Source organism: Apus apus, chromosome 3 (genome assembly GCF_020740795.1).
Source record: "Apus apus isolate bApuApu2 chromosome 3, bApuApu2.pri.cur, whole genome shotgun sequence".
NCBI classification, from domain to species: Eukaryota; Metazoa; Chordata; class Aves; order Apodiformes; family Apodidae; genus Apus; species Apus apus.
This window is the reverse complement of record NC_067284.1, coordinates 44,020,787-44,076,643: the sequence shown is the minus strand read 5'-3', so window position 1 is coordinate 44,076,643 and position 55,857 is coordinate 44,020,787. Positions and strand designations below refer to the sequence as shown.

General features: G+C 50.5%; 3 protein-coding genes across 4 annotated transcripts; 2 read left to right on the top strand and 1 right to left on the bottom strand.

The window, feature by feature from the left end:
• The first annotated feature begins 18,359 nt into the window (after positions 1 to 18,359).
• CD93 (CD93 molecule) lies at positions 18,360 to 22,488 on the top strand. Of its 2 annotated transcripts, XM_051614269.1 has the most exons (2): positions 18,360 to 20,184; positions 21,359 to 22,488. In XM_051614269.1, the coding sequence occupies exons 1-2, from the start codon at positions 18,515 to 18,517 to the stop codon at positions 21,375 to 21,377; spliced, it is 1,689 nt and encodes a 562-aa protein (XP_051470229.1). In that variant the 5' UTR covers positions 18,360 to 18,514; the 3' UTR covers positions 21,378 to 22,488. The 2 variants fall into 2 exon arrangements, with proteins under 2 accessions (XP_051470229.1, XP_051470230.1); XM_051614270.1 differs by having other exon boundaries at positions 18,360 to 22,488.
• A 5,264-nt stretch (positions 22,489 to 27,752) lies between these two features.
• Positions 27,753 to 30,861, top strand: THBD (thrombomodulin). The gene has a single exon (XM_051614271.1). The coding sequence runs from the start codon at positions 27,779 to 27,781 to the stop codon at positions 29,438 to 29,440; it is 1,662 nt and encodes a 553-aa protein (XP_051470231.1). The 5' UTR covers positions 27,753 to 27,778; the 3' UTR covers positions 29,441 to 30,861.
• A 991-nt stretch (positions 30,862 to 31,852) lies between these two features.
• SSTR4 (somatostatin receptor 4) lies at positions 31,853 to 34,010 on the bottom strand. The gene is made up of 3 exons (XM_051614275.1): positions 33,917 to 34,010; positions 33,617 to 33,765; positions 31,853 to 33,292 (listed from the first exon to the last, which is right to left on the bottom strand). Exon 3 carries the CDS (start codon positions 33,240 to 33,242, stop codon positions 32,004 to 32,006), a length of 1,239 nt encoding a protein of 412 aa, XP_051470235.1. The 5' UTR covers positions 33,243 to 33,292; positions 33,617 to 33,765; positions 33,917 to 34,010; the 3' UTR covers positions 31,853 to 32,003.
• Positions 34,011 to 55,857: the final 21,847 nt, after the last annotated feature.

The following is a 55,857-nucleotide window of genomic DNA, read 5'->3' as shown; positions in this document are numbered from 1 at the left end:
CCTCAAAGCCCCAAACTACCAGTGACCTCAGCCCCCACCTCTGTTAATCAGCCATCCCTGCCAGGAGCGAGCAGAGCAGCGGATGCCTATAAGACACATGTTTATCATAGTGCAGGGGAGGAGCCTGCCTATGGGGACACAAATAAATAGCACTGTAAGAGAGATAAAGTGCCTTTGTTTTAAACTCCTGAATAAGCATTTTATTTGCTGCTTTTGGCAGTTCAGGACAAGGGGGTAAAAAACAACAACACCTGGAACCCACCTGGAACTGGGTCCAGAGTCAAGGAGAGGTTTTCCTCCAGCTGAGATGCACCCTAGAGTCTGCACTTCTCCCTTCCCAGTGCAGACCCACCAGACAAGTGGCTGTTCCCTTTATTTACTTTTATTTTTGTGTTAAAGAGCCTCAACACCCAAACCCAGGCAGCCAGCACATCCCCTGGCACCAGCAGCAATAAGGAGGGAGGAACACAGACACCAGGCAAAGAGGATGCATCCGCCGGCTGGAGAATGGTCTGGGATGGGCTATGCACAACCTTTCCTTATCTTTATAGCCCATGTTACAATCAATCACCACATCCCAGTGGTGAACATTAAGAACATTAAGTTCTTATCCCAGAGATTAATAATGATAAACAAGGCTGCCTCCAGCATCCATCCATGGCAGATGCACCATATACTCGTGTGCTCCCACAAGGTACAGCCACATCTGGGCTCAGCTAGGATGTGAGATGCTGTGCTATGAGTATGAGCAGCAGCTTATTTCAAGAAAAAAAACCAAAAAAAACCAAACAAAAAATATAGTCTTGCCTAATGATTTTTAAAAATAATTGCAATATGCATTGTTAGAGCAATGGCAAAAACCTTGTACCCAATGGCACGTGGTGACCAGGGAGACAGGACGGACTCAGGGATGACTGCAGAAAACTGCTGATGTTTTCCTGTATTGCAGGGTCCCTCCCTGCAGGAAATAATGTATTGTACTGTGGAGCGCCTCGCTTCCCGGCTGAATCCCAGTGGGAGCAGCCCTCCCCTCTGCCACCAACACCCCACCACCAGCACCGGAAGGGAGAAAAACAAGATTTCACCTTGTCCACAGAGGGTGAAAAAAAGGCAGCGTGACCCTCGCTATCCAAAGCAGCCCTACAGAGTAACCTCATGGAGGTGGTTTGAAGGAGAACTTGGCAGCCCCAGTAAATTACGTCAGGCTTCAGGCCAGGGGCCTGATCCCCAGACACTGTCAACCCATGCCTCAAGTGGAGACACACAGGTTTTTTATTAATATACCTATGTCTTGCTGCAAGCAGTACCCTTTTACTCATTTAACCCTCATGTGGTACCACTGGTAATTACTAATTGCTTTACCAGACTAATTCATCCTGCAGATGCAATTATTGCCCACCTGCAAGCTGCTGTTGGATGGAGACAGATCCATCCCAGCTGCATATCTCACCTCCCATCACCTCCTGTGGGTCCAGGAGCCTGGGAGAGAGAAGGGGCTTCCTGCACCCAGGTCATGAAGTATTAGTCTCATATGAAAATGGACTCATGGAGCAAGTCCATTATGGACCTGATCCAGAAAGCAGAAGTTTCTGCCCCAGTGAAGGTGACCTCTGGATGGGATCCATTCTGTCATACCAACTACTACAGGGAGGTTTACTGACATTTTTCTGTGCTGCCTCCTGCATCTGGAGGTCTTCCCTGCTTTCTGAGCCACCATGCTGTCCCTCCAAGCCCAATCCCCCTAGATTGGGTGCAGGTTTAAGCACCCCCACATGCTTGTTTGCCAGTTAGTACAGATTTAGCCTGTTTTAACAACTTGAAGCACCCTGGGCTCAGGACCCGGACTTTATTCACAGACCAGTCAGCAGGGATGCTGAGCAAAGGGCATCTTGTATCATCATCTGCCCAGGAAGACCCAAGATCTCAGCAGCCCTTCAAATGGGATAGGATTTGCTTCTGCCTGGAGTCAAAGCAAGATAATAAAACCTTGCTTGACCTTTTGCTGGTGATTTTAGTGCTCTGCATTTTTTCTTGCCCCAAAACATACTGATTGCCCAGGTGTGGGTTTGCCCTGGAGCAGAAACTTGGCACAAGATGCTCCAGCTCTGGGGATACTCTTTTTCTCAGTGGTTTTGCAGCTAAGGGTGGTGGCAATGCAGAGGCAGCCCAGTTCCAAACTGATTACCTCTCCATCCCATTGAAATGTAAGGAAGCACCTCAGGATCCCACCCGCCAGTGTCACAATAATAAGGCAGATGTATGGGCCTGACCTTTTGGCAGGCAGTGATGCCTTCCTGCCATTGAAATGCTGAGCAGCCCCATTTCCCTGGGTAAATATGAGACATTAATGCTAAAAGAGTTAAATGAACAAAACAAAAAAAAAACAAACCCAAAACCAACAAAACAAAGGAAAGAAAACTCAGACCAACTTGAGTACCTGGCAAATTAAGACGATGCTGGAACCGCTCTGTATATTCCCCAAGGTTGCAGCAGCTCTCCCAAGCTGTATTTCAAGAGTGTGACTCAAAGTGTTTGTTTTCCATGCAAAAAAGGTTTTGTTTTTTCCCCCCCCTTCCCAAACCATGTCATCATCGCTAAGGTAAACAGCTTGTAGCAGCACATGGCTTTTGCTTCCCTCCTGTTTTACATGGAGGGTTTTTAATCCATCTGCTCTACCGCAAGCTAGGAAAACCACTGTCAAAATATACCTCCCAGGAGCTTGAGGACAGCTTGCACATGGTCATTAAAGTCAACAAAACAACCCATGGGTGAAAGGCAAAGCATTTTCCCCCAGAAGGGAAGCTCTCCAGGACTTCTGTGCTGACACCAGCTCTCAAAATGATACAGGATGCACACGGAGGCACCAATCCTGCCAAGGGGACCCTCGTTAATGATCCCTCTCTTGTTAGCGAACCCAGGCTCAACCAGCCCCAATGTGACTCAGCCAGAGGAGGGTATGACTGGCTGCAGGACATAGCCCAGTCTGCTCCTGATCTACAGTAACACCTCATAAGGAGTCCGACCAAACACAGGTTTCACTTAAAAACACTCAAGTGAGATACTTCCAGCCTGAGGTTTGAAGAGTAAGGATGGGGGAAGATTCCAAAACCAAAGGAACTAGAAACTACATTTAAAAAAAAAAAAGAAAAATGAAAGCTGAAGTCTCACACAATTCCAGGGACTGAGATTTGAAGGAAATATTTACACATTAATTGACTGATTTTGCTGGGAACAGACATTTCTTTCCCACTTCACAAGCTCTTTGCAGTCTGTTGCTGGCATACGCTTAAGTGAAACAATTCCCACATGAGCAGATTACTTCTTTAGGGATTTCTATTTGCTTAAGAAGTGGGTCAGAGTGGGATCTGGCTCCACATATCACAGGGCAGGGAATAATCAAGAATTCCTCACACATGGAGCTACAGCATCACACGTCTCGGATGAGAAAATACACCTGGCAGCAGCATCTGCAGCCTCTAAGGCCCAAATCCCAGGGGATGTGGGTTAAAGACAGAGGGAGTGAGTGAAGGGAATGCTTATTCCAGTGCATTTGCCGAACTTGGGATCCAAAACGGTGGAGTTGAAACCCAGAGCCCTCCCAAACATCCAGGCTCTCAGGAATGAAGTGCTGGCCACTTCTTGCTACCTTAAGCGTGACTTCCAGCTGAACCCTGTGCCTTGAAAAACAAACCCATCAAAAACCAGGGGCCAGCTCACAGGGACAGGGCTTATCTTTGGCTCCCCCTTGACTTTCTGTTTATATATAGTTATATTATGAAGCTTACATTGAATAATGTTAGCTAAAGATAACTCATTTGTTTATACTGGAGTCAGCCAGCTTCGATGACACTAGAAATAAAGCTCCAGCAATGCTTCCCAGCTGGGTCCCGACACATCTGTGACTTCTGCTGAACTCCCTGCAAAAAGCTAGGACAGCTTCTTGAAAAAGAGATGCACACGGGCAAAGCTTGACTGAAACCCAGGGGCTTGCTCTGCCAAAACACATGGCCCTGGAATGGCATGGGGTGGAGCTCCCAAAAAGCTGTGCTCTCTCCCAGAATGTCATTCTGGATTTTAAAAGAAATGGGAGAAAAAATGAAAAGGAGAATAAAATAGAAAGAAATAGGGATAAAAAGGCCATGCTATTCCCAGTCAGATGTATCATGGAAGAGATGCCCAGAGCCAGCATCCGTGGTCACAGCAGGGAAGTGGAAAGCTAGTCCCTTCCAACTCAAACCATTCTATGATTCTGTGTGCTGCAAAACACTTCTGCCAAGCTTCTGAAAAAGCTGAAGGCTTATCTGCCTTCTTAAAACACCCCCTGATGGGACTTCTTCTTGACCACAGACAGTGAGAGGGGCTTTCTTTTTTGGGGATAGAAGATGCACAGAAGATTGATTTGGTTGCAGAAGTATTATTAGGAGAACAACAAAGTTGTGTGGATGCCCCAGCCCTGGAAGTGTTCAAGGACAGGTTGGAAGGGGATTGGAGTGACATGGCCTAGTGGAAAGTGTTCTTGCCCGTGGCAGGTGGGTTGGAACTAGATGAGCTTTAAGGTCCTTTACAACCCAATGGGCCTGATTCTAACACCACTTTTGAAAGGAAAGAATTATTTATCCTTCTTCTACCACTACATTGAATTTCATGACCTTGCTGCACAACATCCCTTGATCCCTCATCATTTGGGCTATATTAATTTTTTAACCCACCCTGCAGGCAGAGGGAGGAAGAAGCAAACATCCCTCACCACCCAACAAAGCTCCAACTGATTCTCCTTGAGTTTGGGGGAGACACTCAACCCCTTGGAGGATTTTCCACCCTCCCTTTCCTTCCAGCAATTGATGCCCAAGCAGGGGAACACCCACCCCTCTCTGCGCCCCATGGTTTGTTTACAACAACCCTGCCTTTTCCTTCACATTTTCCTGGGGCAGGTTTCAGCTGCCTCCAAACCCATCTCCTTCACATAAGCAAGTGCATTGGGGGGAGAGGAAAAGCAATTCGATGCAGCTGGGCTGGGACAGCAAAAAAAAAAAACCAAAACAAAACAACAAAACAAACCCAAAACACTAACAAATAGAAAAATAAGAAACAAGCCAGCTGGGTGTGTTGGAGATGGAGGTGGAGGGACGGGACTGCCTCGCTGAGTCACATCAGTCCCACCCAGGCCCCTGGTCTGAGGAAATTACAAGTAAATGGGGCTTGGCTCAGCAGCAAAAAGGTGGTGTTTAGGTTGCCAAGGCAGAGCTGATACCACACAGCAGCCAGTTCGTGCCACCTGAATTCTTTCCCATCTGCATGTTTCATGCTTGGGGCTTCCAGGCAGCAAACCTCAGCCAGGGGATTTAGGTGGGAGGGAAGCCACAAATGCAGAAACTGACAGGAGGGTGAGGGAAAGCAGGCAGGAAATTGTGCATGACGAGTAAACAGTCTATAAGGAGAGGAAATTAATATTTAATAAAAAAGCCCACCACTCCCGTGGCTCTGCTCCAGAAAGGAAGCTGCAGACATTTGGAGACACTTTCATGCAGGCTGTCCTAAATGTCATCAAGTGCCCCCAAAAGTCAACAAGCACCCCCAAAAGCTCCATTCCGGGCCCCACTGCCTTTTCTGGGCCTGACCATCCCCACAGTGGGATCATGTATGGTGGAGGCTGGATCTGCATGTGCACAGTATGATGGTGCTTCCTTTGGGATTCCCCCTCTGGCACCAAAGCAGGAAAACACAGAGTATGGGTGACCAAGATGGACATCTCCAAGACTTCTTTTCCACCCCAGATGTCTAAGACTTCTTTTCCACCCCAGCTCAACTCCAAGTCAAAGATGTTTCTCACAACTTTATATTCCCATGTAATTCAGGCAACCTTCTTTCCATGGGAAATAAACCTTATGAAGCATAGAGGGAAACAAGTCCTCCCGTATCACCCAAGCAGGAGCTTTATAGCACTTCTGAGGCTGCAATGAATTAATGTACCTGTAGGTAGAAGCAGGAGGTGCAGGGGTGCACAGCAAGCTCCTCATTACACCTCAGCAGCTTGGGCACACCCTGGCTTTTCTCTTCTCCTCCCATCCTCACACAGTATTTCCCTTGTGCAATGTTTTTCCTCACTATATGGAGAATAACAGCTTTGAAAGTAGCATGTGTTTACTGGGGAAAACCTCAAGCTCTGAGCCTGTGGTCTTGAGTTCTGCTGCGGTTTTAAAACTTCAAGGAGAAACAAAAGAAAAAAAGAAAAGCAAAGCTTCAGCAAAAAACATCAATTAAACTATTTCTCCCCATGCCTGGCTCTGGAGCACTGGGAGAGCAAAGCAAAGGCAGGAGCCCCCGAAGTTTCCCAAGCAAAGTGTTGCTTTGCCTCCTATTTTGAAAGGCAACATCACGTTGTTGCTGCATCATGGCTGTGAAGCACCCTGACCTCACGCTGCTGCATGACACAGAGAGCTGGAGCAGCCAGGCCATAGTTGGTCACTTCACACAAGAGGAGCTGGAGGGCGTAAAGCAGCTGCAGAAAGGGGAAGATGTTAGGCACCAGTGATGCTCACCCTGTGGTTCTGCCCTTGGGCTCCACATTAACTACAGCCACGTCCTCACCTAGTCACACTTATCTCACTTCTGCTTGGGGTGCTGCGTGGGTTTAGGCTGGGTTTTTTGGGTTTTTTGGTTTGCTTTTGTTTTTAAATTTTCACTTCCCCCCCCCCCCCCCATTTTTAACTATCAGACCCAGTGTGGACAAGGGCAGGCACGTCTGAATTTCCAGTATTCGTATCAGTACTTCACAGTCCTTGCTATGAATATTTAATAACCTTTATTCCTTTGCACCAGGGACGGGGGACAGAAAACACAGCCACCAAACCAGATGAGCTAACATGGAAATCCCTTCCAGTGTTGAGTACTGAAAGGGAGGAGAATCCCAAGCTATGCTTCCCCCCAAATGCCTAATTATCAGCAGAGCAGGTGACCAGGGTATATTATAAAATTTGGAAATAACAGGGTATTCAGCAGAGCTGCAGTATTTTTCTGCAGCAGTGGCAGATTATGAGCCCAGCCCAGGATTCCAGCAGTGAAACCCAGCTCTCCCACACTCTGAACATCAGAAAGCCCCATCCCACCATCTAAAGGGAAGGAAAGAAGCCTGAAGCAGATATCCAGATCACAAGCCATCAACAGGCAAATTACCACTCACACTGACTTCTCCAAGCCCAGAAATCCCAGAGGGTTGGATCTTTTGACCATAGAAATCCCACAGTTTATTTTTGCGATCAGAGGGTGTGGGCTCTAACCAGGTGTCCTGGTGGGACTCCAACAGCAATATCTCTAAATCTCCCCCTGAAATTAAAAGGAGGGGTTGTTGGGTTGGTTGTTTCTGCTGTGTTTTGTTGGTTTTATTTTAAAGTCTGTCCTCTTCTTCACCTTTCCCCCACTATGGTGTAACTCCTCAGAAGTATTCGTTGTAGAATATTGCTCACCCTACCAGCATATTGGTGGGAGGAGAGATCCCTCCACATGCAAGTGCCAAGGGACAGCCTCTAATTTAATTACTTTGTTTTCCTAAATACGCTCTGTCTGCAAGGAAGATGTGGTTATTACGACCCTGTTTTGTGCACCCCATAATATGCAGCCCCAGACCACCCAGTACAAACCAGTCAGCAGTTTCAGCACTTGCAAGGCACTGTGCTGAGCTGTCAGACGTGGGGGAAAATAAAATCATATTTAAAAAGCACTCTAACAACAAGTTGCAGCAACAAGAGGCAAAGCATCTCTTGGTGTATTGCCTTGCAAGGAGCTTAGTGCTCCCACTGCTTGTACTCCCAGGAGGTGAATCCCCAGCCCCAGGGATGCTTCCCAGGACAAATGCCTGCTCACATCCCATGCCCATCAGCACCCAGGGAGGTGTGCCTTTTGCACAGACCTGTGTGTAAACAAACCTGTGCCCATAAGGAGCTCAGGCAGCTTCATCATGTCTTTCCAAGTTATACATTCATAGCTTTCTTAGTGGCCCTGCTGCTACTAGGTATTTTATATATTCCTAATATTCCAGCTATTGTCCAGTCTTCCCACTTGCAGGAAGGAGGGCCTGGGAAGAGCACCTCATAAACCTAAACCACTTAAAATCCCCTGCACGCTCAGAATTACTCCCCGCTAAGCTCAACATTCTTAGGTCAATCCCCAGCCTGATTCCACTTCACTGGGTGCTCAGCCCTCAAACACCTCCCACAGGCAGACCCTGAGGTCCAGCAGCCCTTTCTGCATCCCAAGGCTCAGCCTGCTCCCTATGGAATGCCACTGGCTTCCCGGCTACTGCTGCAGGCCAGCCAGTGGCCCCTCAGAGACATCAGCCAGAGCCCTCTGTTTATTCAGCTCCTTCCTGAGTCTGCAGCCCCAGTTGCTTTTGGAGACCAGGAATTCTTAACGTCACCTTTGTTTTTTTTAAGCTATTGTTATCATCGTGGCACAACATGATTTATTAGACAGCCAGAGATTATCAGTGGCTGTGTCAAAATGGAGAGGAAGAAAGAGAGACACTGTTTGAAATATCTGGGTTTAAACATGCAAGGTCCAAGCTCAAGGAGGTCTGGCTACCATGCAAAGGACAAAAACCAGACCCATGTGGGACCCCCAAGAGCTGGAGCTGTGCTGGAGGAGAGGACGGGCAACAGAAACTAGCATAGAATCACAGAATGGTTTGGGATGGAAGGGACCTTTCAGGGCCATCTAGTCCAACCCCCTGCAGTGAACATGGACATCTTCAACTAGACCAGGTTGCTCCTAGCTCCATCCAACCTGACCTTGAAGATTTCCAGGGATGGGGCATCTACTACATCTCTGTGTAACCTGGGCCAAGTGTCTCACCACCCTCAAGGCAAAAAATTATTTCCTCATATGTAGTCTGAATCTCCCCTCTTTCAGTTTAAAAACATGACCTCATTAAATCACTACAGACCCTGTTAAAAAGTTTGTCTCCCTCAGCAGGTGTGTTCTGCAGCATGGTTGGTCCCACTGCTGAGCAGCTCACTGCCTGCAAGGTCAGAGAGTCACTTGCTGAGGCACAGGGCCAAAATCACTCTGAGGAGTCCAGCTCTGGAGCTCAGTCTTCCTGTGCCGGGTGTATTCTGGCTCCAAGCACCCTGCCTGGGGACAGTTTCAGCCCAAAGGCAGTGACATGTGTCCTTATTCAACCTCCAGCAGCATATGTTACCCATTATCCTTCGGGCTACTAATAACACCCTGCATCAGCTCCGTCCCGCTGCAGACAACTCACCCCAGCAAGGCAGCACCGCAGGGACATCCCAGACGCAGGGATCCCACCAGAGAACCGCACGGACCACGCCAAACGCCACCTGGTGCCATCAGGAGCTCATGGCAGAGAGGTGCCACCTCGGCACCAACGCCTGTTGCTGTTTTGTCCAGAGATGTCCTGCAGACACTTTTAACTGCCACTATCTCCTGCTCGTCCCCTTGGATGCTGCCAGCTCAGCACCTCATGATCCATCAGAGGTGACAACTCTCCTGCACCCTCCCTGCCAAGGATTTTGGGAGGAGCAAGACCAGGAGGAGCACCTGCCCCAAGTGAAAAAGGTCCATGTGCAAGATAAGGATGAGAGCAGCTTGGGCTTTACCTACAAGAGATCCAAAATGGCTCTGTTTGATAATGAGGATGTTTTGTACGTTGGAGATGTACATAGCTGAGCAGCTCTACTGGAAAATGCTCAGAAATAGGCAGAAAAATCCACTTTTGGCTGTCGATGCTGAAAAGCAGGAGGCATTGAAAGCCCACGTGGGAGCCCACGCTGATCACCTCCACCCAGAGCTGCAAATGACAGCCAGAAAACAGGGCATCACGTGGGGAATAACCCCCTGCATGGGCACAATGGATCCCCATCTCCAGCTCAGCACCTGGAGTGCATCTGCTGCCAGGAACGCTAAAAACCCGCCCAAATCCTCCCCCACACCTTCAGCCTGGAAGTTGCTTCAGTGTTGGAAAAGCACTGAGAACAGCAAATAACTGCAAATGCTAGTAAAGCTGCAGCAAGGGTCCTTAAAATGCACACTGCCAGGATTTTTAAAAAAACAACCCATAAATTAGGACTGCCAGGCATATAGCAAATCTCCCACCTTCTCTGAAAACAAACAAACAAACACAAAAGGAACTGAGAGATACATGCTGTGCTGATGCTCAGAAGGTGGGGATATTCAGGTGGGAACTGCTCCTTCCTCTTCTTATTCACCGTTTCCTTCCATCCAGGCAGGTATTCACTTACTCCATCAAAAATCTCACCTCAGCAGGACAATTACACTGGGATTTAGTAAGGGTTTTCCAGCCAGTACTGCTGGTTTTGAACATTGTACAACTGGGGAGCAAAACGGACAACAGAGATCAACAGCTCCAGGAGTCCACCAACATCCCCAAGCCCCCTCCTCGATGCTTGGAGTTACCAAGTCCTTCTATTCATTAATCCAACAGCATCTGTTGGGTGAGTTGTACTTAATAGCCAATAAAAAGGTTTCCAGATCATTAAAGAGCATGACAAGCTTTGGGTGGTTGGGCTGGGGAGTTCACATCTGGGCTTGTTTCATCACATTTGAACAGAAACAACATATTGAGAAAAAGAACCACAGAAGCTCAGCAGCAGATTGCCACATAGATGCTCTGGGAGGAAAGAATTGTCTCTGTTTTTTGCAGTTAAAGATAAGTCAAACCTTGCATGAACATTTTGACCTGCCTTTTGCCAACACGTTGCATAAACATGCTGGAGCACGACGCAAACACGGTGTTGATTTTTTTTGCCGTCCAGCTGGGAGCCCATAAAACTCCATGGCTGGGGCCCTGCTTCCCCTGTGCTTTCTGTCTGTTCTCCAGGTGAAGAACCCAAAACATCAACCACATTTAACCAGAAACAGGCAACTTGTTTTCCTGCAGCCTCCAACTAAGAACCTATAATAACTGATTGGAAAAGACCTCTAAGGTAATGAAGTCCAACTCTTAAACCAGCACTGCCAAAGCCACCACTAAACCATGAGCAGCCCAGGCACAGCTATCTAGGATGCACCATCTCCCAGTCCTGCAGCAATCCCCAACAAAACAGCTTCTTGGGAATTACCATCCATCAGCTACAGCACCACCATAACAAAGACCAAACCACCACCAAGAAGCTCCACCACACCATTTAACAACACACAATACAGCCATTGCATCCACTACCTGCTGTTACAAAGCCTACAGGTGCTCATCTGGGGTCTGTAGGATCAACAGAGGTTGAATTTGGAGCAATATTTGATGCACAGCACAGAGAAGGTCCTCACAGCCTGAGCTCTCAGAAGTGTGCTGCAGGAGCAGCTGGGTGAAATAGCTGCAGCAGGTTGAGCCTGATGCTCATCAAGCCCTAATGAGCATGGCCACTGGGTTACCTGCTCCCCACCACCTGTGGAAGGGGCAGCAACCCGAGTAAACCCAAGGAGATGCTGCCTCTCCTGCATGTGTCATGGCAGTGGGGTGTGGGTGGTTTGAGCAGCATGGATACCTGGCTTCAGCCCAGGATGCTTCCTTAGGGTTTGCAGTGAGCTCTGCCCAAAAGGAGCCACTTAAAGTCTTCCCTGATGGTGTCCTTTTCTGAGTCTGGCTCAGAGATGCCACCAGCAAAGGGGTGCCTGCCAACACAGCCTGTGCAGGTGTTGGGGAGGAGGCATTAGCAAACTAGGAGCATCTGTGTTGACTCCTGGGTTGAACCCCACCAAGTCCCTCCCTGCGGAGTTTATCCCAAGTTACAGAATTATGTTATCTGTGGGACAAGGTGTCACCCAGCCATGCAGCAGGCAGCAGCCCCCCAAAACCTCTCTGTATAGCACCAGGATGGGGTTTGAAGAGCTGTGTTCATGCTATTGCTGCTGCAACTGGCCCCCATCCCATGAGCCTTGTGTCTCCCTGTCCCCTGGGCTAACAACAAGTGGAAAGGTGCTGTGGATGAGAGGAGGAGGAAGAAGAGGAAGGGGAGGGAGAGGAGGAGGAGGATTCTCAATAGCAGCAATCATTCTCAGTCCCCTGGGAGCCATGTTGTAGAAAGCAAACAGCACTGTACTGGGGCAAGGGGAAGGCAGACAGAGATCATGGGCAGTGATAGTTGCATTTGCTAAATGGGAGGTAAAAGGAAATCTTTATCTGTGGAGTGCAGAGCATGGGGAGATGGAGATAAGGCAGCTCCATGGTGCTGCAGTCTGTGATACCAACACAGCCACTGTGCTTGCACGCCTTCCTTTTAATTGTTCCCCCCCCCCCCCACCCCCCAGCTAAATTTAATTGGAAAATAAACAAGCAGGAGCCTTTAGAAGGAGACTCAGAAGATGTCATCCCAGAAAGATTAATGGCATTGATCTGGTCTAATGATGTGCACTCCTCCCAGAGGGTGATACAGCACCAGGTCTGACGGGCAGCTGAAGGTGTGACTGCAACCACAGCCCTGACATCCTGGTTCTTCCTTTGAATGCTGAGTATTAAGCACCTCAACAAATGCTCAGGGAGTCCCACAGAAGAGGAATGAAAGCCCTCCAGGCTGTGGAGGCAAGGTAGAAACTCCTTTACAATAAAACCAGAAAAGTGCACAATTTAACTATAAATTACTGCTTATGGTGCACACAACACAGGGGCAGGTATGCACCTATAGAAATCCTGGCAGAGCACAGCGAGCTCTCAGAATCCGTAGTGTGCACATAGGAAATATAACCTGACACTGCAGATCGTTCAATTTTGGTGCTGTGGTTCAGCGTCAGGTCAGATCAATAACACCTTTGGACCCGGCCCTGTTGGATTTCATCCAGCGTTTGTCAATCAAACTATCACAATTTTTAATCTTCTTTTCCAGGCTCCTGGGGAGCTACATCAGAGCTGCTGGAATGCAGAAAGCATTATGTTTAAAAAGGCTTTCAGAACAGCCCCCAGAAGACATTTTACATCCAAAAAGCACCTTTTTTTGCTTCCTTTTAAAAGACACAGCTTTGTGGCCAGGACTTTGAGCAGATATATATATATATATATATTTACACGCACAGACACGGCTGATATATCTTTGTAGTGACAGTGATGGGGCAGATGCTTCCCATGAGCACGTAAAAGGAGCACAGCAGGGCTGCTTCAGTGGCACAGGGACAGGAACCTTCATCTTATGTTGCTTCACCTCCTGACTGGAGATGGAAACCCTCCCACTGGATTTCATCCTTCTGTTCAGATTTTCATTTTTCTGGGTAGGTACAAAACCAGCCAGAGCAGAGCCCACATCCAGCCCAGAACCACTAGGTTTAGCTGCTCTACATGTAAATAAGAGCAGCAAAATCCTTTACAAATGGACAAGCAAGTACAGATCCCAGGACTGATAGTTTCAAGACTGAAGAAGCTGCCTGAGCAAAATGTATAGATCTACCATGACCATTGGGATGGTCGAATAGAGGACAGAGTGGTGAGAAACCCAGCCCTGGTAACCGCCTGCCCTTTCAGCCACACGTTTAGTTAGGGAACAAACTTCATAAATATAACATTTTGGAGCCATTCCCCAGTTGCCAGTAGAGACAGACACACAATTTACATGGGAAACTCACACCCAGTGAAATAAACATGCACAATAAAGATGAGTGAAAAGGGGTCAGTTTATGAGTTTGGATGTGTGCTGCTTCTCCCATCTTGTCCTCACCACATGTGTTTTAATTTTCCTCCCACTCTCCCCCTTACTGTCCTAATAATCCCAGGGAGGCAAAACATGGTGCTCTCCTCACTAAAACTGCCAACAGCAGCAGCGGGAGTAAAAATCTGTTGGACTTAACCCCGATTTGGCTTCAGGTCCATCCCTGTGGTGATCTCTCTCCCCTGCCATTGTCCTTGTCCTGGGCATATGTGCTACCCAGGCTGAATTTCTTAATCTTCAAAGGTTTGCTAGACCACAGCTCAATAAAAGACGATTATTTATTAGTCTCAGGTGCTCTAAGCTTTATTTGGGTGTGGGATTTCTGTGCAGTTTTCCAGAAGGCAGGACACATGGTGATATGTGGATGGAGACCTAGAAACGTCGTCTTCTCTTAGGTCTGCATGGCAATGCTCATCCATGGAAGAGGCTCCCTGGTGCTGCCTTCATACACATAAGCAAATGATTGCCTTCATTACCATGAAATAGGGCCAGCTTGCCAAATTTCAGTAACTTTTCAAAGTAAGTGTCACTGTAAACAGGATTTTGGGAAAAGGTAGCAATTTTCTGCAGTGATCTTTGCAGAAGGGGATGAAAACCCCTCAGTAATCCCTTTCTCCAGAGCAGGGGCAAAAGGTGTTTCTGAGGGAGACAAAAGATCCCAGGGAAATGCAGTTTTCCCTGGAAGAGCATCACAGGCTGGCACACAAGCTGCATTTTCCCTGGCCATAGCCACTGGTCCATGACCACAGAATAACCCTTCCCAACTCTACAGTTATCACCTGCATTGGCAGCATCGTCCTTGGCACCGAGGAAAAGGCAGGACAAATAGGGATGTGCAGCCCTGTGCCTGGCCCCAGGCTTTGGGGATAAAAGGGAAAATTTCCTCTCCACAGGGTGAAGCTGGAGAGGCTTGGGAAAGAGGGAAGTTCTCTCTTCATGGGGCTGCCTTTCATGTGACCTGCTGATAAGGTCTTATTTGAACAAACCCTTGCTTCTCACAGCTATCCAGATCCGGGTAGCTGCAGGATTTGCATAGCCTGATGTAGGAATGTTTTGGTTTTTTTTTTTCAGCGTGGCTGCTATCCCACTGGGGAACATACACTGTGGTTTTGCTCCACGGGCCTGCTCAGCTGCTTTAACAACTGACAGCAAGGTGGAAACACCTTCTGCCCCTCCACGCTGCCACACTCTTTTTGTTACAGACACTTAGAAAAACTCACAGTACCAAAAGAAGTTCTTACAAACATTACTCAGAGCCATTACCACTGAAGAATGTGAAATATTTTAATTTGCTTTTCCTATAAAGCTGGCTTTGTTGCATTTATTCACAGGGAAAATTTTTCATTCTCTGTGTAAAAGGCTCCTGCAAAAATCCTTGAGTGTGATACTCCTCAGTTGCATTTAGGAGAACCTACTGTAGCCCAAAGAGAATTCTAATATACCTGTTGATAACAATATCATAGAATCATAGAATGGTTTGGGTTGGAAAGGACCTTAAAGATCATCTAGTTCCAACCCCCTGCATTGGCCGGGACACCTCCCACTAGATCAGGTTGCTCAGAGCCCCACCCATCCTGGCTTTGAACACTTTCAGGGATGGGGCATCTACAACTTCCCTGGGCAATCTGTTCCAGTGAATATGCAGAATAAGGTTTCTAAATCTGTACACGAAGTATGCATATGTGTGTAATATTATTTGTCTCTGTGTGTGTATATATATATATATATAAAAACCCAATAACTGAGGAGGATATATACTTCCTGAAGAGACAAGACTACATAAAGCAAGTCCTGTTCATGGTACTTTGAGTTTTCTTTCTGTTACTGCACTGCTAATTCCTGCTTCTTAGCAAGGGACTCTGACAGCGGCCACTAAGCATCATCCTTCAAAAATACTGATCTGGAAAATGTTCCAGTAAGCCCTGAGGAAATTTAGATTTTCTTGTTTTAAAATCAGATTATAAAAATGTCAAAAAAGGTGTTGCTGTAAATCCTCAAAACTGAAGTGCACTCATGCCAACACACAGCATCCTCTCCAGTGTTCTCACTGGGCATTAGCAGGAGCCAACCCAGTCGCACATTGCCCAAATTCCCCCAAATTTCCCATCCCGAAAATGTCACTCCCATCCGAAGAGCTGCTCCTCGCCTGGGGCTCGATGCTTTGTACCCCCAACACGATGCCGTGGCCTTGAAGACATCCCCAGAGGAAGCCCAGTTCCTCCTATTCTTCTCTGGCTGCTGCTGGCGCAGGTGTCCCCCCCTCTGGCCCCATTGTCCCTTGTCCCAGCCTTGGAGCTTTGCACAAACAGCCCCTGCTGATGTCAAGCAGACGGTACATGCTTCCTTCTTTGGCCTTGGATAAACATTTTTTAACCGGTTCCTTCAGCAAGCTGATTTTTAATTTGTTTTTAATTTAATTTTATATATCTTTGGAAGTGCAGCATGCCACTTGGCAGGATTTCTGGTCTCCATAAGATAATTTGGTCTTGATGATTAGCTTAAACAGGGGGTTCAGCTGTGGGGGTTGAGAAACAAAGCCCCTTTAAACTTAGGAACCAGGGCTGTGATTGATTTTCAAATGGGAACATCAGCCCAACTGAGAAGAAAATTTAAAAAGCATGGTGTATTTAGTAGAAAACAATAGCAGTATGATGTCTTTAAGTAACCAAAAATTCCTCTCTTGCCAAAACTGTGGGTAAAAATATTAGCAGAAGTTTCACAGACTAAGATCTCACTAAGAAGTGTGGGGGAGGGAGAAGTTTCCTGCACATGAAATTGTAACCAGCCCGTTAATGGCTCTAGCAGGAACATTAATTTTATTAAAATAGATTAAAAGCCACTGGAAAAAGTTATTAGCTATATTCTTGCAAATCAAAGGAAGGGATCTGACATAACGGTCTTGAAAAAGAACTTTCCTTCCCTGGGACAGGAGCCCTGACTTCTACCTGATTAGACCTCATACACACCCTTATGAAGAATATCACCAGCAATTCATTAATTACTCTGCTGGAATGGCCCCTTAGATATGCATCTAGAAATTGTTTTTAAATATTTTTTGTTTGTCCATAACCCCAGCTTGGAAATGCCAAGAGAAGCTATAGTTAGGACAGGCCAATTTTTGTCCAGGGAATTTGGTCAGGCAAAAATTGGTTGTTTGGGTTGTTGAAATACATTGTCAGTTGAGCCCCCACCTTGTCTGACCATTTCAGCTGGAAAGAGAAGACTCCAGCAGTGTAGAAGCAAAGACACATTTAGCAGAAAGGAAATGCTTTTATGTTGAGCTCTTATTTTGTACAAGTGGAAAGAAAATTCCCCTCATTTCTTCCAGTAGGACATTCAGAAGAAAACCAATTTGGGATGGCATGAAAGTATGTTTTCTCCTCCCAAGGCAGTTTTTTGGGTTGGGTGCTGACCCAAAGGAGAGGTTAGTGAAGGGGCTGCAGCTCCTACTGCCCCCTCCTTCGCACCCAAGGTCTATGCAACTTGAGATCCAAAACCCAGCACCAGTCCCAGTCCCTGCTGCTGCGAGATAGAAGCTTTGGGAGAAGATCCTGGGATGCAGAAGGGTGGGCAGACCATCAGCAAGGCAACTGGGATTAGATTTTTGTTAAACTCACTCACTTTTTGCTTGTTTGCTCTCCCAGCAAGCGGAAAGCATGAGCATCTGGAGACCCTCTCCTGCAGTTGTCCCTTCTTCAGGGCAGTCCATTAATCTTCCCTCTCCATCACACTGTCACCATCCTGACCTCACTGCAGGCAGGAGTCTGCCTGGAAAGGACAGCTTTACAGTAAAATAAAAAAGGATGGGGCCAAACCAGGATGTGCCTGGGGCGAGGGGGCTCAAATGTGCATGATGCTGGGACAGAAGTCACTGGCTTCGTTGGCATCACCTGGTCAGAAAAAGGATAACCATAGCAAATTCTATACAAGCCAGTATTTAATTTAAATATTTAAATGTCAATCACGCTGCTAAAATCAGATCCTTCCACACTGTTACAGAGAAGTTGCCTCAAGCTCTTGTAGAGGCTTCTAGCAATGTTAATATTTGTTTAAACCTCACAGCGTGCTGCATTAATGCCTTTGCCCTTTCTCTTCTGGCCTTCTGCACAGCTACTGACATCGGCCAAGCCCAGCTGGTCTCTCCACTACTCCAGACCAGGGTCCAGTGATAACGGGTAACACGGAGCATCACAGCATCTCAGCCTGGTGCCAGCGTAGGGCCTGGGCCAGCACTTTCCCTGGCGCAGACGGGTTGGTATCAGGGACCGTCCAAGCTCGGCTCTGTCCTGGCAGCCTGGACCTTCCCACGACCCAGCTCCTATTTCAGGGCTTCTCCATCTATTTAAAGCGCACGAAGAAGGAGAAAAATGCACTGGAAATGTAGCGTGTGCCTGAGACACCGTGCCAAATATTCGGTTTCTTTCAGAAGCCGATTGCAAGGGATCCCACGGCTTTCTGTTTCTGCTTTATTTCCCCTTTTAGCAATGCTTGGAAACCACCGGGCCCTATAAGGGATTAGAAAAATCATCTGCTGGGTGAGCGAGTAGATGAAGCCGGTGAAAACCACCAAAAAAGCAGGAACCCGGCTTGTTTCTTCTGCAGAAAAGCTTTGCCAGCTGCAGCCTCCCAGCTTTGGGACGGGAGCGAGGAGCCGGCCGCGCCGGGGGGAAGGGGAGGATGGCGAGGCCGGCAGCGCCGGGGCTGTCAACAACCAGCCGGAGCCACGCTACAGGAAGCCGTAGCCTCCGGTGATAAATAGGAGACCGGGCTGCACAGGATGCGGTGGGACGAGGGGATGTGAGCCGGTGGCTGGCGAGTCCGTCTCTCCGTCTGTCCGTCCAGCCGGCGGGATGGCCGTCGCCCGACTGCTGCTGCTGGTGTTGCTGGTGCGGGGCTGCGGCGGGCAGGAGGCCGAGGTGATCTGCGCGGAGACGGCGTGTTACACCTTGCACCGCGCCGAGCTGGGCTGGAGCGCGGCCCAGGAGCGCTGCCGGCACGACGGCGGCAGCCTGGCCCCGGCGCGCAGCCCCGCCGAAGCCCGGCGGCTGCAGGAGCTGCTGGCGGCCGCTGGCTGGCCCGGCCCGGCCTGGATCGGGCTGTGGCTATCGCGGGGACACTGCGTCCAGCCGCAGGAGCCGCTGCGGGGCTTCTCCTGGGCGGCGGGCGGGGAGCCCGGGAATTACACGGCGTGGCTGTCCGAGCCCGCCGTCACCTGCCTCAGCTCCCGCTGCGTCAGCCTGCAGCCGGCCGGCTCCTCCGGCGCGCCGTCTTGGGCCGACCGACCCTGCCGGACTCTGCTGCCCGCCTTCCTCTGCAAGTTCATCTTCCGGGGGATGTGCGGGCCGCTGCCGCTGGCAGGGCCCGGACGAGTCGCCTACACCACCCCCTTCGGGGTCCGCAGCCCGCAGCTGGCGGCCGCCCCCTTCGGCACGCTGGCCCAGGCCGACTGCGAGAGCGGCGGGGGGTCGGCTTTTGCCGTCTGCAAGGGTCCGCTGGAGGACGGAGGCTTCGCCTGGCACCCCCCCGGCCCCCACTGCCCCGCCGCCTGCGCCCACCGCAACGGGGGCTGCCAGCACCGCTGCCTGGAGGAGCCGGGGCAGCCCCGCCGCTGCGCCTGCCGGCCCGGCTACGTCCTGGCGCCTGACATGGCCTCCTGCCTGCCGGAGGACGCTTGCCACCCCAATCCCTGCCAGGGCACCTGCCGGGCACGGCCTGGCGGCTTCGAGTGTGTCTGCGAGGAGGGCTACACCTTGGCGCCCGATGGCCGACGCTGCCTGGATGTGGACGAGTGCCTGGCTGGACCCTGCCAGCACGAGTGCCGCAACACGGCCGGCAGCTTCATCTGCCTCTGCCGGCCCGGCTACGGGGTGACGGGGCCCGGCGGCCGCCAGTGCCGCGATGAGGATGAGTGTGCCCAGCCCGGAGTCTGCCCCCAGCTCTGCCTCAATGTCCCTGGCTCCTTCCACTGTGTCTGCCGGCCTGGCTACCATCGCAGCGGCAATGCCTGCCTGGATGTGGATGAGTGCCTGGAGGATCCCTGCCCTGGGCCCTGCCGCAACTTCCCTGGAAGCTTCGAATGTCTCTGCCCTCCTGGATTTGTCCCGGAGGAGGATGGACGTGGCTGCCGCGCCAGACCCACCACTGGAGCGAAGCACATGGGACAGCCCAGAAGCACCCCAGGCATCCCACGGACCACGGGCACGCTCCAGAGCACGGGTGCCCCACAGACCACAGGCATCCCCCAAACGCTGGGCATCCCTTTTGGGGTGACGCTGCTGGCCCCCACGGCAGCAGGGTCGGCTCCTGACCCTGAGCACAGCGCTGATGGTCCCCGGCTGCTCCTCTACTACATCCTGGGCAGCCTGGTAGCCATCTTGCTGGTGCTGGCCTTCGCCCTGGCCCTGCTGGCTTGTAGGAGGAGGGCGGCCAAAAGGGAGAAGCGGCCGGCCAAAAACGCGGCAGACAACTACTGCTGGGTGCCTGAGCAGCCCGAGAGCCGTGGGGTGGGTGGTGAGCGCAGGTAACGGCACCTTGGGGGACAACGAGGGGGGAGGCAGAGCGTTTGTTTTCTAAATTTAAAAGGAGAAATAAAACGGAGGGGAGAGCATGATGCTGTTAGTTCAACATGGGTTTGGATGTCCAAGAGCCTGTCCTGGGGCTCCTTGCAGAGCGGGAGCGGGAGCTCCCTGAAAAGGGAGGTCTTGGTGCCGGGAGGGGGAAAGCAGCCCACATGAGTCCTGGGGTTTACAAACCAGCCAGGGAAGGGTGAACAGGGACGGTGCTGCCAGCTTGGGATGGGATGGCATTGAATTTACATGTCAGGACTGCTCCTCAGCTCTGCAGACCCTCACCCTGCCTAAAAATAGCAAATTACAAGTATCGATCTGTCTTCGTAAAGGAAAACAGTTGATTTCTCATTCACTCTCCCCTACCTGTGTTTGAAATGGTGACTTGCAACTGCAGCAGTTTCCCTGTCCCGTCTGTGCAGACCCCTGTCCTTGGCCATCCCAAAGACCCACTCCCCTCCCACCTGCCTGGCAGCAGCCAGCCTGCCTTCAGCCCCAGGGTTTGCCTGAAATGGGTTTGAAATTTTCCATCCTTCCCCCTGTAAGCAATACACTGGATGCTGCATTATTGGCTTACTATTCCATATACAACTTTTAATCCTGCTTCATACAAAAGGTTTTCTCAGGGCGGAGTTGTTCCCCAGGTACCTCACTTTACAGAGCTCTTTATACTCTTGACAACGAATTCTCTTTGACCTGTTTCAGTGCGAATCCTCCCCCAAAAATATGAGGGGCAGAGGGGCCATTCTTGCTTCCCATCCCGCAGCACTAGCTTCATTATTTACCCTTGCTCTACAAGGCCAAATGGTGCTAGGGAAGAACAGGGACATGATTTGAAGGGTACGTAAGTTTCCTGAAGTTTTTGCTGGTGTTATTGTATACTTGAGGTTTAATTGCTGCAGAAATGGGAACTGAACACAAAAGAGTTTGCTGAAGGCAGCGACCTGCATCCTGTTCTTCCAAGTGGAGAGGAAAACCCTTTCCTGCCATGTTTTGTTTTGTTTTGTTTTGTTTTTCTTTTCATTGTAAAACTAAAAAACACAACAACTCAAACCAAAACGACACAGGAAAGCGTAGCTGATAGAAATTAATTTTAATGTTCTGTCTGCGATTCCTTTTCTCTGACAGTGGCTGGGAGAAACAGTGAATGCAGTGGCAGCATTCTTGGAAATCCTGCAGAAAAATTCATCCCCTGTTGGTGCTGTGACACGCCAGCCAATACAGGAATAAATTAAGCAAAGGAATGATCCTGCCGCCATCAACGGGACAACCTACATACATAAAATTATACCTGTGCTGTCGGGTCTGTGCAGGGAAAAGGCAGTCCCAGCCACGTGCCTCGCATTGCAGGGATGACTCAGTTTGTTTTATGGAAAGCTGAGGCATATTCCAGACATTAATAGTCTCGGGAGTGCTTTTATTATTTTCAGTTAAGGTATCAATTAAGTGTTGCATATGACACCATGAAAAAGGGAGAAGGAAGCGTAAATGTGGGCTCAGAGCTAGTGCAAATCTGAGAGGTGTTATTTATTCCTCAGTAAAACCTATAATCCTGATTTCTATTACGACCTTGGTGTATTCCTGTGTGTCTGCTGTATTACCAATGGAGTGGGTACAGCCTTGGGAAAACATGGATTTGTTCCCAGGTTTAGTTTGTTTTATCCTCAGTGGACTATTTCCTGATGTAGCATCCTTCACCCTGGTGTGATTACACATGGATGATCTAATGGCTCCCTTTCTTCCTGCTGGAAACGCAGCAGGAACATTTTGATCTGTGTCCTCCTCAGGGAATTATCCAGGGCCTGGTGAATCCCTAAAAGCAAATAGGAACAGGACCAGATAGCTTGGTTCCCTGTCTTAGAGGAGATGGGATGTCCATCCTGGCCCAAAGAGGTTTCACCACGGTACCTGGGGCAGCTCTGCTCCCTGTTCCTAAACAAGGGGCCATTATAAGGAAGATCTAGGATTGTCCTGCTGTCCCCAGGGTAGGCTGAGCTGGCTGATGGTGGGTCTGAGATGCTCTGTACGTATCAACCAATTTGTCATGTAGCAAGTGTTGTATTTTTACAGCCCAGAATTGGGGCATGCCTCATGGAAGTCGCACATCAGGATGGAATGTGACTGTGCTATCCACATGGCGAGGACGTGGCACCGCAGCCTCCGGTGGCTTCTGACTGAAAGACTCAGGTCATCCCACACCTGGAATAATGCTGTATGTTGCTTTTCTGGTGGAACATCAATAAAATCTATACAGAATGTGTCCTCAGTGGTTTTTAACACATATATATGATATTTAAACCTACTGATTTAGTCCATGTAACCCTTGCATTTCCTGTTCTGGGGCAAATGGATCCTCTATCAGTGCTTGTCTTGCATGTTGTGAAGACAGTGGGGTCTCAGCCTTTTACAGGCACTGCTGTCCTGAGAGAGGGCTGTTCGCTCCCTGTCTGCCAAGGCTATGGAATTAGGGCACCAGGATGATCTCAGTTGCATCCCGCAAGCAAGGTCCTGAGCCCACAAGTGAGGTCCAAAGCCTACAAGCAAGGCCCTAAGCCCATAAGCGAGGTCCTAAGCCCACAGGCAAGGTCTTAAGCCCACAAGCAAGTCCTGAGCCCCCAAATGAGGTCCTAAGCCCACAGGCAAGGTCCTGAGCCCCTAAATGAGGTCCTAAGCCGCAAGTGAGGTCCTAAGCCCACAAGCAATCCTGCTGATTTCAGCGTAGATCTGTTTGAGGGCAGAAATCTGCTTCTCTGCCTCTGGTCGGCAACTGGGCACAGAAGTCAGTGGGTGAATTCAAACTGCAGGATGGCAAGTGGCTAGAGCTGCCTCCACGACATACCCTACCAAAGAAAGGCCATCCTCAGAAGGGAAGAAGTCACAAAGATGAGGGGAAAAACCTCCATGACACAAAAACCCAACTCTTGTCACCCGTGTCTGGCATGTTTTTATCAGTCATTGACATTTGGCTTCTGTAGCGTTTAAAAACAAGAAAGCCCTCAAAAAACCCCCAAACCAAACCAAAAACAAACCCCAAACAAAAAAACCAAAACCAACCAAACCCAAAAAAACAACCAACCTAAAAAAATCCCCACAATCAAAACCCAATTCATTAAGCTGTGTGGGCTGGGTCAGGGGGACAGGACAGAGTGTAAAGGTATGTCACTGAGCCGAGTGATGGTAGGAGGAGAAGTCTCACACTTGCCATGCCAGATATCTCAAAGCCCTGGCCTGGGGCGGCTGTAATCCCTGTGGGAAGCAGCACCGGCTGCTTTCCCTGGTCGTGGGCCAAGAATGGACAGAAAAATATGAGCCATAGGGAAGAAAAACTCCTGGGTGTGCTTGCAGAGCCAATCTCAGGCCCACTAATGCTCTGAAATGGTATTTACTGTGTCTGGGGTGGGGGGCGGGAACTGGGGCTACACAGACATGGAGAGGGCATGGAGAAGACCAATGTTTTACCAAGGAAGATGACCTGATGTGACTATCCCAGCCCTGCTGGCCCTAAAGCCGTGCAAACACAGCTCCCTCCAGGCAAACCTGCCCCAAGGAGTGCTGTTAATTAATGAGCAGCCAATTAAGCATCCGCAGTGTGACTACGCAGTGGCAGCCCCTTGCAGGTCCCTGCCTGGGTGTCTGGAGTCTTATTTTTGGATATGTTTATTAGTCGAGCACTTCCTGGCCTGGGGATATTTTTCTCCTTGCTGACCCAGTGCAGGGAAATTGGCCTTTCCTGCCAGGGACAGCGACTGGAGGGGGCACCAGGGAGCCCCAGGCACATCTGCCAAATCTGGAATGAGGGACCGTCAGGCAGGTTTAATGATCCCCAGTGGGATCGTGTACAGACCATACATGGATGGGGAAGCTACCTTATGGTCTGATGGACATTTTGTTTAATCTTGACACAAAAATTTAATATGATATTAAATATTATAGTATAGTATATTATTTGTATTGTATTGTAATGTATAAACTATACTATAATATGTTATACTATATACTCTATTATTCTATATGCTATATATTATAACCATACTTTTCTATTCGTATTATGTTATAGTAATTATATTATTTGTATTGCATTATATTAATTAAACTGTATTATACTATACAAATTATTTTTATTAACTATACTAATGATATTATTTGTACTACATTCATCATACTAGATGACATTGTATTAATTATGTTATACTATATTGTATTAATTCTATTCCATTCTATTATTATATTATATTATATTATATTATATTATATTACATTACATTACATATCACATCAATGTGTAGTATACTATAGTATATTTATATTATGATATATTAATTATATTATTTGTATTGTCTTAATTATACTATATTAATTCTATTCTATTCTGTTCTGTTCTATTCTATTCTATCCTTGTATACTATTACATGATATTAAATTGTGTACACCCATCAGCATTCTGACCATGGGAACTCCACTTCCCCCATCCCACAAACCAGCAAGGAAAATCCGTGACCCACACCCCACGGCTGCATTCCCAGTCCCCACCCCCCACATTTCCCTGGCCCAGGGTGACAATGTCACCCGGGTGAGTCGCACCAAGAGCAGCCAAGGGTGTCTCCCCACCCAGTCCCCCCTGTTCTTTTACCACGACAGACAGCCCGGAATGTCCCTCAGGAACTTTGCACTACGGAGGAGCAGGATTAATCAGCATTCCTGCAGGAAAAGCGGGATGTCAGCAGGAAGGGCCGTGCTGGTGCTGTGAGTCAGCTCGGCCTGCTCGGGGAAGGGGTGGAAGAGCGTCGGTATGAGACACAATTAGTAAACCATGATTAATCTAGTTCCTCCTGCCCTCTTTATCTTTCCCTCCGACCAGCACCATGAACCCTGCAAACTGCTGCTGGCAGGGCAAGGGCTTCAGGGCTGAGGACTCATTGTTTGGGGAGTGCTGCAGTTCCTGGAAAGTTTTGGAACATTTCTCATCAGGCAGCCTTGAAAAGGAACTTTTATCTTGGTTTATAATTACTTTAAAAAGAAAAGAACAGAAATCTGGTTGTGTGTTGTTTGTTTTTTTTTTTCATTTTTCACCCATTACATTCTGTCTCCTTTCTTTGCCCGTTGTTTGCCCTGACCTTTCTTCCTCTTCTTTTGCAGTTCTGCTTCTGAAAACAGAAAAATGAAAAGAAAGAGGAAAAAGACTACCACAAGTGAAAAAAAGTAATATCAGCTGGGGAAACAACAGGTTTTACTAAAGCAAAGAAAGGCTGCCACTACCAAGCCCTCCAGGAATACTCTGGGAATGACCCTATTTACCCATTTTATAGCAATGAAGAGTTACTGAGCTCTTCTTGAGTGAAATATTTTACTGGTATGGGCCAGAAGGCTACTGCAAGCTCACACATCCCCTAACCCATTCCTCCATTCCAGAAGAACACCTTTCTCCCTGGGGAACAACCCTGATGAGGAAATTCAAACCCACTGACATTTCTTTCTTGCGCAGGTGACAGAGCTAAGGTTTTCCAGATGAAATGCTAGTTTAGGATGCTCTGTAGGGCAAGATCTGAGACGTCCAGCACTCTTCCTGTGGATTGAGCAGCAAATGGCACCTCCTGGATATTCCCCTTCTCAGAAAAGCCGGGGATGAAGGTGGAAAAAGAGGCTGAAGGCAGGCAGGAGGAAAGACAAGCTCCTCTGCCTGCTCCTGTTACTATCAGGCTACATTTGCAGCTACCAAACAGCACAGCTTGCTTGCTGTTTTTTAAAATTACTATTATTATTATTGTTGTTGTTGTTTTTTATTAAGGTTTATTAAGGTTTATTATTACTCTTTTCCCCATCTTTCCTTTTCTCTGCAGCTGGAATCAATGCCCACAGCATCGCGTGAGCTACACAAACTGCCGGGGGCTGGAAGAGGACAAGACAAACTACCAGAATTTAATAAAGTACTTCCCTAGCAATGAGCAAAGCAAGGAAATATGGATTTGCTTCTCCACAGGGGATCCCCAGGGCTAATTGCAGTGGCAAAAACACCACTCAAAATTGGAAAAAAAAAAAAAAAAAAGGAAAAAAAAGAGGGTATAATCCCCTTTTGCTTTGAGTGGCAAAGCTTTGCATGTTTGCTTTTAATTTTTGTTTTGCTCTTGGCTGTGTTCTGGCAGCAGAGGTGGATCCTGCAGAGATAAAACCGTGGAAAGGGTCCAGCTGCTCCACCAGCAGCAGCTGCAGTGCCTGCAGGGATAGGGTACACTGGGGATGGGGCTTCTCCCCCGGGGCTCCACGCCAGCCTGGGAGCAGGGAGGCTTCCCAAGGCAGGGCACACCAAGCTGCTGCCCCCTCTTCATGCTGATTTTCTCTAATTTCAAGAGCAAGGCCACAGCCAGCCCTGTTTGTCCACTGCAGTAGGGGACTGATTTGCAAAGCCCAGGGAAATCCCACTTTTTTGTTTGTTTGTTTGGTTTCTGGCATCCCATCTTACCTCAAATCCTCTGGGACTACTTTGCAGGACTGCAAACTGTAGGGCACAAGGAGATGATCCCCCAAGATCATCCCCCAAGAGCAGGGAAGGGCTCTCCCAAGTCCCTCAGTGATATAGCAAATATCAGTAAATCCCTGAGAATATAACATAATTTATTTTATTTTTGCAAAAAGCCCAGGGTTTTTTTCTTCCAAGTCTGGCTTTGTCCTGGAAGGGCTGGTAGCTGATGCCTGCCTTCACTCTTGCAGTAGACATTGCCCTGCACTGTGCCACCTCCCTTAGGGACCCTGTCTCGCTCCTGAAGAAGCTGGTAAGAGGCCAAGGGGTGGGCAAGCATGGCCACTGGCCCCATAGCCTCAAATCCTGTCTACCCTGGGTAGTATCTGGTGGCCCTGTGTGGTCCACATCTGAGCGGCAGCCTCTCTTAAAGCAACTGATGTGACATGAAGATGCTGAAGCTCGGAGAGGTGATGGAGGAGCAGTGGGGTTGGAAGGGACCAGCAGGCCTCTGGTGGTGTCCTGACAGGCATCCTGAGTGGGGACAGCTCACGGGTGGGTGCTGCTGTCATTGCTGTCTCACATCAGCTTCAGGGGCTATGTGGGTTTTGGAGTGGTGCTGGACCAAGACGGGGGCGGGGGGGATGTCTGACTACCCTCTTGGGGTGTACTTCAGCAAGTCACAGTCCGTCCAGTGCTTGCAGGAGGAGAAAACGTCGTTTATCCGGCTGCTCATGCTCTTGGGAGAGCCGTCTCTAAGGCATCCCGCAGGGCTACCCGGAGGACACCTCAACCCCCCCCCTTCCGCCCCGGCTCTCCGTGGGGGAGCATCCCCGACCCGGGATCGGCCCCGACTGGGCGGGGAGGAGCCGGTAGAAGGCCGGGGAAGGTTGGGCGGTGGGTGGGTGGGGAGAGGCTTGCCGGGATTTACCCGCCCCTGCTCCCCCCCTCCCGCAATCCCTGGGCAGAGCAGCGGCGGCCCGTCCCCGGAGGCGCTTCCTTCCTGCGGCGGGGAGGGTTTATAAATCGGGGGGGAGGACGGGCAGAGCCATGCCAGAGATTCGCCGCTCCGGCCGGCCCCTCCGCCGCCCGCCATGCGGCGGCTTTCACTGCTGCTGCTGCTACTGCTGGGGCAGGGGCTTGGGGGGCAACCCCAGCCCGACCCCCCCTCGGGCGCCCAGTGCTTGGAGCACGATTGCTTTGGCATCTTTTGGGGGGCTCGTCCCTTCGCGGAGGCCAGCGCAGCGTGCGAAAGGGGTGGCGGCCACTTGATGACCGTCCGTTCCACCGTGGCGGAGGATGCCATCGCCCTGCTGCTGCAGAACCGTAGCGGGCGACTGTGGCTGGGGCTACGCTTGCCCCGGCCTTGCACCGACCCGGCTCAACGCCTGCGGGGCTTTCAGTGGGTGACGGGCGATGGCCGCACCGACTATTCCAACTGGGAGCCCTCGACGGGGCAGCAGACGTGCGGGGAGAGGTGCGTGACAGTGTCCCGGGAGCTGCGGTGGGAACAGCGGAGGTGCGAGGAGCCGGCCGACGGCTTCCTCTGCGAGTACAACTACAGGGGCAGCTGCCCACGCTTGCCCCCCGTCGAGGGGCTGCCCGTCACCTACACCACCCCCTTCGACGCCCGCGGCGGGGACTTCCTGGCTCTTCCCCCCGGCAGCGTCGCCCTCATCCCAGCCATGGGGCTGGAGCTGCGCTGCGACGAGGCAGGGGACAGCGGGGGGCTAAGGTGGGGCCGTAATGCCCCGGGGGCTTGGCCTTGCCGCCTGGATAACGGGGGCTGCGAAGGGGCCTGCAGCGAGGAGGGCGGGGGCCGGCCGCGCTGCTCCTGTCCCGACGGCAAGATGCTGGCCCCCGACGGCCGCGGCTGCAGTTCGCCCTGCGCCGGAGCTCCGTGCCAGCACCACTGCGTGGTGGCCGGCAGCAGCTTCGTCTGCATGTGCGATCAGGGGTACCAGCTGGCGGCCGACGGCAGCAGCTGCAAGGACATCGACGACTGCGCCACGGTGCCCAGGCTGTGCGAGCAGGTCTGCATCAACACCTTGGGCGGCTTCTTGTGCAGCTGCTACCGCGGCTACGAGATGGTGAAGGAGCGCTGCCAGCCCATATCCCGCTGCCAAGAGACACCCTGCGAGCAGCAATGCGAGGACGTGCCTGAGGGGGACGGGTACCGCTGCAGCTGCTCCCCTGGATACGCGGTGGACCCGCGGGACCCCACCCGGTGCCTCCGGCACTGCAACGTCAGCCAGTGCCCAGCTGAGTGCGACAGCTACGGTGAGTCCTGTGAGTGCCCCGACGGCTTCGTGCTGGAAGAGGATGACGAGGGGCAGATGATCTGCTTGGACTTTGATGAGTGTAGCATGAACTACTGCTCAGACAACTGCACCAACCACCCGGGTGGCTACCAGTGCCACTGCCAGGATGGCTACCAGCTCTTTGACCAGAACGACTGTGTCAAAATCCCACTGGGGGATAAGGAGGAAGAGTACTCGGGGGATTTTGGGCCCCAGACCCCCATCCCCAGCCGGACTCCACCTAAGGTAGGGCATCTCCATCCCGGTGTGCTGGTGGGCATTGCTGTGGGTGCCCTCTCCGCCACCCTGGCCCTGCTGGCCCTGGGCTACCACCTGGTGAGGAAGCGCTGCAGGCCTGCTGCCTCCATGGATTACAAGTGCAGCGGCCCCCACGAGAAGGAGATGGGACTTCAGCCAGTTGCCTCTAGCTGTGCCACCTCTGGCCAGAAACTGTAGGGAGGCTGGGATGGATGGAGAGAGAGGGAGGTGGACAGAACTGGGTAACATTTACTTCCTTGCCCCTACACCCCCCAGCAATTTTTTTAATGATAAAGAGCATTTGGGAAAAGCTGTGATCATCCCCACTCCCAAAAAATACTCGCTGCTTTCCAGCTGGCTCTTGCAATGCTCTCTCTGTAGAGCGGGTTGGGTGGAAGGCACAGAGTGCTTTGTTTCAGCTCCCTTTGCTCACTCAGCTTTCCTTTTCCTGAGCCAGCTGCTGGAGGGGGCTCCAAGGAAAATCCACATTACAGGAGGGATGTCTCCATCTGGAACTGTTTAAATCCACATCAATGTGGGGGAGAGCACGCGTGCCACAGCTGGCAGAGGCGTTGCAGAGCATGGAAGGTTGCTTTGCCCCAATTTCCCCTCTTCTTGGCAGGGAGTGTGCCGTTGGGCTGGACGTGACTGTTTTCCCAGGGTGGTGAGGAGCTGGGATGCTCCTGCCATTGGTCTGGGTTAAGTTTTGGTTTTTTGAGTGACGGAAGAAGGAGCAAAGATCTAGTAGTGGTCAGCACTTTGCCTTGCTCACCAGCAGAAATCTCAGTTTTTGGTCACCCCTCCATCTTTTATCTCTCACCTCTGCCAGCTGAGCACTTTTCACCATAAATCCTGAGTGACAGTGAGGATCCTGCTCAGAGTCCCCATGTGAGGGCTCAAATGCCTGATTTTTATTCCATATTACCATTTCTGGGCTTTTTTTGGGGTACTATGGAGGTTAAATTTGGGTCCCAAGAATGTTAGGGTAATTTTTTCCATGCTAGGAAAGGTCATTCACAGCCTCACATTCCCTATGCAAATTCTTCCACAATTTTCTGCTGTTCTTGGGTTAAACTGTTTGGGTTTGGGGGTTTTTTGTGTGTTTTTGTTGTTTTGCTGGTTTTTTGTTGTTGTTGTTGTTTTTTGTGGTTTTTTTTTTTCCACAACCCTTCTTAACTGACCCCTCCTGTCTGCAGTGTTTTTTCCTGTATTCCTTCAGTTTTGTCCCAGGGCTGAGTTTAAAACATGTTGAAGCTTGTGGGAAAACTTTCCTGGGGGGACAGGATCCAGCCCGCTGCTTGCTTCCCAGCCACGGACTGCGGGGAAATCTAGGAATTGTGTGTTTTTCCAGCTCTGCACAACAAGCACGCTGCCAGAGGGGGGTGTGTGTGTGTGTCCCCTCTTGATATGATGGAGCTGCGTTGCATCCTCCAAGGGAAATGAAAAAAATGTTTTATTTTGACCTTAGCTTTCCTGATGTAAATGGTTCCACCCACTGTTTTATACACCCAGCACATTTGTAAATATTTATTTATTGGAAATATACCCTACGCAATGCCCAATCACATGGTGATTTTGTGTGTAGACCAATAAAGCTTTTACAGTCTGGTTTATAGAAAGCTGCTAATGGAATATTCTGTCTCCTCCTCCTGAAGAAAGAAAAAAAAAACCACAAAACTTTCTCCTCACTGAGCTCCAGAAGTCACAAGCCAAAATAAAAATAAAAATTAGAAAAAAAAAAAGGAGCTGTGGACTCTTCGTGGAGAGTCAGGCTGGGTTGCCCTGCTGGTTGTTTCACCAGTGTGATTAAAATAGAAGGAATGAACCATAAATAGTGGAGAAGGAGAATAACATGAAAAGGACAAAGTTTAAACCGAATGAGCTGGAAATGGCTAATTTAATGGTACTTGGTGTGGCCGAGCTGAGACAGCCCCGGTGCAGCTCCTCAGCTCAGGTTCCTGTGGGGATGTCTGTCAAGTAGCACTAGGAGGGATATTTACCTATGGCTAAGGGAGCTTGATCCGGTTCTCCTGGGTTTCCTTGTGGAAATTACAATTTTGGTCCTGTGTGCGCAAAAATCCTGGGAATTCAGGGAAGGGCAGGGGAGGTTTATTGGTGGGACCAAAATTTTTTCCTTCCCCCATTTGCTAAAGGGAGGTTTGGGGCTCCCTGGCATTGTTTGTGTAGTCTTGAGCTCTGATCTCTGATCTCAGTCACTCAGAAACACCCCCCCCTTTTTTTTTTTTTACTTTTTTTTTTACTTTTTTTTTTTAACTTCTTTATTTTTTTTAACCCCTTGGGTGGGTACGATCCTGTGCTCTCAATGCCCCACAGAGCTGCTGGAGAAGTCCAGTCTGGTCCTGTCCCTCATCCTGCTATGAACGTGGTGGGGCTGATGGGCTTTAGAACTTTTTCTCCAACTTTCAGAGCATGTTTTTGGAAGGAAGGGGCAGTCTGGGTGGTGTTATTCTGGAGTGGCACCTGCCCCACGGCTACACTCCCCCTTCAGAAGTACCTCTGGAAATCCTCACTCTCCCTCAGCCCAGCACAGCCTCCTAATTGAGGACAGTGCAATAATTACTCAGTCAAAGTAATTACCTGTATCATGGGCCGGTCTTATGGCTTTTTATTTCGTCAAGCCGCACAGCACGAGTGAGGAGCAGCAGTGCGGGGCATGGCAGCGTGTCCCCTCTCCGGCCAGCATCCCCTTTGCTGCAGGACAGGGCACATGCCCAACCTGCTGCTTGGAGTTGGGGACAGCCTAGAAAGCGGTGGTCCTTGCCAGGAGGGGTCCAGGCTTGCAGCAGGGCTGGGGGTGCACGGGCTCCTGCTGGCAGGGCAGGGGTGGGCAGATGCAGCCCTTGCCCTTGTCGTCCCCCCGGGGAGGGGTGCAGTAATCAAGGGGCTCTTCCTCCTCCTCCTCCTCAGCGGTACCCTCCTTGGCGTGGCAGCAGCAGAGGCTGGCATCGAGGCAGCGGCGCAGCACGCCATGGAAGGAATGCCTGAAATTTTCTGAGAGGAAGCCGTAAAGGATGGGGTTGGCACAGCTGTTGGAGTAGCTGAGGATGAGGGAAGCGTTGTTGACGGTGGCATCCAAGCGGCCAGGCAGCAGGAGGTTGACCACCTGCACCACATAGAAAGGTAGCCAGCAGATGACGAACATGGCCACCACCATCAGCACCAGGCGTGTCAGCTTGCCCTCGGAGCGCCGGCGCTGTTGCCAGCCCACCCGCTGGGCCACTGCCCGCATCTTGCCCACGATCAGCAGGTAGCACAGCCCCATGGCCAGCACCGGCAGCAGGAAACCCAACAAGGTGGTGTAGACCACAAAAGCTGCCGACCAGGCCGGGCTTGGCCACAGGAGGTTGCAGGCTACTGCCTGGCCATCGTGGGTGGTTGCTGTGCCGGCGAAGATGGGGATGGGTGAAGCCACCAGCAAGGAGAGGAGCCACACCCCCCCGTTGACCATCTTGGCCACCCGAGGACGGCGGTAGGTGGCTGCCCGCAGCGGGTGCACCACTGCAATGTAGCGGTCCAGGCTGAGGACAGTCAAGCAGAAGACACTCGTGAACATGTTGAGGCCGTCGACGCCCAGCACGGTGCGACACAGGGCCCGGCCAAAGGGCCAGTGGTGCAGGGCAGCCGAGGTGGCCACAAAGGGAATGCTGAGCATGAAGAGTTCATCGGCAATGGCCAGGTTGAGCAAGTAGATGTTGGTGGCTGTCTTCATCTTGGCGTAGCGCAGGATGACAAAGATGACCAGGGAGTTACCCAGCAGCCCCAGCAGGCACACCAGGGCATAGATGCACTGGATGACCACCATGCCTGCCATCTCGCCTGCCTTGCTGCCCCATTCTGCCTGCCCCTGCTGCCGGCCGGCCTCCCCCGATGCCGCGCTGGTGTTGGGGGGCACCTCAGAGGCAGCCCAGCTGGATACAGTCCAGAGGGGCACGCTGGCTGCCTGGGACCCCGCCGGGAGCTGCTCAGCGTCGGTGCTCATGCTTGGTGGTGGTCCATGGAGGGGACACTGCTGGGGGGGAGGAGGGCAGCCTGCAGGCAGGGCATGGGCAGAGAGAGAAGGGGATGAGAGCTGTGGTGCCCAGCTGTGGTCCCCCTGCCCCCTCCATCCACCCCCCTCCCTGCCCAAGTGCCTTCACATCATTCCTGAGGGCAGCAGCATCTCTCCCCAGGCCAAAGCATCCCTTTCAGGGTCCTAACTGGGTGTCCAGGGGGGGCACCTGGGCTGCAAAGCGGTGGCATGGTGTGGGAATCAATGCCACCATTTGTCTTGATGAACCTAACGAATCTCAACGGTTTCATTAACCCCTGCGGAGAAAGCAAGCAGAGGAACCGAGCTGGATAGAGATGTTTTACCTCTCAACCCTCCGGGGACTGAAGGAGCCTCCCTCCTCACTGCCGGGGGGGCAGCAGCAGGCGCTGGGAGCTGCTCCGGTGGGATCGGCCGGCTGTTGGCGATGCAAAGTCCCGCTTGACCCGAATCAGATGACCAGAAGGATCCGGACCTTTTAAAGTGAAAGACAGACCATGCTCGCTGGATGGGAACACAGGCTATTGCCCCCGCCCGCGTGAAAATCAGCTTTCCAGTCAAAAAGAAATCAGTAATAATAATTTTTTAAAAATCCAAGTTTACAGATAATAAAGCAGCAGCCGTACCCGAGCCCCTTTTCCCTCAGGTGTGGGGTGTTCTGCCGGCTGTGCCCGCGGCGAGGGGACACGGCATCCTGCGGGGCTCTGCGGGCACTGCGGCGGGCGGGATGCTGCAGCGGGGCGGGAGGGACCCGGCCCCTGTCGCCCCCCGCCTCCGCATCCCCCCGCGCCCCGGCGGCGGGTCCCTGCGGGCTGTCCCCGCCCGGGCACGGCAGAGATGGAGGCAGGTTGCCCTGGCGACTGCCGACAGCCCGCCCCCCCGTGCTCGCTCTCGCATCCCCGCCCCGCATCCCCGCTTCTCCCTCGCTCCCGCATCCCTGCAGCGCATCCCTGCTTTCTCCCTCGCTTCCGCATCCCTGCTTTCCCCCTCACTCCTATACCCCTGCCGTCCATCCTTCCCCCTCCCCAGCCCTTCCCCACCAATCCCCACTGCAAGATGGGGGTGGATGCAGGCTGGGACCCCCCGGCTGCACTATGGCCCCCCCTTCCCTGGCAAGTGAGGAGCATCCTACAGCACCAGGCCTCCAAAACCCGAGGGATGGGGGGGTGAGGACCAGCCCCAGCCTGGCCCCAAAACCAGTTATGCACCAAAAACCTCACCCCAAATCAAAATCTACACTTAATTTCCCAGTGCAATGAGAAAAAAAAAAGGGCAGAGATTGATTAATATTAATAGTATTATCATTATTATTTTAAGCAACTGCTGTGTTCGGGGTTATTTTTCTATGAGAGGGACCAAGTAACAAGTGATAAAACAAGAGGAAATCACCTCAAGTTATCCAGGGCAGGTTTAGATTGGATATTGGGAACAATTTCTTCCCCAAAAGTATTGTGAGGCCCTAGCACAAGCTGCCCAGGGCAGGAGGGATCACTGGAGGGATTTCAAAGATGTGTAGAAGTGGTGCTGAGGGACATGGTTTAGTGGTGGCCTTGGCAGTGCTTGGTTAATGGTTGGACTTGATCTTAAAGGTCTTTTCCAACCCAATCAATTCCATAATTCTCTGATTCTGAGGACATCTTTGTGCTGAGAAATCACCACCAGTGGCTCAGCTTGGGGACAGCCCAGGTCTGGGTCAGGGAGGACCAGCTGTCATCATCTGGGGACATTCTGGTGGTGCAGACCTAACCTATTGCTCCTGCCTGGTCCAGGCCACCAAGTGATGGAGCAAAGGACATTTTTTGTGGTTATCAGGGGATTCTGACCACTCGGGTGGGAATACAGATAAATTCATATATTGTATTACTGGGAAAGGGCTTGATACATGTGGGAAAGCAGGTGCAATTTTCCTCTTGGTGTTTAATTATACAAGCATAGTTAATCATGCAGCTGGCAAAGATGTTTTGGCCATGACATCCTGGCTTAAATATCATGGACGTGGAGAAATGCAGAATGTGCTGGTACCCAGAGCTGGGAGCCTCTCCAGGAGGAGCTGGAGAAACAGGACACCGAGAGCAGAGCACCCCATCCCCATGGAGTGTTTTACTGGGGGGAAAATTATGTCCCACATCAAAGTTGGCAGGGTTGGTAGCTGCTGGGCCGGGCACAGGGGCCCAGAAGGGGCACATGGTGCACCAGGGGTTCCTGTTACAGCTGGAGACCGGAAAATGGGTAATAAAGACAATGAAACTGCCTGCAGATTACATTGACTGACTCCACTACCCTGGACCAAGAGGAAATGTTTAAATGCTCTTTTACTGTAAAGAAGGAAACTCCTTCGTGGTGATCAGGACTTTTGCCCACATTGTGCTGCTGGTCCTGATCCTTCCCTGGAAAAGCTTTGGGTGGGGAGAAGCAGTGATGAATAGCAGCAGCGTTGGCTGCGGGGAGAGGTTTTGTTGTGGCTGGTACCACCAGAGGCTCCTTGGAGAGTGCCTGGACATGGGGCTGTTCCTTACTGCCCTGAGAGGTGCCAGGCTGGCAGCTCGGGAGCAGCTTGGGCTGATTTCCTCAGGGATCCAAGGGAAAAAAATAAATAAAAATGAGTTTTTCTAAGGCAAAGTGCTCATTGTGGCTGGGAGGATGACAGCAGAGCTGGCTTTAAGCTGTCTCCTGGTGCTGCCAGGCTAACCTGCCTTCACCCTCCCTCCCTCTGTCTTCCTTCCAAACCTCACCCAGCCAACAGATCTGAGATGACTGAGAGTGAATTATTGGAACTGAATTGCCCAAGAAGCAAAACCAACCTGCCTTCCCTCCAGGTGATTAATTTTAAAATACAACGTGGGTCACTCCCCCCTCCTGAGACAGCATCAAGTGGTATTTAAAGAGGTTAAAAGCCCCCCAAACCTCAACACCCACAACCTGCGATAACAAAAACTGGCTTTGCCAGGTGAAATCTGAAGCCTGCCCATAGCAGTTTGTTGCAAAACTTTCCTAAAATAAATAAATAAATAAAAATTAAAAAAATTTGAAATTGGACACATGAAATATTCCAGTTTGAAAACATCTGAGAAGTATATTTGGAAATGGAAAGGGAGGATTTTTCCAGCTTCATGGTATGGCTGGGCAAGCTCAACCAGGGATGCTGCTCCAGAGGAGCCACATATAGATACACCCGATGGGAATGTACACATGGGTAATCACATGTCACTGTGTCCAATTAGCCCCATTTCCATACCTCAGCAGTGATGTAAACACGTCTGACAACAAGGAACATATCGTTTCCTCCACTTAATAGTCCCTAGGGCTGATTAGCTCATCATTACCAACTTACATCTGGTTTCTGATCTGATTAGTAGGAGAGACAGGCCAAGGGCCGGGCCCAGAGTGCACTGGAGATTTGGGCATCCCTTTGCCATTCCAAAGCACAACCACTTTGTTAGTATCCAGGAGCTGCTTCCTCAGCTAAAAATAGGCTAATCCCTGTGCTGAGAGCTGAGGGGATATAAAAATGACACAGCCAAGTGCACATTTTTTCTCTTCTTGAATATAAATCGCGCACATCTTTGCTCTGCAGCTTTTATAGACGTTCCCCTCTGGTTTTAGCTGTGCAGAAGCCAAAAATCTTAACATACCTTGAGCTCCACTGGAATATTGGGAATGAGGAGGAGAAAAATCATCCTCAAGTGCTTGTTGAATTTTAATTTGATCTGCCCAGCTTCAGTTCATTCACCTTTCTGATCAGAAGGAAGATGTTTAAAATACACAATGGTTTAAGGGGTATCAATTAAATTTCCATTAGAAAAATGTCAATTTAAACAAAAAAAAAGTCACAAATGAGATAATAACATTACCACTGTAGCAGAATAGTTGAGCCTAGAAGGAAAAGAGATTTAAAATAATCTTTAGAGGGTGGTTGGGGTTTGCTGCTTCCAGTTTTGTGCTGGAGCGGCCACCACATGGCACGTCCCACCCTTTGCCTGGGCAAACATGTGTCTTCTTCAGTTCTTACTTCCAAAAAAGACTTGGCAGCAAATGAGTTGAAACCAGTGAAATTCAAATACAGGTTCTGGGCTGTGGGGTGGGCAGTGGTGCAGGGCTCCTCCTGAAAACCTCTGGCTGCTATGGAGAAAATGCAAGATGCTGCTGTGAAACCCAGCAACTCCAGGGAAAAACCACCAGAAAATCCAAGCTTTTCTCTGATTTCAAAGCACCCATAGTAAGAGCATCACCCACTGCCCTTTGAAGCCAGGGGGATGGCTTCATGCCACCCAGACATTTGAAAATTGGTGTTTTAAGTGGTATTATGATGTTTTTTCCCTTGCCACCACTGCCTATGGCCCACCCTGGGGATGCCCATGATGCTCAGCTCTGTCTGCTGTACCAGAGAGCAAGGAGAGGAGGATATGTCTGGCATTGGGCTGGATCTGGATGCTTCCCAACACATCCCTGCATGGTAATGGGTTTAACAGGAACACGTGAATAAAATAATCCCAGTTGCTGCCTGTGTTTGAATTACTTTGTTTTTGCACATGCTTCCTTCAAAGAAAGGGAAAGCAATCATAAAAAATATAGGAATGAAGGAAAAGCAACAGGGGAAAAAAAAAAAAAAGAAAAGAAGAGTGTGCCCCAGGCTCTGCCCAGAAGGCTCTTTCTTGCTCTTAAAAAATTATTCACTTAAAAATTCAGCCCTGGTTCGATTGCCAGAGGACGGGACATTGCACAGTTGGGGGTGTTTTGCTCTCCTGCTGCACACAGCTGTTCCTACCAATTTCTTTTGTAAAGACAAAAAAATAATAAATAGATTTCACACAAATGACAATGGAATTGGTGGAGATGAGGCCAGTGTGTGCAGGACTAGGGATTTCCTGGCAGAGCACGCATAGCCTTTGTTCTGGAAAGGATGCCCCACCTTTGGAGGGGGCCCAGAGAGATGCACACCCAGGGGGAATGACCCTGAGACGTTGGGGAGCTCCATGGATTCAAGCAGTGGTTGCTACCTCCCTCCTGCCTTCTCCTCAAGAATTCAAATCAATAACTCAAACACCTTACAAGTCTAGTGTTTTTTGTTTGGTTGGTTGATTTTTTGTTTGTTTTATCTTGCCTTGTTTTTGTTTGTTTGTTTTTCATAAAAATCCTTTGTTTCCAGTGATCACAATGCGAAAAAAAGAGCTTTTTCCAAGTAAGAGAAACCTCCCCTGCTTGTAAAATCCTGCCACTCCATGAGCTGACCCCCAACTATTCCTGGGTTATTGGCTGAAAATATTGTGCCAGTTTTCTTTCTGTCCCCGGGGCTGAATTTCACCTCAGAGCAGGGACCCCCATGTGGCAAAGCTGGAGTCACATCCCCCAAAAGATGCTGTGCAAAGTGTCTTACGCAAAAACAGGGCAAAAAGCCTCAAAAGGATCCACAAAAACCCTCCTCAATTTCCCAGGTACAGCAAATAAACCTGATTCTGGATATCCCCAGGGAGTGGATGTTTTCCCCACCATGCTTCCTATCCCTGAGATGCCTACAGTACTTGGTCCCTTGGGAAGGGAGAGGGCAGACCCTGGGGGGGTTGGGGTATTGCAATATCCAAAAGGTTTTTGTTAGTAGATGGGAAAGGGGTCAGTCACGGCTGTCCCCCCTTTCTGGGATGATGTGTACCCACCCTTTCCCTTTGGGCACTGGATGGGATACTCCTCTCTACTGTCCCACTGCCAGCACCCAGCTCCTTCCCTCCCATCCCCTTCCCACCCTGATCTCATGGGACCTCTGAGCCCATCCAAGGGCTGCCTCAGCATCCAGTGAAAAAAACTCCAAATCTTCAAGATGACTTTGGCTTTTAGGGATGGATCCCACAGCTCAGCAGTCTGGCCAGGGATGGAGATGGAGAAGCTCTGGGGCATCCCTCTGGGTCTCCACCCCATCTCCAAAGCTGCCAGATGCCACATCCTGCTTTTGTTCATGGTGGGTGGAGGGGCTGGGAGGCACCGATAGCAACACCCCTGGCCCCAGGACAGCAAGAAGAGGAGTTTCATTATTATTTTTTTTATCTGGGTTATCTCAGGAAATTGGGCTGGGGACATACATCAGAAGTTTATCCCAAGCACACCAGCATGAATGGGAGGTTTTGCCTTGCCCATGTGGGCAGGGAGCAGTGGCTGGGGGGCTGTCTGCCTAGGAGCAGCAGGTTTTGTGGGCACTTGCTTCCCTGCCCCAGCATCTGCACTGAAAATGCATTTATCCTCTTAATGGAAGCTTGGGTTGCGGGGGAGGAACCTCAAATTTTGTTGCAGCGCCAGTTGAGTGAGGTATCCCAAGGAAATCCAGCACTTTCCAGTGGCTACTGTGAACCACACAGAGCCAAAATGTAAATGTAAAGTCCATTGTTGAGGAAAAACAAAACAAAATAAAAAAAAACAAGGGTGTTTTTGCTCTGAAAAACCTTTCACTTTCATTAAAGGTGGGGCCTCCAGAAAGAAAAGCCACTTTGCTTATCCATGCCCTTGAGCTTGGTGTGAGGAGAGGAGAGGAAACCAGTGCCAAGAGTGATCAGATGGTCTCCCCTGGGTGAGTGAGGTGGGATGGGAGGCCTGCAGGGCAGAGGATGTTATTCCACAAAGGGCTGGAGGGCCCTCAGTTAGCTTTTTAGGGGGGGAAAAAAAAAAAAAAAGAAAAAAGGAAAATAACCCTGATTTTCCTCATATTGTTTTGCACCTCTAAAGGAAATTCCAGGACTGGAAACCTTCGGGGAAACAATGAGCAGGGCTGGGGACGAAGGTGGGCTGCCCCAGGTTGGTCCCCTTGCCCCCTCACTGACCCTTTCCTGCAACCTTGCTTTTCCAAACACCCAAATTCCAGAGCAAGTGTGTGCTATGTCCTTTCTGTTTCATGCCCAACAGTCTCTTTTTTTTTTTCAGTGGGGCCAATATTTCAGCCTCACCTCAAGTATTTCTGCTGCAAGGGTTAACCCAGTGCATCCATATCCCTGCACTTTTTCTGAAGATGTGAGCTTATAGAGCAACCTATTATTTCCCTCTGCTCCTTCCCTGGAACAACAGCCTTGGCCACACTCTCTGCATCCCTGTGGATATATGGCTGTGCCTGCTTAGCAGTGCTCCAGCCCAGGCACTTGGTGGTATTGCTGAAGAAAAGCCAGCAGCAGACATGGAGAAGTCTTCTCCATCGTGGTGGCCACCCATTGGGATGCTATTGTTTGTGGCAGCCTATCCATCAGCACTGAGATCTGTGAGCTGGATGCAGATATGCTCAATGACTTCCCATCCTTCAGAGGTTCATTTATACACATTGGAAAGATGTTTCTCCCATCTCCTGGTCTCCCCACTGTGTTTCCCTTTCCTCTGCTGCCATGCCAGTGGGAAATTCCTGGCTTGGTGAAATAGGGTTAGGAGTCAAAAGCTTCTGTTCAGGTTTTTGTGAGGAGCCAATTCATTTACAGATCACCAGCTGGAAGTTATTAGGCCCTTAAAACAAAATAAACAACTGGAAAATGGTGCCTGCTTGCAGTTACTCTGCTGTTAATTGTTGCTAAGGGCTGAAGCCAACTGAATCCCAGACTTGTGTGGTTAGAGAGGCCCAGGCTGATTTGCTCCCTGGAGCTGGTGATAAATGATGGTAGGAGATAGGGTGTTCTGGATCAAAAAGGTGCCACGCAGTCCGTCCTTTTGCTCTTCTTTAGGACTGGGCAAGCTTTGGGAAGTTGGGATGCACACCTGGGTACTGAAGAATCTTGGTACCCCCTTGAGACCTCTCTCTAAAGTGATGCTCTGCATCCTGGTGAGATGCTCAGGGGAGAGGATGCTCACTGCTGTTTCTTGTGGATTCGGAGCATGGAGTCCAGCTGGAGCCATGGTTTCCATCCCCTTCTGGAGCACTGCAGCTATGGAAACCAGCACTGTGGGTTAATTCACCATTTTCTGATGGAGCTGTGGTAGAGTTTTCCCTGAATCAGTTGGGAATGAGTTTGCCTGGGCAGACCTGAAGATGTTTCCTGACATCAGAACAATTCCCTGAAATAAGTAGCCAGGGAATGACCCTAGAATAATGGCTTTGGTACCAGCCTCTGCTTCAAGCACTTGGCAGCAGGTTCCCCAGCCTGGGCAGCTCCTGGTCTTCCCCACAAGCAGCATTCCTCAACATGGGACCAGGATCTGCTTCTTTTCTTCCACTGGGCACCAGCACCCCACTTTGCTGCAACAACATGGTAAGAAAAACATGAGTTTCTTCCTTTTGTGGCTGCAAAGAAAATCCAGAGAGGGTCTGCCAAAGCTGGCAGTGTCCAGGGTAATGATATGCTACATTAAAAGCCTCAAAATCCAGGATAAAACCTCTTCCTTGGCACCCAAGTACCACCAGATCCCAATTTGATTTATCATTTTACTCCTGGCCAACACATAAATTTTTTAAGTGAATTAACTGTTCCCAAAAGTATTTCCTAGAGCTGCCCCCATCATGTCCATGTCCTTGCCCTGCCCCTATTTCCCTTCACAGGGGATCCAGTTTCTTTCTTCTCATGCTGAGTTTGCTCAGAATGACAAAGAATTAAATCCCTAGTGAGCACAGTCCAGATCATCCCCCCACCCCTATTTGTGGAGGGAGGGTTTGAACCTCAGGGGGGCAGAAAAGCAGCACAAGTTCTTTTGTGTTGTGGGGGGTTTTATTATTTATTTATTAAAAAAAAAAAAAAGAAAAAAGAAAAAAGGCAAGAACCCACCTCCTCAAAAAAAAAAAACAAAACACAAACAACAAAACAACCCTAAAAACCCAACCCTGCTTGTATTTCAGATTTCTCACAGCATTTACGCCTTCCTCCCAGCCAAACTGGAAAGAAAACAAACCCAGGGTTCAATGACTGAAAAAAAAAAAAGCTTGATTTGCTAAAAAGGGCAAAGTACTTTCCTCTCACTGGAGGGGTGGGGGGTAACTGGCAGCCCTCCCTCCCAAATGGTTGGAGTTATCAAAAAGCCTGGAAGACTTCAGCTGAAGCTGAGCAGTTCCTGGCAGCCAGCACCGTGTGCCTCAGAAGGAAAACATCCTGCTGCAAACACGGCGGCATCGGCTCCGCTGCCAGCACAGCTCAGGGGACATGACCCTGATCCCCCTGCCCTGGGATACCCCCTGCTTTCTGTGTCCCCCCTTGCCAGGGCTTTCCCCCACCACTGACCCCCTTCCCAGCCCTCAGTGAGGGCAACAACCCTTACACTGTGGTTCTATGTATCAGTCTCCCTCTAGATTGTCCTGCTGCCTCCAGAGGCGCCACAGTTCTTCCTAATTCACAAGAATTAAGGTTTGTCTTTTATTTTCCTTGTTTTTTAAATATTTAATAACAACAACAACAACAATAGCAGGATTTGGCAGGGAGAAGAAAAATCTATCCCTGTTTTGCAGTGCTCTGGGAACTTCTGCTTTCGACCTGCTTCCTAGAAATGTCCTTGAGCTTAAGCTTTAAATCCCCCCCAAAACCCACCCTGCTGTGCACAGCCACTCCCCCCTCCCCACCAAGCAGCAAAGGGGAAAACTGGGTTTGCTCACAGGGATGCTGGAAGTCCTTAGGATCACCCCTTTGAGGTTTTTATGGTTTGCAGCATCTGTTGTTTGTAAAAAACCACTAAGTCAACAAATTGCAAGGGAATAGTAATGTTTTTTAAGCAGTATGTGGGTTTTCCCTCTGCCCCAGTGTTAGGAAACAGGGTTTAGCTCTCCTTAGCTGTGTTTGCCCCCTCATCCCTATATGCTATGACCCCCCCCATGGCTGGACCCCAAATTTGCAGCCAAGGGGTCAACCCCAGGTGAGAAAAGAGCAGGGCAGCCTGGGGATGGCCAGAGATTAATTAACATCTAAATAAGGCTCCTCAGGTGGGTTTTATCAGGGTAGGGGTGCAAAAAAACCAACCAGCCCCCATCCCCCCCAAAAAATAAAATAACCAGTTTAAAGGGTGTGAAGGCTCTGGGAGATGGAGGTGTTCTGGGTGGAGGTGACTGCTGGGTGAGGTTTAGGGGCTGCTGGATAGGGCTGGGGGCAGCAGAAAGCTGGTTATAAATATCTTCTGTTGGTCTAAGTTCTAGTTGCTGTGGCTCCTGGTGAGCCCAGGGAGCAGCTCCAGCAGATAAGGGCTGGCACATCCCTCCCTGGCTAGGTTCAGGGTTTTTGTGGGAGTGGGGAGCTGCTGGGGGTGATGCATGGTGGGTGCTGTGGGGTGCTCCTGTCTTCAGTGTGCTGAAAGGCATTTTTAGGGCTGGCTTGCTTTGTTCTGTGTTTGTTGCCCCAACTGCTCTGGAGAGCTGGCTTGCCTGTGCTGTGAGAACTGGCCTGGCCTTGGGGTTCTAGCTCTACTGCAGAGAAATCCTACATGACCTTGGAGAAATCCGCTTGCCTTCAGGCTAGGTGTGGGTTTCCTAACAGAAAGAAGGATTTGCTCTTTGCTTTGCACATCTGGGCATTCTGCTGGTGAAGGTGTTGGGAGCTGGTGCTGTGCTGCCTTTGCAATGGAGCCCCTTTGCTTTTGTTTCCTCCCTGGCAGAGCTAAGGGTCTCCCAAAGCTGCTTTTCCACGCCCTGCCTGGATAAACCCCAATGTGAGGCTGTGCCATGCCATCCTCCATGGCAGGCAGGGAATGCAGGGCTGGCTTCCACTTGCTGTGCTGGTGCTTCGACTGCTGTTATGGTATATTATGGGCAGAAAAAAACGCTTTTAGGATGGTTGTGGAGATGCAGGTCTCCTACAGACGCCCACCACCTGCTCTGCTTAGCTGCTCTTGCAATTCTGTTTTCTCTCCAAAATCTCCCATGCTGCCTGCTGGCATGGTCCCCAGGAAAGGTGGCAAGCAGCCAGAGCAAGTGTCACTTTAGTTTGGCCACCAGCTGTTTGCAAAATGAGCAGGTTTGCAAAACGAGCCTGGTGCTGCTCCCCTATTCCAGCAAACCCCCGGCAGCAGGTGGCTTCACACGGGGCTGTTTTTGACAGCTTGGGACATCGCGTCACCTCGCGGAGACATTCTGAATCAGGGAAAGCTTCGTGGTCTCCCTCTGAGGGAGCACGAAGAGGAGCCCCCCCGGGGTAGCTGTGTCTGGCTTTTGGGGGGCACCTGCCTGCCGTGCGTCCCGCCTGTGGGGGGCTGCTCCCCAGGACACGCCGTTCGTCCGTCTGTCCCCACGCTGGCGGAGCAGGTGGCGGGCACAAGGGGAGGAGGTGGGTGATGGAGCTGGATTTATCCATGCGATTCTGGGGATGCTTGCGAAGCTGCCCCCTTTCCCTGCCTGCGCTGACGCCTGCAGAGCCAGAAATGTGAAGCTCTGCTGCCCTCTCCTGTTGGCTCTGCCCGGACGCCGGGATTTGGGATGCTTGGAGGTGTGTTTGCAGCCCTGGCCGGCAGAGTAAAGCAAGGGCAGCCAGTTGGATACGTGTGGGTAATTCCAAAGGGAGTATGTGCCATCTGCGCAATTATGGAGGCTGCCGGGGGTCTGAAACCCCACAGCACCGGCGAGTTGCGGAATAAGGCAGCCTGGCCTCAGCCAGCCACTGGGCCTGGTGCTTTCCACTTCTGTTTTTATGCTTTAGGGTTTTTTAACATTGCTTCAAATCTCAGAAAGTAATTTCCAGTAAAGAAAAAAAAAATATCGTTTAAGAAGCAGCAGAATAGGATATTTTTTTCCAAATGCCAAACAAGCATATATGGACTGATTTAAAAACTTTGTTTCCCCTCTTAAAATACTGTATTATTGGGAGACATGGTAAAACTGCACCTTTGATTAGAAATAGCTTTCTGGCCAGTTTTCTGGCAAACAAAGTTAATGGCCAGAAATGTGTGGGCATCTGCAGCACCACTGGTGCCTTTAGCTTTGCCAGAAAACTGTATCTTTAAACTCTCCCTAACTCCTGCCCCTCATCACTATGGAGTTTTGGCTACCTCATGGGGGTTGGGGGGGAAACCTCCAATTTTCAGGAAAGCAACCATTTTTTGGCAGAGGAAGGTGTTAATGAGAAGAAACTCCATGTGGTTTAAAAGCCACCTTGCTGCTGGAGAAGTGTTTCAACCTGTGCATCCCCATAGAAATTATAAGGGGGGGGGGGGGAAGCCTTTATTGCAGTTCATGCATTTATAAAGTGAATATTGAAGGTCACTGACGCCTTCCAGAGTGTTTTATCTCTGAAATATCTGGATTATGTAGAAACAGGCGACTACCTTTCCTCTCCCCTTTATCCTTGCTGGTAGGGAGAGCCGGAGGTGGGGGCCCTGTGTGTCCCCCCGATGCCAGGCGGGATCCGGGCTGGGCAGGTATTTGTTTACCCGGCCTGGGGAACCACAGTGGTGTTATTCTTGTTTCTACCCTGGCTGGTGGCCCAGCAGCTCCTGGGCGCTGGCAGACACTGCTGTGTTTCACAGCCCTCTCAATGCCCCTGTGTCCGCTCCTCCAAATACTCCGCACCTCTGCAGCAGCCCAGGGATGGAGGAGCCACTGGCTTGGGGTGCAGGGAATGGGGGACACCCCCAGGGCTGCAAGGATGTCCCCAGACTGCCATAATCATAGACCAGCACCTCCCCACTCTTGCAAAGACGGGGGGATGTGGCTGCCAGTTTGGGCTGGGGCCGTGGCCAAGGTACACAGGCCACGTCTGGCAGCGAGCACCGGCTGGGCTGACCTAGCCTTTATCCCACTGCTCTATCCCAATGCCTCTCACGTCCTCCCCATGGACTGGGAGACGTGGCATGGACTGCAGGATGCACAGCCCAGCTCCAGGATCTGGGCAGGAGGGATGTCCCCTCTGCAGCCCCTTTTGTCCTCTACCAAGCCCCAGTTGTGAACCTGTTTTCGAAAAGACCTCAAAGATCACGAGGTCCAACCATTGACCAAACTCCACCAGCTCTGGTGTTAAACCATGTCCCCAAGGACTGTGGTGTTGGGCCCTAGCTCTTACCTGGGAGCTGGGTTTTCATTTGCACTCAGCAAAGTGCAGCCTCTCCCGGATTTGGAGGGATGAAAGCTGTTTGAAAGGCTGTGCCGGATGCGCTCAGTGAGAAATCTTAATTAATATTTAAATAGCGTGGTGGAATTTGTCTAAATCCTGCTAGATTAAATGTGGGCAGGGTAATGGATGAGCTTGAATTGCTGATGGAAATGGCAGTGAGCCGTGTTGTAGGGAAATGGAGCAGTCAAGTGAGTGCTCAGAAGCTACAGTGCCTGCAGGATCTGGTCCAGCTGCTGCTGTACGAGGGATATGGTGCTTTTCTTCTTGATGGGAGTGATATTTGTAGTTTATCCCTTTGGCTACAGAGAAAACCAGCAGGTAGGGGAAAGTGCTGAGAATAGGTGAAGCTCAAAAGGTGCCTGTGTCTGCAAGTGTCTCAGTTGTCTTATCTGGAGATGGATGATGGGAATGCTCTTAGAGCATCTGGTCATAGTGTGAGGGTTTCTTTGCAGTACAAAAAAGAAAAAGAAGGAGGGTTTCACTCCAGGCCTGCAAAATTGAGAGACAAAAAGCAGTTGGATCATAGAGGGAAACTGAGACAGGCATTCTCAGAGAGTGCCCTGCTACGCTCTTCCTGCTGTGAAGGCCAATTACAATTTCATGTTAAACTCCTTAATATTCCCCAATTTTTCATTGTGTGTGCTTAATTTTTTTGGTGGCACCATTCCCCCAGCCCAGCTGGGGTAGTTTTGGGCAGAGGGGGCCAAAGCCAGGAAGAAGAGATGCCTTCATCCCTCCCACATCCCGCCCTCCTGAGGTGCTATTCCTCACACATTAATTTAGCTGTAACTTCCCTGCCCTCCCCGCCTGTGGAGATGATGGAAAACCAGAGCTGGGGGTCCTGCAGGCTGGGTACTCACCCCCTAATTTTTTTCTTTACTTTCATGGTCAGCCTGAAGGATCCTTCCCACAGGCATGCAGCTGGGATCGCCTTTGGAGGGGAGCAGAGGCTCTTCCTGGGATGCCCAGAGAAGGGCCTGGCTGCACATCGACCTGTTTGCTGGGTAAGGAACATCCCGCTGCACCTTCCCCAGCCTTTGGCACTCCCAGGGAGGCCACAACCACCTCAAAACCATTTGCAAATAGTTTCTGTTTGCTTGGACAAACATGGAAAGAAATAGCTAATTTTTTCTTTTTGTGGCCTCTGCTCTTGAGCCCCCAGCACCATCTCTCATTGTCTCATTTCCACCTGGCCACAGTTTCAGCAGATTTTCACAAGTTATTTTATCCCAGAGGTGTAAATGCTGCTCTTAAACCTGTTTCATCTGCTCTTGGCTCTGGCAGGGCCTAGAGAAGCCCCCTCTGTGCTGTTTGAGTTGCCTTCTCCAGCCCGATCTGCAGCATCCTGTGTGCTTTCCTGGATTGGGATGCAGGTCCATCCCCAGTTCCTGGTGGCATTCTCTGCAGAGAGCCTGGGAATGTGCTCAAGTCCACGTGAAGTGCAAGCTCAGGGTGAAGTGACTTATAGGCTTTCCTTGCTGTATGCACAGCTGGAAGGGAAAAAAAATAACTCCCCGGCTCAGGCGGGCAGTTAATGCCCTACCTGAGGAAATGTTTTTTCCTGGAGCGAGGTCTGGCAGCTGGGCCAGCAGAAAGAGGCCTTAAGGCTTGGTGCTGTTTGCTCAAGCAAACAGCTGCGGCAGTGTTGGGTGTTACCAGCTCTCCTGGTTGCTTCCCAGCAGCAGGAAGGCAGGGAAGGTGCCTTCTTATCCCTGTCAGATAGTCAGTGTCGCCTTCAGCATCTCCGGAATGATGCTGTGGTGCAGGGGCACCTGTCTTCCTGCTGTCCCTGAAGACCATCCTTTGCTGGAGGACTGGGAAGAGTGTGCAAGACTCAAAATGGTTTTTTTCCCCTTGTAGTACATAGGAGCCACAAGCCTTTTTAAGCCCAGTGGCTATGCTATCAAAAGGCAAATGGGCAGCAGGACCAGGGCAGGGATTGTCCTGCTGTGCTGGACACTGGTGAGGCCACCCTCAAACCCTGGGGTCAGTTTTGGGCCCCTCACCACAAGAAGGATATTGAGGGGTTGAAGCATGTCCAGAGAAGGGCAACAGAGCTGGGGAAGGGGCTGTAGAACCAGGAGAAGGTCCTGGAGAATTTCTGAGGAGCAGCTGAGAGAATTGGGGATGTTCAGCCTGGAGAAAAGGAGGCTGAGGCGAGACCTTGCTGTCTGCAAGTCCCTGAAAGGTTGGAGCAAGGGGGGGCATCCGCCTCTTCTACCAAGGAGCATGATAGAACCAGGGGAAATGGCCTCAAGTTGTGCTGGGGAGGTTTAGATTGGGTATTGGAAAAAATTTCTTCCCAGAAAGGGTTGTCAGGCCCTGGCACAGGCTGCCCAGGGCAGTGATGGAGACCCCATCCCTGGAGGGATTTCAAAGCTGTGTAGTTGTGATGCTGAGGGACATGGTTTAGTGGTAGCCCTGGCAGTGCTGGGTTAAGGGTGGGGCTTGATGATCTTAAAGATCTTTTCCAAACAAAATAATTTGATTCTATTCAATGCAGAAGGTCTCTGCTCCTACTGCTGCTCCAATGCTCCTCTATGAGCTGGTTCAACTCCCTGAGTGAGTGGAAAACAAACCATGCCCAGGAAAAGGTGGATCTTTGGCTGGTTTAGGGAGCTAGAGCAGGTGGGCTGGTGGGCAAAGGAGCTTAAAAACCTCTGTTTTACTGAGGGGTAAAACCCCATGGCTGAAAACTGAGCCTGGAGCATCCCCTCTGCTCTGCTTGGTGTCTGGAAGACAAAAGAAAGTGGATTTATATCTTTCTCCTTTTTTTTTTTTTAACCAAAAGGCTAACAGGGCTGCTGTGCCTTGAGCCGTCCTTCACTCTGGTGCATTAATTATTAATCTTCTGCAAAGAGCAAGGTGTTCACTGCCTCAGGGGATGGGACCATCTACTACCCGAGTGATACTAGTGTGTATTTTTGCAGGCCACCTCCAGGAGCAGCATAGCCCAGGGGAAAGGGTGGAATTTCGAGCATGTCTCAGCTCTGCAAAGAGACTGGAATTCTCTAGACCTCGGTTCCTTTTTCTGCACATGCACCTTGTACCCAGGTATCACTGACACAGCTTATCACAGTAATGCATGGTCTAGTGTGTGAATCTGGAATGCATCCCTGAGGAAAATACGCCCAGATAGGAAGAGAAAACATGGGATTTTAATGTCATAGAGCACAGATTTCAAGGGAGGTTGAATTTGCCCAAATCCTGTGAAATTTCAGTGGGATTTGGGAAAGAAATCTCTTAAATCCTAGTGAAAAGGCTTTCCAGAAGAGTGGTGGCGGTTTGTTGTTTTGTTTGTTTGTTTGTTTGTTTTTCTTCTCTCTTTCTATCTTGTGGATGAACAAATAAAAACAACTGGGAAAGTAACAGGCAGGATGATGGCAGGGGCAGGAGGTTGGTATCTCTGTGATGTTATTACAGAGCGAATGACCTGGCACTGAAAGAATTAAAATAATGTCATTCCTGTTTGCTCTGGCTCATTTTTAATACGCCAGTCACCTTGACATTTCTAAAAGAATTTTTCAAGTATGTAAGTTCAAAAATTATGCAACTTGACAAAAGCAAGGGGAATACTTGAGGCTGGTGAAATAAACTGGGAGCTGGAGGTACGTGAACTGTGCCTGGTCTGGGGAGCAATGCTGGTGTGAGCAGGTATATAGGCATACATAGAGGGAGGTATAAGGAATTGAGGGGATGGGGCAGCTTGGGGCTACTCATGTGGGTCAGTGCTGGCCAAACTGGGTCTGTTTGGTGCCACTGTAGTGGATGCAGCCCCAGCCCAGAGATGCTTTGGGGCTTGAATATGTTGCAATTAAAAAAAAAAACAATGTGTTGAAGAAAAACTGAGTTGCTGGTGGCCTTCCTCCAGCATCTACTGCTGCTCTGGAGACCCTCTTCCTCAGGGACCATGAGATGGGGAGTGGGGAGGGCAGATCTGCACCCCCACCCTGGTCCTGGCTGAAGCCAGGTGCTTGCTCACACAGAAGCCACGGAGGAGATCATTTGCCTGAGTAATTGTATGCTTTGCTGTTAAGCGTATTGATTCTGAAAAGTTAATCAGACAATTTGGAGGGGCTATATCTAAAAACATGAAATCCCATTAAACTGATTAAATTAAAACTGAATCCACCTTAAATAACCCCATGCAACTTAAAACTGTTGAAATAGCACATTGTGTTCAAATAAAATTATTTCAGTCAAACAAGGCTGTGAGGAGCTCTGGTGTGCCTCGGCGAGGGCTGGAAGCTGCAGGGATGCCCCCTTGTACCACATAACGTGTATTTTGGCACCATGATGAGGGTCTCTTGGGGACCAATCCCTGGGTGGTGATGCTGGGGACAGGGAGGTGATGGGGAACATGTGGCCACATCTGTGGGAGTGATGTGGCACAGCCTTGTTAACTTTCTCCTTGTTGCTGAGGCAGACGTGATGCTCAGCAGTGCTTTATTCCCCAAAATGTTAGGTAATGTGGATACGTCAAAGCTGTGGTGTATTTTTCAAGTGGTTTATGCATTGTGCTGAAACCTGAGCAGCTTCTTCATAATGATAGAATCATGGAATGGTTTGTGTTGGAAGGGAGCTTCTCTAAAGGTTACCTGGTCCCAACTCCCTGCAGTGAGCAGGGACATCTTCAGCCACACCAAGTTGCTCACAATCCCATCCAACCTGTCCTTGAATGTTTCTAGGAATGGGGCATCTACCACGTCTCTGGACAACCTAGGCTGGTGTCTCATCACCCTCATGGTAAAAATTTTCTTCCTAATATCAAGCCTAAATCTTCCCCTCCTTCAATTTAAAGCCATCACCCCTTGTCCTGTCACTACTGGTCCCTGGTACTTTACTGTGTGCTTTTTGAAGGGATAGATAGCCCTGGGTGCCTGACTTGAGATGGTGGCTGGAGTCTGCTTATCCTCTGGGAAGCTGAAAGGACTTTGGCTGTCACACATTTGCCCTCAGGGCATGCCTTGCCCTGGTTCTCACTCTGATGAAGTCAGTCAGCACTTTGATTTAAGCAACACCTAAAGGTGATAGCACAGCACAGGATGGCTGTGAGCTCGTGGTGAGCTCCCATACCTGTGGAGCTCCCACCCCTGACATTCCATGGGCTGCAACCTCTTGCTGCAGGACCTTAGCTTCTCAAATCAGCTCTCCTCCAAAAGAGTGCCTGCTTCCAACATGAGGCACCTGGCTTTGGGAATTGTCCCCTGGCTCTGAGAATACCAGTGTGGCAGAGGCAGCAGCAGCTGATCTCAGCTGTCTGAGAGACAAGAAAAGGAGCTGCTTTTTTTTTTTTTTTTTTTTTTTTTTTTTTTTTTTTTTTTAAGTCTGCCCAGTGTTGGGGATTGTTTCTGATTGCATCACTCAACTGAAGCTCTGTGGAGAGCTGTACGACTTGTATTGCCTTCGTGATGTTATCGGCTGGCACCTGGCAAAGCAGGACTTGTGACTGGGAGATAAGTGGAGGATTGCTCAGTTAGTTTGCTTCCAAATTTATTTATTTTCCCCCTTTCTGAGGCTACCATCTCTCCTTCTTGATAGGTCCAGCTTGTGAGCCAGGCTGTATTTGGTTGTAAAGAGTGAGTTCCTCTGCAGCTTTACAAGGCTGCATAGTGCGATAGTCACATCCCTGCAGGATGAACACCAGTTCCCATCTGCTTCCCTCTGTGTGAAGAGGGTTGTGTGGGGACCCATCCCCACCAGAGGGCTTACCGAGCATCCTGCTCCAGCTGGCCTGCAGTTTTTGGAAGGCTGGCCTAAAGGACTGCTCTTCCAAGTAGGATAGGCACTGGCACACCCAGATCCCTGCTATTGGAAGTGATCAAACACGGGGGAAGTTTTATGGCTGCTGGTGGTGGGTACCTGGTGAGCATGTTGGCATGTGCCACTGCCTCCCTGTCCCTGGGTGCAGGCTTTCCATTGGTTTTCCATGGGCAAATTGCATCATGTCACCAGTATAACCTCTGGAGAGACGGAAGGAGATGGCAGGTGGCTTGGGACCGTGTGTAGGCAAGTCAGAGGGGTTTGAAAGGACCAGAGGGCTTTAATCCTTGTGGGGATGAAAAAATCAGCACTGGGGAGGGCTGTAGGTGCCTTTCTCTTCTCTCCAGGCCCTGGCTGATATTTCTGCCTGAGCAGAAAGTGTGCAATTCCTGAACCTTCCTCTGCTCACCCCGAGAGTAGCTGTTTGCCTTTGCTGTCCCGGGGGAGCAGGCAGGGGGAGGGGGGGATGGCAGGCTGCTAAATTCCCAGCCCTGACCCCTGCAGTGCTGCCACGCTGCTTTATCTCCTCCTTTTTGCAGCCTTCCCTACAAAGGATGCTCGGGCGGTGGCCGTTTGTCACGGCGGCGTTCATGGCTGCGAGCTGCCACCGGGGAATAAATCCTGTCTCCCCCCTTGACCAGCAGCGGGGAACCTTCCTCCCAAGGCTGTCGGGTGCATGTCATCATGCAAGCCCCCCGTGCTGGGCCTAATCCCACGGCACAGCCAGATGCGGAAGGGGGGAACATCCCTTTCTGCAGTGGGGAGAAGGGGGAGCCCATTAGCATTTGTATGTGTGGGGGGCAGGGGCGGGGGGGCTTCCTGAATCCACATCCTGGCATCCCTGCCCTCCCAGGTGCTGTTTGCCCACCCGAGATGCCGGGGGCTGGAGGCAGCTGTGCCCCCTCCCCGGGCCAGGAAGCAGCATCCTCATCCTCCTCCGGGGGCTCTGCATCACAAGGCCCCGGGGGATTTCCTCGGCCAGGGGGAGGCTGTGTTTGCCGGGGTCCCCGGGGAGCTGATGAGGTGCTAATGCGAGGGCTGTCGGCGGCTTTTCAGCCTGTCAACCCTCGATTTCATTGCAAACACTCCCCAGGGAGAGTGCAGCTGGGCCGGGGGAGCGGCTGGTGGAGGTAAAAAAAACTCATTTTGCTGTGGGAAAACCTAAAGAGCCCGGGGCCAAGGCAGGGAGAGGGGCAGGGAGGCTGCTGCCCTGGCTGGGGGTGGGAATGGGCTCTGTGGATTGGGAAAGCTGGCCTGTAAGTGAGTCTTTTGTGGTGTAAAGTGTGGAGTTAGTGAAAGTTGTATGTTGCAGTGAAAGTGGTGATGCTCCTGTACCCTGCAGCAGGAGCCAGGGCAATAGCTGGGGATTTCCTGAGGAGCAGACAGGGTGGCCATGGCCGTGCTTGGCATCTTCCTATGGGGATGCTCGTGTGGATGGGGATGCTCAGGCAGACTGGGATGTTTGGGTGGAGGGCGATGCTCAGGTGGATGGAGATGCTTGCCCTGACAGGGATGCAGTTTGGTGGGGATGCTCAGTGGATGGAAATGTTTGGGTAGACAGGGTGGGTGCTCAACTGGACGGGGCAGCCATGGGTGGCAGCTGCTGAGGGGCTTTGGCCACTTGCCCACGCTGGGCATGGCTCAGCCCCCTCCCTGTTTGTGGTGAATGAGGCCTGGGTGGGCACTGGTGGGAGGGCTGGTCGCTGCCTGTAGCCGTGTCCATGTGAACCATCCTGCTGTGCATGTGGAGACATCTTCACTGGGGACACCTCCGAAGGCCCAGGTCACCATTCCGCATGCAGGGACAAGAGCAAGAGAGACCCCAGTGAGAAGAGCTAAAAATAAGTCACACCTATTTCTTCCTTTTTTATAATTTTCAGCTTTTTGCTGTTCGGTCATTCCTTATATTTTTGTTGCTTGCTCATCACTATACTTTCTGACCAGACATTCTCTGGGGCATCTTTGGCATTAAAATCAATGTGTGACACTTCCAGATGCCCATCCCTACTGCTTTAGTGTATGAAAATGTACCCAAAATATAAAGCTCGACATATAAACCATAATCCATGGACTTGATTTAGTAAATACTGGTGGATAAGGACATAGAGGCAGTACGGCTCCAGGTGGGTGTCTGCAGAGATAAGGGCAAGCCGTGGTGTGTGCATCTGGAGCTACGGCTGATGAGGTGTGGAGTGGTCCCTTGTCCCCTCCCAAGTGGATTTAACTCCTGGTGGGAGACCTGGGGGAAGTCCCGGCTCCTGTGCCGAGATTGAATTAGCTGTGCCGGGGGATGGAGACAGAGAGGCTGCTGCCAGAGATAAGCAGTGCCCTCGCTTCCCAGCCTGGAGCAGGGCTGGGTGGGCCCGGATCACCTGCATGTCCTCAAGGAATGGGTCTCCCTAGCTCGGGAAGAGAAGGGAAGGCAGCATGTGACCACGTCCAACCCCTTGGACCATCACCAAAGCGGCTTCTTGGGGCTTGCTCTCTCCCAGATGGAAAAGTTTGAGAAGTTTGCATTCTTTCCTGCAGCTCTGCAGCTGCAAGTATTTGGAGGAAAATACCCACATGTGCCTCAGATGTAATCTTCTTAAATTTTAGTATTTTTATATCTATTTTCCAAACTATAATCAGTTACTTATTCATGGAAAAATGGGAGGGAAAAAAAAACAAAACAAGGAGCAATTCAGCAGAACTGAGGGATGCTCAGCTGTCTTTAGGACCAGCCCAGAGGTCCTGACCCAGGGCTAGAACAAGTTATTGCCCACAGAGGCTCACAGAAGTTGCAGGACCCTATGAGGAGTTGCCTGCTCACTGGCCCACATGCCTGCCACGTGCTGCTGGCCGGGTGGCTACCAAAATTCTCACCCCCCATGCACCTGGGGACGGGAGGGGCACCCTGAAGATGGAAATAGCAGCAGCTCTGTTGATTTTACAACCACAGCCCTAACTTTAATGGGCTGCTTTTGCTCCCCAACAGCTACAGATTCTGTTTTTAATTTTTTTTTTTCTTTAACAAAAATATCTTTTTTTTATCCCGTGTATGACCCATCAGCTCCTGGAGGCAAGGGTTCACCCCACAGGCTGGGGGTGCACATGAGTTGCTCTCATCTCGCCTTTTAAAAGGAACCAAACCCAGATCGTCTGAGCATAAAAGACCTTTGTCCACAGCTCCCATGGGAGAAGCAGCAGATTGCCATTGCACCCTGGAGAAGGGTGGCAGCCCAAGGTGCCCCAGCAGCACTGCAGGGTGATGTCTCCCCACACCAGCCCTGGCAAGGAATGTTTGCTGTCACCACAGCCTGCGGGCAAGGAAATATTTTCCAAGGAAAAAAAAGGCCTCCCAGCGTATTTGGCCCTGACAACTTCCAGCAGCCTCTGTAGCTGTCTTGTTCTGCCGCCGCCGCGACACCTACCCAGAGGAAGAGAGGAGGTGAAGGTGGGAGAGCTTTAAAAAGCTATGGTTAAGTTTGTTCCACCCTTGCCGTGCCCCCTCTCCCCCTAGAGCGGGGCTCTAGAGACTGCAAAACACCCGGTGGCTGCCTGGGGTGGGGAGAGATGGTTTCCCGTCTGCTTGGGATGCTCAAACCCCAGCATCGTGTGCCAGGGAAGGAGAGGCAGGTTCCCCATGGATCACAAGATCCAGGGGTATTAAGGGATGTCCCAGCTCCTTCCCAGGCTGGGAATGTGACCTACATTCACAGCCCTCTGCTCATTGAAACCCAGTGACGATGATGGTGTTACAGGTTGGGCTCAAAATATGTGCCTACAGGTCTTTACTCTGGCACCGAAACAAAACCTACTCAGAAAGTGGTGAAAAAAATAAACCTGCCTTC

Excerpts from the sequence above, each read along its gene's own strand:
- CD93 (XM_051614269.1), top strand. The coding sequence starts at position 18,515 with ATGGCCGTCGCCCGACTGCTGCTGCTGGTGTTGCTGGTGCGGGGCTGC.
- THBD (XM_051614271.1), top strand. The coding sequence starts at position 27,779 with ATGCGGCGGCTTTCACTGCTGCTGCTGCTACTGCTGGGGCAGGGGCTT.
- SSTR4 (XM_051614275.1), bottom strand. The coding sequence starts at position 33,242 with ATGAGCACCGACGCTGAGCAGCTCCCGGCGGGGTCCCAGGCAGCCAGC.